Source organism: Pelodiscus sinensis, chromosome 11, assembly GCF_052426305.1.
Source record: "Pelodiscus sinensis isolate ZL-2025 chromosome 11, ASM5242630v1, whole genome shotgun sequence".
Lineage (NCBI taxonomy): Eukaryota > Metazoa > Chordata > Testudines > Trionychidae > Pelodiscus > Pelodiscus sinensis.
This window is the reverse complement of record NC_143062.1, coordinates 23067686-23135884: the sequence shown is the minus strand read 5'-3', so window position 1 is coordinate 23135884 and position 68199 is coordinate 23067686. Positions and strand designations below refer to the sequence as shown.

General features: G+C 43.1%; 1 protein-coding gene across 5 annotated transcripts; it reads left to right on the top strand.

The window, feature by feature from the left end:
• Nucleotides 1-15960: 15960 nt before the first annotated feature.
• WNT5A (Wnt family member 5A) lies at nt 15961-32576 on the top strand. 5 transcript variants are annotated; one of them, XM_075938896.2, is made up of 5 exons: nt 15961-16094; nt 21516-21649; nt 22684-22949; nt 27927-28219; nt 29778-32576. In XM_075938896.2, exons 1-5 carry the CDS (start codon nt 16089-16091, stop codon nt 30234-30236), a joined length of 1158 nt encoding a protein of 385 aa, XP_075795011.1. In that variant the 5' UTR covers nt 15961-16088; the 3' UTR covers nt 30237-32576. The 5 variants fall into 5 exon arrangements, with proteins under 5 accessions (XP_075795011.1, XP_006129805.1, XP_075795012.1 ...); XM_006129743.5 differs by lacking the exon at nt 15961-16094 and adding an exon at nt 20326-20957; XM_075938897.2 differs by lacking the exon at nt 15961-16094 and adding an exon at nt 21058-21189.
• The last annotated feature ends 35623 nt before the right edge of the window (nt 32577-68199 follow it).

Sequence of the window (68199 nt, the reverse complement as noted above, 5' to 3'; positions counted from 1 at the left end):
TAGGAAAGATACTGAAATGCAGGATCTCAATATTAGCAGTCTCTGAAGTGTTTCCAGTTCCACATGCAGGGCCAGGTAGACAAGCAGAACTACAGGGTCTCGATGCATGGCTGAGACAATGGTATAGAGAAGAGGGGTTTAGATTTATTAGGCACTGGGGAAACTTTTGGGAAAGTGGAAGCCTATACAGGAAGGATGGGCACCACCTAAACCAAAATGGAACCAGATTGCTAGTACAGGCAGTCTCCGGGTTACATGGATCCGACTTACATCGGATCCCTACTTACAGACGGGGTGTGGCAACCCCGCACTAGCTGCTTCCCCCCAGCAGACCAGGGAGATGCGAAGCTAGTGTCCGCCCCCCCCCCCCCCCCCAGCAGACCAGGGAGACGCGGAGCAGCTTTTCTCAGCAGACACCTCAGCTTGAGAATAAAGGACTGAGGGTATGTCTACACTACCCCGCTAGTTCGAACTAGGAGGGTAATGTATGCATACCGCACTTGCTAATGACGCCCGGGATTTGAATTTCCCGGGCTTCATTAGCATAAGCGGGGAGCCGCCATTTTTAAATCCCCGCTGCTTCGAACCCTGTGCAGCACGGCTACACGGGGCTCAAACTAGGTAGTTCGGACTAGGTTCCTATTCCGAACTACCGTTACTCCTCGTGAAATGAGGTGTACCGGTAGTTCGGAATAGGCACCCTAGTCCGAACTACCTAGTTCGAGCCCCGTGTAGCTGCGCTGCACAGGGTTCGAAGCAGCGGGGATTTAAAAATGGCGGCTCCCCGCTTATGCTAATGAAGCCCGGGAAATTCAAATCCCGGGCTTCATTAGCAAGTGCGGTATGCATACATTACCCTCCTAGTTCGAACTAGGAGGGTAGTGTAGACATACCCTGAGGGAAGTGAGGTGTGGGAGAATAAAACTGAGCTCTGGAGAAATGTTTGGCTAGAGTTTCCCCTACAATATGTACCAGTTCCGACTTACATACAAATTCAACTTAAGAACAAACCTACAGTCCCTATCTTATACGTAACCCGGGGACTGCCTGTATATATATATACACACACACAACTGATAAAAAATATTATGATTGATGATGATCAAAATGTACAGATAGGCAAATTAAGAAAAATATGGTTTTAAAACTTAGAGTTTGATATTTGGAGATTTACTTTGTGTATTTTGATATGTGATGTTGATCATTTATGGTTTATTTATAAAACATTAACTTTTTAAATCTTATCTTTTGTAAGTAAATAATTGTCTGACCACCCCATAATTTTGTGCAACAGTAAAAATGTTGAGGTAAAAATTTAAAAAATGCTTAAAATGTGCATTTATAATATGTGCCAAAATGATGATAAAATCTAATTCTGCAAACTCCAAATATACTGTATTAAAAAGGCATTTTATAATAACCTGTCAGTTCTTGATATTTTATCCCATTCTGATAAGAACATAGTTTATTTAAAGGCAAAGATGTGGAACTAGAGATTGAAAATAAGGTAAATAATTATTCAATTTGGATAAAACAGATGAAACCAATCATGCATGATGCCTTGATGTATGATAGCTTAGTGCTGTTATGCAGTTCAACCATGTGTAGACTAGGACGTTCCTCAAGTTTAAAAATCTGGTCTTTATGTTTTGGTAACTTTCATCCTATCTGCATAGTCAAAGCATTTGAAAGCATCTGACGTAACCCATATTTTCAAAAAAGATGATAGATGAAGAGAGTTTTATATTATGCATATCCTATTTGATTCACAGGAATTAAGATGCAAGGAACATTTGCCTTTTTTTTTCAGGGCAGATTCAAGGTGCAATTTCATGACAAAGACAATGTTAACATTTTTATGATTAAATACAGGAGATTTAGTTAAAATGAATACCACATTTATAGGAAGTTTTTTTTAAAAAAACAAATATTTTGAAAAATCTGATTTCACTTTGCATTGCCTTTAAAAATCCTATCCAGACAAATACAACAAAGAATTTTAAATATAAATATATTTCTAAAAGAGGTGCAGTATGTGAACATGATAGGATGTAGCAAACTTTATTAATTCAGCCGAGTAAAACATAATATTGGACAGCATCTTTTAAATTATTCATTTATGAATAGGTGATTTTTTTTATCCAAAAGCCAAATATATAGTCTTTTAGGGTATGTCTACACTACAAAGTTAATTCGAACTAACAGCCGTTAGTTTGAATTAACTTTCATAAGCGCTACACAGGCAAACCGCTAGTTCGAACTTAATTCAAACTAGCGGAGCGCTTAATTCGAACTAGGTAAACCTCATTCTACGAGGACTAACGCCTAGTTCGAATTAAGTAGTTTGAATTAAGGGCTGTGTAGCCACTTAATTCGAACTAGTGGGAGGCTAGCCCTTCCCAGCTTGCCCTGGTGGCCACTCTGGGCACAACCAGGGAAACTTGTCTGCCCCCCTCCGGGCCCCGGAGCCCTTAAAGGGGCATGGTCTGGCTATAGTGCCCGTGCCAGGTGCAAGCCTGCGAGCACCCAGCCAGCAGACCCTGCACCTGGTACGGCACGAGCCAGCCACCCACTGACACCCAGCCCTCCGCCTCTTCCTGGGACCAGACTGGCGGCTCCCAGGAGCCTGCCCAGGGCCACAAGAGGTGGGCGCCCGCCTGGTCTAGTGCAGAGATCGTGGACCTCATCCAGGTTTGGGGGGAGGCATCCAACGTCCACGACCTCCGCACTAGGCACAGAAAAGTGGCCGTCTAGGGCAGGAGAGCTGCCAGCCTGGCCACCCAGGAGCAGGTTTGCATGAAAATCAAGGTGGTCCAGTGAGACCCCTGAACCTGAGCCCTGAGCTTAGAACATAACAACATAAGAATGGCCGTACTGGGTCAGACCAATGGTCCATCTAGCCCAGTAGCCTGTCTGCCGACAGCGGCCAACCCTAGGGACCCTGGAGGGGATGGACCGAAGACAGTGACCAAGCCATTTGTCTCGTGCCATCCCTCTCCAGCCTTCCACAAACCTTGGGCAGGGACACCACTCCTACCCCTTGGCTAATACCACTCCATGGACCCAGCCTCCATGACTTGATCTCACTTCCCTTGAAACTCTGTTCTAGTTCTAGCCTTCACAGCCTCCTGCAGCAAGGAGTTCCACAGGTTGACTCTTTGCTTTGTGAAGAACAACTTTCTGTTACTAGTTTGAAGCCTGCTACCCATTCCTTTCCTTTGGTGTTCTCTAGTCCTTCTTTATGGGAACTAATGAAGAACTTTTCTGTATGCACCCTCTCCACCCCCCTCATGCTTGTAGAGACCTCTATCCTGTCCCCCCTCCGTCTCCTCTTTTCTAAGCTGAAAAGTCCCAGTCTCTTTAGCCTCTCTTCAAATGGGACCTGTTCCCAACCCCTGATCATTTTAGTTGCCCTCCCCTCTCCCAGCCTCTCTCTTCCCCTCTCCCACCTCCTTTTCCCAGTCTCCCCCAGTTTTGTTCAATAAAGACAGATTCCATTTTGGAAGACACGTTATCTTTATTTTGTACATCAAAAAGAGGGGCTAGGGAAGGGTAAGTGGAAGGAGGTGAGGGAGGAATGGGGCACGAGCCCCCATTGGGGAGGACTGGGCTGGCTCTGCGAGCTTCTGGGGGTGGAAGCTCTCCTGCAGCCCCCCGATTGCCCCCTCTCCCCAGATGGCAGCCTGCGGCAAGTGCAGCCGGGCTGATGGCCGAGTGCTGTGATGTGCCCAGTGTGGATACTCCGGGCAATCCAAGCCAGGACTGCTTTGCAAGCGGAGCACCCCTGAGAACTGTCTGTCCAGGGTGGGGGTTGGGACCCTTTAAGCACAGCCCTCGGCTAGCCTGAGAAAGCATCTCCACGCTTTAAGTTCTTCTCTGATGCCCTGCCAGCACTGCTTCCGGCCATCCTTAACCCCGGTTCAGGGTCCACTTAGTGTGGCCATGCTAGTTCGAATTAGCAAAACGCTAATTCAAACTTGTTTTTTAGTCTGGATCCGTTAGTTCGAATTAGCTTAGTTCAAATTAACTACTTCGAACTAAGTTAGTTCGAATTAACGTTGTAGTGTAGACATACCCCCCAGTTTTGTTCAATAAAGAGAGTTTCTATTTTTGACCACACGTGTCCTTTATTTTGTACATTAGGAAGGGGGGCTAGGGACGGGTAAGTGGAAGGATGAGAGGGAGAACTGGGGTACGAGCTCCGAATGAGGAGGACTGGGCTGGCTCTGCGGGCTCCTCGGGGTGGAAACTCTCCTGCAGCCTCCTGATTGACCCCCCACACACCCGCCGAATGGCAGCCTGCGGCAAGTGCAGCCGTGCTGATAGCCGAGTGCTGTGATGCGCCTAATGTGGGCACTCAGGGCACTCCAAGCCAGGACTGCTTTGCTGTTCCTCATCAAGGTAGACAAGCAAGCGGGGAACTGTGAAAACTGTCTGTCCGGGGTGGGGGTCGGATCCCTTTAAGCACAACCCTCGGCTAGCCTGAGACAGCAGCTCCACGCTCTTAAGTCCTAACCTGATGCCCTGCCGGCACTGCTTCCGGCCAGCCTTACTTTGATTCAGGGTCCACTCAATGTGGACATGCTAGTTCGAATTAGCAAAATGCTAATTCAAACTAGTTTTTAGGTCTAGATGCACTAGTTCGAATTAGCTTAGTTCGAATTAACTAATTCGAATTAAGTTAGTTCGAATTAGTGCTGTAGTGTAGACATACCCTTATAGACATCCTGGGCCATATTCCGCTCTGTGCACCCTCATCTGTGACTCTGTGCATCCCAATCTGTGAAGTTAACATCATCGTTCTCCTCATTCCCTTGTAGAATCCCAATAATAATTATACACTCATGAGGACATGACAAAATAATAATTCACAAGTCAATGTTAAAATTATATTTTACATGTGGCATTCCTCCCTTCCCCCAAACTGCTCTGGTATCAGTTGCAAGACTAGCGATATTCAGTTCTGCATCGAAGACAAGTGTAAGGTCTAGTATTCCAAATGAGACAGTCCCCAAAGTGGGAGGTACTGCAGTATCAGACATTAAGTTGGTGACAATTTTATGTATAGAAAAGCTATGCTAAGTAGTCTGTAGAGTTTTGAAATGTATTTGTTAGAACTGTTTTTCATCCTTTGAGAACTGTACAGTAGGATTTAGAGTAGTCAAGGCACCTATCTAAGCAAGAGGAAGGATACAAAGAATAGGCAAATTAAATATTTTGACACTTGGTAACATTTTCCTTGAGACTTCCCAATATAGCATGGGATTGCATGGAGAACTCACTCATGGCCTGGCCACTCATGAGTAGCACAAACTTGTGTCAGTCAAATCTTTACACTACAGTATTGTGTAGCCTCTCTGTACATGTGGGAAAATAGACAGGTTGATGGAGACAGAACTCCTCCACCTACTTGTCTGTTCTCTCTTTATTATACCTCCTCTTCTTCCTCTCCGTCTCCCTTTTCTGCTGACCTAAGAACATCCCTCTTTTTACAGATAGGATTGTGAAGATTTTGTAGAGCATCAGGACTGTGAGATAATAGAGAACTCTATTGTTATTCAACCTTTCCATATTCGTCTTCTCTATATTGTCCTCCTCAAGTCAATTCAAGAGAGCAACAGTTGCCTTCAAAAATAGATAATTCCTTAGCTGCTGGCATTCAGCAGTGTCTTAATCCAGTTATAAATGTAGCCCATCAGAAAAAAAAATGATTCTCATCATGGGTGAAATCCTGGCTCCATTTAAGTCAAGGAGAGTTTTGCTGCTGACTCTATTGACACTAAAATGCCACCCCATAAGTATTTCAGGCAATCATAGTGTCATCTGGATATGCTCACAGTTCAGGAAGGAAGTGCTGTGTGAGGATCACACAAAAACTAGCAAGGGGGAGAGCTGGTTTAGTGCATTAATGTTGCTAAATTGGCATGCTACAATAATGACAGTTCTAATTAACAACAAGAGAACAATTCTTATCAAACAGGCGAAGTGTGTCTGTGACTGTAGCTGTAATTTTGCTTGGCTCTTCTGCTGACTGTGACTACAAGGGTTGCTACAGAAGAATGCTCAGCTGGAAGAAAAGTTGCCATGATGTTAGATGCCAGTGGTCTGTGCTTCGATAGTTAAAACAGGAGTCTGAAGGAGTCCATTAGGTAGAGGTGAGTGCCCGTTGCTGCGCCAGACAGACATTTACTTCACAGATGAACTGGAGTGGTGTGGAATGTAGTGGACAATGGAGGTTTAACCTTATTGGATCTGCTATTACAATAGCAATGCACCAGAATCCAAGTGTGATGGTTTTCCTCCCTCATACACTCAAGATCTGGGCTTTAATATTTATTATACAAGAGGTAGGCTGACTGGACAGTTGTTTTTCTGCGACAGCCCTCTCCCAATTTGTTACCAACCACTCCTCAGGGAGCATCAAGAAAAATGTTCTATCACAGCAGTGCTCACAGTTGAGCTGGAATTGTCCTAGACATGCAGGAAGATACACAGGATACACATGCTTTAACTACCCTGAAACTAACTCACTTCAACAACTATCCAGCAATCATACAGTGCAGTTCTGGGTGTGTTCATACAGTGCAGTTCTGGGTGTGTAATGATGGACAGCAAGGAGGAAAGGGCTTATGGGCCTGCCTCTCTGGCATGGGGAAGCCAATAAATAGGCTTCTGCAGCATCTTTTGACCTACCAATCAGATAGCAGGATGTGAAGATTAGTGATCACCTTCCATTGTGATGAAGCAGCACTCTGAAGCAGATCTTACAGAAGAGCAGCCCTGGGAAAAAGATTTTTCATACTACAATTAGCAGTATTTGTATTATTATATTGGATAGGAGTTGTAGCCAACAGCCAGGACCCCATTACACTAGAAGGATACAAAGACCAAAAAGATCATCTCTGCTTCTGAGAGCTTGCAATCTAATCTTGCACTCCCACGTTATTGGTAGGAATCTTGAGTTGGGACAGACAGTTTTTAAAGCACTGACCATGTAATTAGGCCTTAATGCCACTTTACCCAGACCAGAGAATTCCTCACTGTGTAAGGGTGGTCCTCTGATGATATGCAAATAGCACAGGGGTTCACACATTGCTGTCTCCTTTCTGATATAACTGTGAAAAGAAAGCACAGCTGGAATGGAGAGGGTATGGGTGAGACTGCCTACACCCTGCCAATCCTCAGCCTCATTTTTATCTCCTAGCATAAGTTACAGCAACCTTCAGGCAATTCTGATGAATCACAGGGAGCCCAGCCCTAATGACAGCTACAACAGAGTCAGATAAATAGACAATTGGATGGGACTTCAAGAGATCATCTAGTCTAGCTCCCTCCACTGAGGCAGGATCAAGTATACCTATCCATCCCTGAATGGTATTTGTCTAACCTCCAATGATGGCAAATATACCACCTCCCATGGAAAACAGTTTCAGAGCTGAACTATTCTTATAGTAAAAAAGTTTTTTCTAATATTTAACCTAAATCTCACTTGCTGCAAATTAAGCCCATTCCTTCTTGCTCTACCTTCAGGAGGTATAAAGAACATAAAGAATCATCTTTATAACAGCTCTGAGCATAACAGAAGACATTTATCAGACTACCTTCTCAGTCTTTCCTTAAGATTAAACCTGTCTAGGTTTTTAGTCTTTCTCATGGGTCAGTTTTTCTAAACCTTTTATCATTTTTGTTGCTCTCCTGTGATGTGTCTCCAATTTATTTACATCTTTTCTAGAGTGTAATACTCAGAACTGGACACAGTTCTCCAGATGAGGCCACACCAATGTGGGGTAGAGTTATCTCCCAATAATCACCTATAACTGAATACCATCAGATTTGTAGGAGGCTTTTTTGTAACTGAATCATACTGTTGGCTCAGATTCAATTTGTGTTCCATTATCACCCCCAGATCCTTTTCAGCAGTACTACCATCTAGCCAGCCATTCTCCACTTTGCATTAGTGCATTGGAGTTTTCCTTTCTAAGTATAGTACTTTGATTTGTACTTGTCCTCACAGAATTCCATCTTGGTGAATTCAGACCAAATCTCCAGTTTGCCAAGGTTGTTTTGAATTCTTCCATTCCCCAGACTGCTTGCAACCTTTGTAGTGAAGTGCCATTTGCATATTTTATAAGCATACTTTCTATTCCAATATCCAAATCATTAATAAAAATATTGAATAGTAATGGACCCAAAACTGACCCCCTCTGGGATCCAATTTAAAAGCAAACTATGAATTACTCATTGGATTTGGGCTAGATAGTTATGCACACACACACATCCTATGATAATTCCTTCTAGGCCAGATTTCCATACCTTGCTTATGACAATGTAATGTGGGATCGTATCAAAAGCATTAATAAAATCAAGATATATCACATCTGCTGCTTCCCCCCATTCACTAGTCCAGTATCCCAGTTTGTCATGATTTGTGCTTGGCAAATCTATACTGGTTAATCCTTCTATCCTATAATCCTCCAAGTAATTACTTAATAATGTGTTTTGGTGTTGAAGTTAGGCTGACTGGCCTGAGTATAATTCCTCAGGTCATCTTTGTTCCTCTTTTTAAAAATGGATACTACGTTTGTCATTTTCTGGTTGTTTATTACCTCACTCATCCTTCATCAGTTCACAAAGTTAATTGCTAATGGTTCCGAGATTGCTTCAGCTAGTTCCTTGAGTATCATAAGATGTATTTCATCAGGCTGTACTGACTGGAGCACTTCTAGATTATCTAAATATTCTTTAACTGGTCCTTTCCCTATTCTGTCTTGCGTTCCTTCCCTTGTGGAATAACAAGTGAGCTTTAAGCACACCTTGTCATTGACCAGCATTCATTGCAGTTCACCAGTTCATCTCCAGCCCTGAGGATCAGGTCCTGTGCATTCTGTTTATACAGCTCCAAGGCACCCAATACAAGAAATGAGTTAACTCAACACACTCACGTTTTAAATTGTTATACATTTAACAGGCCCATTCAGGCCTGATGATAGGTGGGCAAAATGTGTGATTGCCCCAGGGCCTAGTGATTCAAAAGGGCCCAGGCTTCTGGCCACCACTGCCACTACTAGAGTCCTTTAAATTACTGGTGGAATGTCACATGGCACACTCCAGGGAGCATTGAAGGCTGGGTGAGAGGGTGCACCACAGTCAAGGTAGTGCTGAGAGCCTGGCTACCTCCTGCCCTTTCAGCTCAAGGCCCCACCTCTTCCAGGAGCACAGAGGTGCCCTCCCCTCCGCCTTGCCCAGTAGAGCTTTTGACTCCCCTAAGCCCATTAATATATGCACATACCAAAACAGTAGCTGTGAGACCTTATTACATTAATAAATATAAATGATATAAATATGTCTCTACCAAGACTCACTCTCAAAGGCCTTGGGTGAAGGCCTATTCTTGCTTACAGACAACCCCCTAACCTGAAACAAATCCATTCCAGTAACCACGCTACACAGCTACATCATAAGCATACAGGAACCAACCCCTGCAACAACCCGGTGCCAACTCTGCCCACATCTCTATACAAGCAATTTCATCACTGGATCCAACCACATCAGCCACCAGATCAGAGGCTCATTTAACTGCACATCCAGTAATGTGATCTATGTCATCAAATGCCACACTTCAATATATATTGGACAAACTGGACAATCCCTATGGGAAAGAATTAATGGACACAAATCAGATATCCGAAAAGACAACACACAATAACCTGTTGGGGAACACTTTAACCTCCCTGGACACTCATTAAGGGATCTACAAGTTGCTGTTATGTTTCAGACCTATTCCACAAGCCAAATACACAGAGAAGGATTGGAACTCCACTTCATTCACAAGTTTAATTCTCATGCAAATGGTCTAAATCACAATATTGTATGGCTCGCACATTATCAACCAAATAAACAATGAAGGTGCTAGTGGTTCTTGATATCTGTGTAGAATCTGGTGTTAGTACTCTTCCTTTCCTAGTGCAAACTAATGGTTCTTATCTGCCTCTTTTAACTATTTAGTCTTTAAGATGATGATAAACTATTTATTGTTTTTTAAGTTTTTCCTGTTACAGACTAGCTGGCCTATCCCTTTGAAACTTATCTACTCAATGTCCCCCCCCCCCACCCCTTCCCTTATTTATTCTTGATTCTGGACTTCCAACACTCCCGTTATTTGAAGAAGTGGGCTATGCCCACGAAAGCCCATGAAACCATCTACATGTTTTTTTTCTTTAAAGTGCTTCCAGACTTTTGTTGTTTTTTAGGTTCTTTTCAATATTTATTGTTCAGTATTGCCAACTCTAGATATTAAAAAATCATGAATCAAGTCCTCTTCCCATCAAAAAAATCAGGAGTTTGGCTTAAAAAATCAGGAGAATACTACACTGTCTTATCTGTTGGATTCTTTCTTTGCCTTCTAGTGTCTGAAGTTTTAGGATGCTTTTGCTTTTCCAAGCTCACTCTGCAACTGTGAGGACTAGAATCATATTACTTAAATGAAAGCTGAACTTCTTATGCAATTTCTTTCTCAGCAGCTGGGACTTTAGGACAAACTCCAATTATTGCAAAACTTGAGATACAATCAGAAGAGTTGGCAAAACTATTAGCCTCTCTACCTCAGGCAAAATTTGGAGTTTTATTAGGGAGTGGGGAAGAGATGGGTGATTGGTAGAGGAGAGAAATTCCCATACAGGGGCATGAGAAAGATGTATTCTTAGAGAAGTTTTGTTTGTTTGCTTTTTTTAATTGCAGCTATTTGAAAGTGCTTAGGCATTTCGGAATGTTAAAAGTAGTCCCTCAGGCAGATGAATTAGTGAGCAGAGTGCAGGTGAAGCTATTTTTATCACACCTTTCATCAGTAGATCACACAGCACTTTTCCAAGGAGTCAGTATCAGCTCCATTTTGCAGATGTGGAAACCGAGGCACAGAGTGGGACATTGACTTGCCCAAAGTCATCCAGAAGGACAGTGCAAAGCTAGTACTAGAAGCCAGGCCTCTCCTGAACTGCATTATAGTGATCAGCATCTACTAGGAAACTCTGCCTCAGAGGGACAGTTCATGTGAAGATTCAAAGTACCATGATAAATGTTTTTTTTGTAATCACATGGCCATTCCCACTACCACTTATGGCTCTGATCCTGCAAACACAAATGCTCCTAAGACAATGCAGGATAGTATAAGTTAAACAGGTATGCAAGTATTTGCAGGATGAAGTATGTGATTATGCATGCACACAAGTGACAATAACATGCAATGTGCATTAATAATATATATTCAAGTGTGAGCAATTTAGAAAATCAGGCTTTTTTTTTCTTCTAGAAAACAGCTGCCTGTTTCCCAAACAGTTTGTAGAGGGAGGAGCCAGATCTCTATCAAGCTCTGAATGGATCTTGCTTTTGGTGTATGGCCATGGGCCAAGGTGTCAGAATATAAATCATATGGGATTTCATGTTGAAATGAACACACAAATGTATCAAGTATTCTGCTAGCATAGATTACACTGTGCAGTTAACTATGTAAGTGTATCTGTGAGATAAGAAATAATGTGTTTTCTGTGCTAAAAATACTTAATCATATTACAGGCTCTATAACAGCAATAAAGCACTGAAAAAGCAGCCAGTAGCTGCTGTGTCCAGATTTGCCTATTGGGATATTTAATCGCAGTTTTTCTCTTAATGTAAATTATAATTAGCATTTTTTTCTGACGAAAGTACTTTACTCGTTAGCAGTAAGGCACACAGGCATGGAGGCTCTGGTAACTTAAGATCTCTGCTGCCACTAAAACTGGAAAACAAAAGCATCAGTGGTTGTAATGTTGTTGATACTTCTCTCTCCCGCCCCCTTTGCCTTACCCAGCTGTTTTAAATAGCGAGGAGAAATTAAAATTCTTAAAGACTTGCAGGATGTTTGGCTTGCTGCCTCTCAGTTCCACTCCTATGCCCCGTGACTTGAAATCTTGCCTGGGATTTATACATTCCCTGTTCAGAAATATGATTTTGACTGCCCCCTCCCCGCAAGAATCCCAGCAACGAAACTGATTCAGTGTTTGCTTTGATTATTGCCAAAGTGCTGCTAATACGTCCGCCTGCTTGCCTCTCTGTATTGATCGTCCAACGTTAAATCGCCTTCCTCTGTCCCACGACATTATTCCATTACACTAGGACAAACATCACCCTGAAATACAAACGTGAGCGCTTGGGGCTCTTTATTAGCTTATTCCCGGCGATCCTGCTTGTTTGACTGCGCATCCCCTCCCTCTTTTACAGTTTTCTGCTATTCTTCACTAATTCTAGTGATTTGAGAAATGACCTTTAGCCCAAGCAGTTTGCAGACTCCTGGAGGGGATAATAGAAATGCCACAGTAAACCAAAGGCAATAAAATATTATTTACTAGGCATAAAACTAAGGTTGGTCTTCCTAAAAGGAACGAACAGCCCCTTTATTCCTCCCCCCCCTCCCCCCCCGGCCTGGAATTGGAAGTTTGGCGATCCATGTAATATATAAATTCCGTATCAGAGTTGCGGGGGTAGGAACCAAAGCTCACGTTATGAAGACTGATTTATTTACCTTTGAATACACGGGGAGTATTTTCATTAAATAGTAGAAAAACAATGTATTGGTATATTACGCTGCCGCTATCCCTGTGTGTCTTGTGATTGAAAAGGAGAGAAAAATGCCTCGACAAAAGTTTGATTAAAAAAAAAAGCTGCTATTCCATTGCATGTGAACTGTGCCCAGTTAGCTGGGGACTTGGCTCTTTTGACTTCATTTTTGTTGAGGTTTTAGTCCTTTGCTATTGACAAAGGAGAGGCGTGACTGGTAGAGATACACAGTCTGGCGTGCTTGATGAGAATAGATACATTCTTTGAACTCCTCACTTTCCTGTTAGATGTTGATTATCAGGGTCTATCCTTGCAAATAGCTGATTACATAGCCATTCAAGGGTTTGCAGATCTACCTAAAACCAGGGAGAGGTTGGCCAAATAACAGGAACAGCTAACAAGAACAATAAATGGTGTTGATAACAGACCGCTCTCTGCTTCAGGTGCTTAGATAAGATTCAAGGCGGTGAGCAGTAATCTGAAGTATTTTATTGTCCCTTCAACCTAAATCTATCGGAATAAAGGCTCTGTGCTTTTTTTTTACAGTCCTGTTTTACACAGTGTCCGTTTGATCATTCAATCAGTGGTAAACGGGAAAAAAAAGGCCTCTAAACTCTCATCTCTTATGAGCGTTGATACAATTCTTATGGGCATTTCAGATGCATCCGTGGTTACGTGTCTGGCAGCATCCTGAAACTTTCATTGCAGCCTCTCTACTTGTATTTGGGTTCTAAACGTTGCACAGGGAGATTCGGCAGGTTTTCAAATCTTCCCTTCCCCTTGCCACTATCTTTCAAAGTAAGTATGAAATAAACAGGCTTTACAGACCACTTTGATCCTACAGAATGTCTGATGTCAACAGAAACAACTAACGAGCCATAAAGGTTTTGAAAGGATTGTACAAACTGAAGAGTTGTTTACAAAAATGGTTAACGGAGAAGGTAAGGAATATTTTGTGGAGTGTTTACACTGTCACTGGGCACAAACAGCTACTCCCAGAAATGCCATTACTTTCTTGTCTTGGTGGGAGGGCATTGCATTGTCTAGGCTGGTCAGCTGTGCTAAGAAAACTCCGTTGTCAAAAAGCAAAGTTGTACTCATCTGGGAGAGGGTATATTTGTGTGTGCTCAAAGGGTGTGGACAGGGTGGGGGACCTTTTTTGGGTCGGAGGCCACTAACCCATAGAAAAATCAGTGGGGGGCCACACACACGTGAGAAGCAGGAAAACCCCCTTTATTGTGGTCCCCAAATGAGAAAGAGACAGACATTCCCCTCCCACACCAGAACCTATGGGGAGCAGCCTGGAAGATTTTGTGTGTTCCAGCAGCAGGGGGGCTGGAGCACCAGCGCGGGCTCCCCAATGCTGGGGGGCGGGGCTGAGCCTCGGGGGCCGGATACAGGCAAGCCGAGGGCCGCATCCGGCCCCCGGGCCTGAGGTTATCCACCCCTGGCATAGAATGTGTGTGTAAAAAGTGAGAGGCCCTGCAAAAGTGTCTACAGGAGCAATGGAATCAGAGTAGTTGAGATGTTTGTTTCTCCCGTTGGACTCCCCAAGGGATTTTATTTGCACTGGAAATGACTTTGAAAGAGTGAATGGGTTTATTGATATTAGGGCTGTTTTCTCAGTCCTGTTTGGATTTCTCAGTGCTGCTTTGATAATGTGACACCCTGACCCCCGGACCTGCAGTTATCGAGGAATAAAAGAGAAATAGCGAGGAATTATGAAATGGCTCAGGGAATGCTGCTACTTCCTGCACTTGGGTGCATGTGAGTTGCGAGAAACTCAATAAAATCCTTGGCTGAGGGTCGCAGAAGGGAGAAACCATTGTGAAGTACAAAGGTTTCAGGAAACCCTCCTCGACTTTGGCTTTCATTAGGTCCTGCGTTTTTTAACCTAAACAGTTTTGACAACAACCTGCCACATTTACAGCGGAAATAAACACCGCAGAAGGGGGAAATCAAATAAATCAAGCCTGCTTAATAACCCGACATTTGTCAAGTATAGTCGGAAACACATCTCCAACCAAGTGAGAAGTGCACTGACAAACAAGAGTTCTTAACAGAGAAACACACACGCCAAGCTTCCCCGTGTGATGTATAGTGCGTGTGGCTATTTATGGGGGATGATGCATTCGGCGAATTCTATGTAAAACGATATCATATTAGATACGGCACTGTCCGTGCATTTGTGTCTATGTCACATATAATCACTTCTCACCGAGGCGGGGTTTCCTTTCATCGAGTGGGTACATACACAGGTTTTAATCCCAGGGCTGGCCCTGTCTTAGGGTGAGACTGTCTAGGAAGGAAGCTGGTCTAATTTGCGTTTCGGGGTAGGTTGCCTGCTTTGAAGCCCGCGGCGCTAGCTAAAAGCAGGCAGCTAATCATCTGCAGGCATGTGTCTCTTTCCCACGATGGCTGCACGGGACAGAGACCCGTTCGAAAGCGGCGGGGGGCGGGAGAGGTTCCGCGGAGCATCTCTGCAGTGCAGAGGTTTGTGCTGGGGGTCCTGTCTGTGGTACAGCTTTAAAAACCCAATCTGGTTTGCCATAGGCCGGCGCAAGGCGCATGCGCACCGCCTAAAGTTTTTCGACCGCCGAACTTTTCCGTGCACTGTTGCGAGGCAGGGCGCAGAGGAGAGCCGCGAGCGATAGAGACCCGGGGGCGGAGGGAGCGGGGCCAGAGCCGAGCGCCTCTCCCGCCCGTGGGTCGCGTGTGCCGGGGGCTTTGCCCCGCAATGGATTGAGAGAGTCACGGCCCCTGAGCCCGGGACCTGCCCCTCGCTGCCTCCCCCGGCTGCTCTTGCCCCGCTCCCCGTGGCGGCTGCGGGAAAAGCCGCCCCCTCCCAGAGGCGCAGCCCCCTCCCGCCAGTGGTGCCGAAGAGCAATTCCTGACGCCCCCCGCTGCTTAAGATGGAAGGAGGCAGCCCGCGGACGGCTCGGCAGCTCCGGACGCCCAGCTGCGCGGCGCCCAGCCTCTAGGAGAGCGGGAGGGGGGATTCACGCCCCTCGCCCGCACGGAGCTTCGGCGGGGGCCGCGCCAGCCGGCAGAGAGCGAGCGAGGACAGGAAGGTTTCTCCGGCGGCGGCGGCACCTGGCCTGGGCTGGTGGCCAGGATCGGAGCCCGGGGGCGCGCTCGCTGCAGCTGGCGGAGATCGCGCGTGTGTGTCTCCCGCCCACGGGCGCCGCGCGCGCGTGTCTCTCTCGCTGGGGAGCCCGACGCCCTGCGGTTGCGGATGGACCTTGGAGAGGCGCCTGCCCCGGTGCCCCGCTCCGCCCCGGGAGCGCCCGCACCCGGCACCGTTTGGCGCCTGCCTGTTGTCAGCGCGGCGGGCCCCAGCGCTGCTCCGCGGCGGGCTCGCTCCCTGCCTGGCCCCTGGCAGCCGCCGCCGGCCGCCGCTTTGCAGGATACCGCCTAACTCGTGCGAGCCCGGATTTACTCGTCTCCCCCCGGCCCGCCTTGGATTACTTGGCTGCTCTCGCTCCGTGACTCCCCCGGCAATGGAGGTGAGTGCCTGGCTGGGTGAGGGGCGGCTCGTGGCCACGCCGGGCTCGCTCCAGGGCTGGAAAACGTTCCTGGATGTCGGCAAACCTTTGAGCAGAGGGGGGATTGCCTGTGGCTAGATGGACGGGTTGTCCCGCTCTCTTCCCCCCCCCCCCCCCTCCGGACAGCGTGGGCCATCCTCATGTCCCCCGCTCTGGGCTTTCCTCCTCCTCCGGCCCAGCTGGAGACGTGTGGCTCTGAAATACCCCCCCCCCCCTTCGCAGGGCCAGGCTGCCCCCTGCCCATCGCCAACAGGCTTCTTGTAAAGTAAGTGACGAGTCTTTAAGGCACTTGCTTTAATTCAGCTCTTTCACGCGGCGCATCTTGCCTTCCAACATCGAGCAGCTGAGGTTTTTACAGGCATCTTTCCGCACTCTGTTTCTGGGGAGCAGAGTCCCGGGGGAGTGAGTGCGGGCAGTAATGGAGGCCTGTGCCTTTAAGGAACCCTGGCTCCAGGCCAGTTTAAGAACCTGGTTCTCTTTCTCCACCCCCCCCCCCCCGCACACTTTTCCCTTTTAATTGGATTCTAAACTGTGGCGTTTGTCACTTTGCATCTGCAAAGGATTCCGTTGGGGTCTGCAATGGAGAAAGGAGGCTTTTCGGGGCCCCTTTGATGCTCTGAGGACTCCATGTTGGAAAGTCTGTTAGTTTGTTTGTATTTAATTGTCAATTGTATGCTAAATTGGTTACACTGGGGGGGTCATGGAAAGTTCAGTTTCTCCAAGAAACTAATCTTTTCTAAGTTCATTCAACTCTGTCAGTGCTGGAGTGTACTTTAAAGGGGCTTTTGGGGAGGGAAAAACCCTTTTCCCCTTTCTCTGTGAACTAATACATTGGTGACCGTGTCCGAGTAAGTGGCTTTTTTCTATAAACTTGAACCCTACATACATGTAAAATCTGTACCCCCTTTTTTATTTAAAACCACTGGAGGGAAAAGGGGAAGGCCTCGCTTTTGTAAATCGTTTTCTTTGAAACCACGGAGCAATGCGGTATATAGCACTCGTTTTTGCATTTTACAACCCACCAGCGCCGAATGGCTCTGGATAACTACTTACCCAAGGCAGTGCTCACATAAAAGGTACCATAAAACCAGATGCCTGACCCGGCTTTCCAGACACCCTGTGTAAAAACAGGATCAGAGGCGATTCCAGGGCTGCTGAATCTGTAAAAGATCCTGTTTTCATCTGCCCGAATAGTCTACTGCTCTGCCTTTGGATGCATTGCCCTCCTCTCTCCCCCCGTAGCCCTCAAAGCGTCTTACACCGTTACAATGGAGTGTAAGAGACTCTGGGACCGATAGTTGGCACTTCCAGAACTTTGTTGATGGCGACCGGTTAGCTGCATGGCATTGAAGTAGGCGCTGCAGAGGAGACTGGCAGTAAATTTCAAGATCGCAGGTGTCTCTCTCCTCTCTTCCTCGGGCTTGTATCTCAGACCAGAGCCCCATTAAATGGTTAAAAATATATTTTTTTAAGAGTTAGCGGCGGAGTTGCTGGACGAGCCAGGCGTCAGTCCTGGGGGAGGGGGCTTTCTGTCGGCAGAGGCTGCCCCCTGTTGGGTGCAGGGCTGTATGACTCCCCGAAGGGGGGCAGCCCGGAGCGGGCGCGGCCCGCTTCGTTGCACTCCAGAATGCGGCGGTCAGGGCTGTATATGCCGATAGTGCCCGGCCCGCACGGGAACGCTCCCCAGCAGAAGTACAGGCCAAAGGGGCTTGAACCAGGAGGTTAAGAAAATGTCCCCAGCCTTCTAACCTCCTCACTTGTCCCCTTCCCTCGCTTTTGTTCCCGAACCCAGCATTCAAAACTCCGCCTGGGCCATCCTGCTTTAGGCACCTCGGAGTGAGACCTGCTACGGGAGGGGGAGCTGCTGCTCCCTGCTTGGCCTTGCCCTGAATGTTTGCTAGTGGGGATTTTGATTGTAACTCCTCTCTGAGCGCCCATCAAAGACCCGTCTAACGCCTGGCTGTGCTCGAGGTGCTGTGCTAACGTGCTTGACTGGCCCGTTATGCGCTGGAGGCAGGAAGGTCGGGAGAACTGGCTGCTCCTGCTGGCTTGGAGCTATTGACTCCATGAACCAGTTCATTTGTCAGTGATTTGCACTGGTAACAATTCTCCCTACTGAAGAAACGTTCCGGACGGCGCCTCTGGCAGGGCGCCTAGGAACCGAAATCCGCTTCGGCTGCATGGCAGTACTGCTGCCCCCAGACTAAATCCTCTGTTAACCTCCCGCATTATCCCTACAAAGTTCATTTTTACCCCGAAATGGCATACACATCCGCTCGTTTCACATCTGCGCTGCAGAGGCTTGCGAAGACAAGTGATTAGCAACTATGTTGGCGCAATGTCTAATTAAGTGATCGTCCCATACTGACAGCAACTAATTAGGCTTCAGTTTGTATCCCTTTCTGGACACCGAAATATACAAATTCGTTCAACCCTCTTCCCGCCCCCCCCGTTTCGTGTCTGTGTCCACTGCCAATCTTGTAAAATTAGGTTATGGGGCATGAATCTTTTAAAGCATCTGTTTAGGAACTGGTAAACAAGTGCATTTGACTTGAATAATTACGGTGCCTTCAGCAAACTGTTACTTAAACACCGTTTCCCCAGCTTTAAGTCTTGTAATCTAGGAGAGGCCAATGCGATTCCGAGCCACATAGTTTTCTTTGTAATATTTTTAAAACCTTAGAAATGCGGTGACTAGTTTTACTGGTGTGAAGTGGGTCGTGGAGGAACCATTTACACCAAGAAGAGACAGCGAGAGGATCTAAAGGCCCTCCTGCTATTCTCCCAGCCCCTGCAGCCCAAGTGACAGCGAGTGTGTGGCTAACAAAGCTCTCCCCACGCAGGCAGAGTGGCTGTACTCGAATTCCAGACTTCGGTGCCACTTGCACCCTGTGCGTGTCCGGGTAGCTTTCGTGTTCTCCATTTCCTGTGTGCTGCGGTGACAGTTCTTCGCTCCCTCCAAACGCCTCCCCTCTTAATTCAGGAAAAATTCAGAGCCCCTCCAATTCACTATCGGCGTTTTTGAGAATGAATAGGGAGCCCCCAAGTGTTGAGCTGCCTTTAAATAACAAAACTAAATTACTCTCCTTAGCAGTCCTGAGTTATGAACCAAAGCCCGATCGAGTAACCTATTTACTGGAAGTGTTTAACTTATTAATTGGCATCGATATTTTATGCGCGGGCAGAGACATGGGGATGCAATAACTCATTCCAGTTTCTGCTTGTACATTTCCGTTTACCATTGGATTTTCTGCTGCGCGCATTGGCCGCTCTCCCCTGAAACCTTGTAAAGGCGTAGAATTGGCTGCGTTCGTGGAAGGGGAGTTTGTTTAAACATAAAACACAAACACAGGGCTGGATTTATGGATTTCAAGCAATGCCCTTTTGTAACTCAGGATTATTTCAGCCCATTCAGGCGAGTTAGGAAAAAACCTGGATAAATCCAATTGAAACCCTTCGGCAAAAAGTGTTTAAAGCCATCGGGGGAGTCCTGGTTTTTCCCAGTCATGCTGAGCAGGCAGTAGTCCGGAGGGGAGGGGGGAATTCTGATCCCTAGCGAGCTCCGTGCGTGACTCTGCCTGACAATCCGGATTTTCCTCCCTTCATAGGGTTGGGATTCGTTGAAGGTTTTCGTGTAACAAAGCCATTCCCTTAATCTGGGCTCCCCCCTTCGTTCCCACTTCAGCTCCTTCGGAAAATCTTAACCCCCTATTAGGCAGCTGGGAGTGTTTAATAGCAATTAGACCCCGGGCTAATAATGCCCATCCGGAGCAGGGCCTCTCCTGGCGATGCCAATCGGAAGACGCGGAGTTCGGGGAAGCGGCCCGCTCCCTTCACCTCGCCTGTGCAGGGAGCAGGAAGGCTGGGTGCGCCCGAGCCCGCTAAATGCGGCGCAGCCTCTGCGCGTTCGATCTCCAAGTGCGCTCAGAGCCCTGCAACGCGCAAGCCGCGGGAACCTCTGCTGCGCCACTCCGCCGCCTCCCGGGCCCCACGACACGGGAGGGCTCCTTCCCGCGCTGCGCGCCCCTTCCAGTCCCTGGCACTGCAGGTGCTTCGCGCCGGGCGGCCTCCCCGCCGAGCTCACCCGCCCCCGCAATGACTCGCACCCTTGCCAGGCTCCCCTGGCTGCGGAGCCCAGCGCCCGAGTGTCCCGGGAGTTCGGGCCCCCAGTGGCGGTGCTGACAGGCGGGAACTCCCCGGGGACCCGTTAGCGGCCTCTCCAGTGGGCCCTTTCCTGGGAGGCGCCCAGACTCGCCTTGAGTGCGCTCCGGACCCTGGGGAGATCCTTTCAGCCAGGGCTGCCGGCAGGGGCAGGCGAGCCTGTGTCCCGGCTCTTCTCGCTCCCTCTGCTTCGGGGACTACCTGCCGGCTCTTCCCGCCGCGGGCTGCCACCTCCCCAGCCAAAACGCCGTGTGGCCACTGGGCTCTGGCGACGCTGGACAGGGGTGCGCGGGGGCGGCCGGAGACGCAACATTCCAAGCAACAAATCCAACCCCCCGATCCCAGGCGCCCCGCTTGTAGTGACGGAGCAACGCGATCCTGGGCCTCTCCGCAGCCCCCTTCCCCGATGGTGAAATCAAGCAGGAGAGCCCCCCACCCGGCATCTTATGTGGCTTGCTTAGCTCTCCGGCCGCAGTCAGATTGGGGATCCCTGGAGTGCCCGAATGTCGGTCTCCCACATACGGGAGAATCGGAATTTCTTGCTGCCCCCTCCGGCTTAGAGAGGCGTTTAGAGCCGGGATAAAACTCCTGACAACACTTTCTCGGACGAAAGCTGCCTCGATGGGTCTCGTCTGGAAGCAGCTCCCAAAATGGCCCATAAAGGTGTCGCTTGTGTGTGGGGGTTGGGGCCCGGGAAACGTTCATTGTTCGTTTGGAGTTCATGTAACAGCTGAATCTCCCTGCCCTCCCCACTCCCAAAACACCCCCGCAACCTGATGCATCATCTTCACTTTGCATTGCTGTGTCTGCTCCACTTGTTGCTTCTCCCCTGTCCGGACACTCTGTAGGCTGCTCCTAGGAGAATGAGGGTGGGATAAGCGTTTTGCTGCTCTAAGTATGTGAGTGAGAACTGGGGACTTTTCCCAAGAGATTGGGTTTGGCACTGAGCTTTGATTCAACGGCATTGAGACATGTCTGTAGTCGCTGGGCAGCCTGCGAGCAGAATCGCAGTGAATAAAATTTCCTTGTCAGGTTGTGTGGGTGGATTAATTTGGACTAGAAACTGCCTGCATTTTGCCACCAAAAATTCACTTGAGAGAGGGCAGCCAGTCAAGAGTCAACTTGAAAGGGGCCCAGGACAGTCTCCTTGTTTACACTTGTATGCTTGAAAATGATCTGAGAAACAATAAACAGTCTGTTCCTTTTTTTTCCCTACTTCAGAAATCCATTGGAATATTAGTCCAAGGAAGTGCTTTGGGGACAGTTGGCAGTACAATGGCTTCCAAGTACCTCATAGTGGTTCTGGCCATTTTCTCCTCATTCGCCCAGGTTGTAATAGAAGCCAGCTCTTGGTGGTAAGCATATTAAAGTATACTGACTTTATTTAAAAGAATATATTTACTTTTTTTTAGTATCTATAGCTTGTCTTTTCTGGGGGAAAGTGCTGCATGAACAGATTTATAATACTCAATTTCTGGAATAACTTGTAAATCCAAAGGGAATCTATTTTCAGAATTTTTAAAGTAGAAAAATTAAATTTCCATGGGAGTCATTAAGTCTCATTCTACAGGGTCTGAAATAACCAGTGTAAAGGAAAGCACTGAATTCCATGTACAAAAACAATTCAACACAGAGGTTTTTTTTTATTTAATCAACTTTTGAAATAGGCCCATGAACTGAGTTTATATTACTTGTAGCTGTTTGTTTGGTTTTTTTTGAGGGGGGGGAGAGGAGGAGGACTGCAATTAATATCTGCCTTTTAAAAAAATATATATTTCTATTTTAATATTTCTTTAAACAAACCTCTGGTGTCTGAGCTGAACTGTTTCTTATTGGAATCCCTGTTTTAATAATGTGAAAGCACGTATTGAACTCTGAAGGATTGGAAAAACATGTTTAATTTTGTTTCGTATCTGTACGTGCCTCTGTATCTTTCCTATCAGAGGGAACTACTTGTCATTTGTAACAGTATCTAACTAGCGGGGACCTAAGGGTTTGCATATTTGGTCATAATTGCACAGACTGAAAGTTGAGGTTGAAAATCCTAAATTTTGTTTTTATGCACTTCTATGATTAGGCAGTTACTTGGGACTTCTTGTAACTTTACCATGCCCACAGAAATTTGTAGGGATGGGGTGAAATTTGATTCCTGGCATTCAGGTACATTGAAATGTTGGCAGAGACAGTCATTAAAGCATACTGCTATCATCCCAGACATGTAGCCAGTTCTCTGCTGTTCAGCCTTTAAACAAGAGTTTGATCTTCATTGTTTTTCAAAAGTTTTCCTCTTCTTCTTGAGTAGAAGAGGGTTGATTTTTTTTTTTTTTTTTTAAATACAATATTACTGTATTTGGCATCCCAATTTTAATCTACTTCCTTCTTTATGCAGGTCTTTAGGAATGAATCATATGAATCCTATGAACCCTGTTCAGATGTCAGAGGTATATATAATAGGAGCACAGCCACTATGTAGTCAATTAGCAGGACTTTCCCAAGGACAAAAGAAACTCTGCCACTTGTATCAGGACCACATGCAGTATATTGGAGAGGGGGCAAAGACGGGCATTAAGGAATGCCAGTATCAGTTCAGACACAGAAGATGGAATTGCAGCACTGTGGACAACAACTCTGTTTTTGGCAGAGTCATGCAGATAGGTAGGAAGCAAAAACTTTCTGATTAAACTGTTGCCTAAGAATATGTGTAATATTTACTTAATGCTCTGTATTAAGCATTTTTGCAATGTCTTGATCTCTGTAAGGTACATAATTTAGTACCAAAAAACCCTTCTGTTTTTAATCAGATTTGATTTTCCCTTTGCTCCCATCCCTCAAAGTGAAGTCAAGAAAACATCTGAATACAAAAATGCAGCAGGGAAAAAAAAGTGGTGCTAAAATACTCATTAACTTTAACTTTAAAGAAAAGAATCTGAAAAAAATAATAGCATGTATAAAATTAACTAAAAAGTAGTAGTGTGTGGCAAAACATTTGAATTCCAAAATTGCTCATGTTATGTAATACATTAATTTTGTGTGGCATTTTATAAACTCTTCCCCTTTTCATTTACTGTTATATATAACAACAGCTGTTAGGAAAAGATGTTGCACCAGAAATCTCCTTATGCCAGTGTGATGGGGTCCCATCCTCTTGCCTGTTAAATTCCTCTTCAAATTAAGTCGTTCCATACCACTCACAGGACAAATAAGCCTTATAATTTAAGGTCTCAGTACTGTTCCTATTGAAGCTTACTGCAAAATTCTCATTTTCTTCTGTGGTACAGGATTGGGCCCAAAGATAGAGTTTTCCTCTGGACTTTCCAGTCTGTTTCTCTGTCTCCTGAATTCCTACCCAGAGGAATCTGCTTCCTATTGTGTTTTTTCTATTTTATACAGCATTTGTTGTACCAGCATTTTAATTGCAACACTGCTGTAGCTCATAGCCTGTGCGCAGTAGCATTTTAATTTGAGATCTAAATTAAATCCTTTATTCTGATGCTTTGCTTCCTGTTTCAGAAAGGAATGGTTTAAATTACACTATAAGCAACTTTATTTTGTAAATTCCTTAGCCCTTGCATAGCTTGAAGGAATACTGTCAATTACATTTGGCCCTAAAGTTAACTTTTTGTAATTAAGTTTTTGGTAAAACCTGAAATGAATAGAAAAGTGTCTGAGTTTTTAAAAGACACTGTTCCTCAGATATTTTAACAGACATTTCTCAGTCTTTGTTTGCAAACTCCAGTATTGAGAACTTAAAAACTAAACTTGCTTCTCATTGTTCAAGCTGAGCAAGATCCAAAAAAGCAAGTTAAGCATGAAAAACAAAGGCAACAATGTTGGGATTTTTTCCACTTAAATTTTCTTGAAATTACAAATGAAAGCAGGAAAGAAATGTTTAAATTTCTGGCCTCATCCTTCAACTATGTTAGGTTCAACTGGTTTAGTGGTATGAATTAAAGTGGTGGGATTGGGTCCAGTATTTCTAGTATGAAGATTTCACACCTTCAAGAGTGTGACATAACTGGTCCCAGGAGTTTATTGCAACCTGAGAAACTTTGCCCTCTTCCACTACTATATGACTACATTCATTAATATTGATGTAGCAATTTATCATGTAAGTAACCCTTTTACAGGAATTGCAGATACAAGAAGGATTCATAGACATATCCAACACTTAACGATCCTGAAAAGTGTATCTTACAGTGGTATTATATCACATTACAATATGTAGCACATGATTAGTTGCTGGTTCCACTTGAATAAAAAGAAAAAAAATCTGATACTCTTTAAAAATTTGATTGTCAGTAGAATTGCCCCCTTATTCTCACCAGTGTGACATGATCATAACTAGATCCTGAGTTTGCATAACTTTGTAGGATTTTGTACTTTATGCTAATGACTACAACATCAGTAATTTTGCATTGAGGAATCTGCTTAGAGAAGCACTGACTTGATAACATAATAAATACTACAGATAGTATTTTTCTTCCAGGATTTACCAGGCAAAGTTATCTAAAGCTGTACCAATAAACCAAGCATTGACTAGAAAGTGACTCTAGAGCTTACTGAACATTACATTTACAGGATGTTTATTCTGTTATGTATCAGAGGGGTAGCCGTGTTAGTCTGGATCCGCAAAAGCGACAAGGAGTCCTGTAGCATCTTATAGACTAGCAGATGTATTGGAGCATAAGCTTTTGTGGGCAAAGACCCACTTCGTCAGATGCAAGACTGTTATGGTAGCTTCAGTTGATCATCTCTTAAATTAGACTATTATAGACCTGCCCTATGCAACATATTGTGCTGTCCTTTAGCTTCACATTAATCCTAGAACTGGCATATTTGGCCAGTATTTTAAACATAAAACAAACTAAATTGATCCTTTCAACAACTGCATTGAGAGAGAGGTCCAGTCTAATCATGTCTGCAGATATTTTTGAATGCTCTTGAAATAAAAAATGTTCTACTTTTGTCCTGTGTCTTATGCCCAGATTGAGACTTAGTTTCTGTACATTTATTGTTGTGGCACTTCTCTAAACAGTAATATGTTTGTGGAACAACATCCTATTTAAGCTATATATTAGGAACATAAAGTAACTCAATGTAAATGTGTTTTCTAGCAATGCTCACAATAGTTCATGGATTCCCAAACTGGGGGAGGGGGTGTGTCCCCTGGCTGGGTGTGAAGAAATTCCAGGGGGAGCGCAAGGCAACCCAGCCCCTCCCCATCAATCTTCCCCCCAAGTTTTGCTGCTATTGGGTGTGGTGGGGGGGCATGAGGGTTTCTCAAAAATCAAAAAAGGGGGCGTGATGCCAAAAAGTTTGGGAACCACCGCTATAGTTGAAGAAATGTGGAAAAAGACAGGCATGTTTGTGCCTAAGTACCCTGGAAAAAACTATTCCAGAGCAATTCATCCATGTGGAAATGACTCCTATAACGTTGCCAAAGTCTATGAGATGTAGGGTGATGTGTTGGGTTATTGGCGGGTTTGCAATCTAAAATTGCCTGCTCTGAGATCAGTTTGAATGGATTAGTCAAATTTTGCTTCAACTAAAAACGGAGTTGAATATATAGACAACTTTCTTTCACTTTCATGTTCCACCTTTTCACACTTTTACATCACATCCTTTCTTCCCGAAAGATTTCAGAAAAATGCACCAAGACCTTAAATGAAAAACCTCAGGTTTTTAAATTTTATGCAGTATAGAAGATAATTAACATGTATAAACCAGAGCTAACCATACACTTGTCAGAAAGAGAATAGACAAAGAAAAAACATTCTGCATGCCTTATCTACACAAACATCCCATTAATTTGAATGACTGCAGAATATATCCAAAACATGCATTACAATACAATCTAGAATTTAGTTTTAAAATCTGTCAAGCAGTTCCTTCAATGAATTGGAAGTAAAGGCAACCTCAAAAACATAACACCAGAATTATTGCAACCATTGAGATGTCACCTGTGAACCTTTATACTCAGGAGTAACCCATAACTCTTGCAAGTAGGGTCATGAGTGACTGCTGGAATAAACCTTAGCACTGAGGGGAGGAGTGCTTCTGAGTCTATTAGATTTAGAAGTGGTCTTCCCCAGTATGCCAGCTCGGACTCTTTTTTTTTTTTTCATTTAAAGAACATAATTTATTAAAATTATTTCAAAAGGCAGCAGTTGTTACGTTAGCAGAGATGCTCCAAGCATAGTGTTAGATCAATGTTAATACAGATTAACTGTGTGTACTGTTCATAATATACTGTAGTGCTCATGGGCCTCAATCAGGAGTGGGCCTTTAATGGTAGGCTCTATACAAAGAAATGGTAGGCTCTATACAAAGAATTGCTATCTGAAAATCATATCTGATTGGGGGAGGAACATCTTTGTAACAAACAAAATCCAAACTTGGTAAAATCAAGGTATACCTATGCCAACTCTATTTTTGGGCTAAAGCATAGAAATAAAACTAATGGTTAAACCAATGGCTAACCCTCATTGATTTTTTTTCCAACTTAAAATTATGTTTTTGTGTGAATCAACAGTCTTTGGGAGTCTTTCCTGGAGAAGGACTTCAGCTTTGGACCTGTAATGATGCAAAGTAGCTCTCTTGTCCCTACTTCCTGATAAGCAGAAATGCAGAAGGCTCTATCATGTTAGCCTTCTCATGAAAGACGTTTGTTGTAAAATAGAACTCATGCCATTCCTAAGAAAGTAGATGGCCGTAGCTGTGTCCTAGGTAAAAATGGACCTAGGTGATGTCTTTTTTGAGGAAGCTGTCAATGAATTTATCTTCCAGTGAGAAAATCCTGTGACAAGCAAATACTGTATGAACAAAGACCTTTTTCTGTCATCACCTTTAAAGAAACTTTAATCTTTTATCTTAAAATGAAAGTTGGAAAAACTTGAATGTAAGGGAATCAATTCCTAGATAAAACCTTTAATACACTTCTTTTAAAGGCATGCTCTTCCCTGCAACTTATAGAAATGATATATATTGGCTTCTTTTGCTGTGTGAAATCTTCTGTTAGTTGAATTATTAGGTACTAGTCGGCAATAGGGTATTTCATCTTTATTTTTAAATAGCCCTCTTCAAAGCCACTGGTGAGTTTATGTGCAGGGCAGGATATTGACAAGTATAATTCTGGTGTGCCCTTTCTTTGACACCAGCAGCTTTGTGAAATGCTGTAGCTTTAAATTGGAACAAATGAGTAAGGTAGATAAATCATGTTCAGGAAGCAGTAATTTAAGGAACAGACTTCTATAAGCTGTATTTAGGATGGGAAGCAGCAAGACTCTCTAACCCCTGCACCCAGTTATTGTTGTAACCATTGCTAAGCTGTTGGCTTCATACGCCTAAAGTCTAATTCTCTTCTCAGTTGTATCATTGTTGCTCCACTGCGTTCCTTAGTGTAAAACCAGTGTGAGAGGAGAATTCATCTCCTGCTCTTCCTAACTGAATCTCCATTTTCTATCCCTGATTTATTTGCTTTTGGGAGAAAGGGGAGGAGTAAAAATGTTTCCGCCTCTTAAGCAAAAGCACCCTTCAAGAACCCCATGCATTTCAATTTCCCCTTGCCCTGTATTGAATGTCAGAGAACGTATGCAGACTTGCCTTTAACTTTTGCTTTCTCTTTACTTGCAGGCAGTAGGGAGACTGCCTTTACTTATGCAGTCAGTGCTGCAGGGGTGGTTAATGCAATGAGCCGTGCCTGCCGAGAGGGGGAGCTCTCCTCCTGTGGCTGCAGCCGAGCAGCCAGGCCCAAAGATTTACCCCGGGACTGGCTGTGGGGTGGCTGTGGGGATAACATCGAATACGGCTATCGCTTCGCCAAGGAATTTGTGGATGCTCGGGAGCGTGAGAGAATTTATCAGAAAGGCTCTTACGAGAGTGCTAGAATTTTGATGAACCTGCATAACAACGAGGCTGGAAGACGAGTAAGTGGTTCCTTTACCTTCCACAAAGCAGCCTGCCTGGGAAGGGCCACATCTCATTACTGAGAGAGTTATAAAGAAGAGTGGCTTAGATAATTTTCCGTGAAGGTCCTTAGCTCATGCACAATATTGGTTTTTCAAGGAAGTGTTTTCTTTGCTTTTCTTATTAGTCCCCAATGAAATCTGTTAGCGAGCTCAGAAATCAAACCCTTTAATACTTGGCCTTCTTCAAACCCAGAGGGAGAGTGTGTGGTACTGGGTTTAAATATGGGAAAGAGAAGAGAGTGTGTATGTATATGAGTATCCCTGAGTGACAGCACTATTGCCACCAGCTTTTCCATTCCCTATCCCACAGGATCATCCGGACTACAGTATATCTTGTAATTCATCCATGTTCTTTTAGTAAAACCTCTACAGTTTACTGTGAGTTTTCTGCAGAATATAGTTTTATTGGTTTATATTTCCAACCAATCCAGTTTCTTTTGAAGGGAAAAAAGAAGCACTAAACTTCTCAGAGCAGAATACTCTTGCAGGGTTATAACATGATTTCCTCCTTTCCTGCCCTCTTCCTTTGGAAAACACCCTCTTCTGTGGTGAAATGTGTTTTTTATGACGACTTTAATCTTGAACATGCTTTAAATGAATGGGTGTAAGCCCCCCCCCCCCAATATTGTGAATTGAAAGAGCCAAAGTCTATTATTTTACTAGAGCCTGTAATGCTAGAAACTGGAGATTTTATGCTTGTATTTCAAGGTGAGGAAGGAAGAAAGATAACTGAAAATTAATATTTTAAACATGAGAGGAGGGCACAAAAGAAAGGCCAATTTACTACTAGATAGGAGAAAAATAACTTTCACAGTTGTCTACAGATTCTCTAGCAGTTTTCTTTCTCCCTTCCCAGACTCCTCTTTGCAGTGCCACTTGGCAGTACCAAAACTCTTTAAATGTTGGGTGGAAGTTGCAAAAAGTATCCACCTAATGTGTCAGACCCCAGGATTTTTGGGGCAGTGTCAACACTGACTCTTATTTCTATTTATACAGGGTAAATGTCTGGGATCTTGCTGCCAAAGCTTTATAAAACGGATATTGCAGTGTAGGTCAGTCCCCCCACCCAAAGGTGTTTGGGGGTTTCTTCTGGACGTAGTCTCTCTTACACAGCAGTATTTTGGATGGGAGGGTGCTGCTAAGCCAAGAGCAGACAGTCGGCTGTTACAAAGCCTGCAATAAAAAAAAGTTAACTTTTTCTCTCTACAAACCTCAAACTGAGACCAGTTGAGAAAGCAAAAATAAAAGGAAGGGCTATTTTAAATTTCTCAATGAAACAGCAAAATCCTTTCCCCAGCAATTGGGCTAATTCCTAAAACTGAATGCAACATGAATGATTCTGCTGAGGATTTGCGTGCCCACTTGTGGGATGTGTGAGAGATGTTGAGAGCTCTCTCCCTGTGGTCTGAGTGGGGAAAGAAAGCAGGGGCATGTAAGGGACTCTCTGGGAAACAAGTTATGTAACAGCCACACTGACTCCTGTTTTTCTTCCTCCTTTTTTTTTTGTCTCCCTTAGACTGTGTATAACTTGGCGGATGTGGCTTGTAAGTGTCATGGGGTGTCTGGCTCCTGCAGCCTGAAGACCTGTTGGCTGCAGCTGGCCGATTTCCGCAAGGTGGGCGATGCCCTGAAGGAGAAATATGATAGCGCTGCTGCCATGAAACTCAATAGCCGGGGCAAGCTGGTGCAAGTGAACAGCCGTTTCAACACGCCCACCATCCATGACCTGGTCTACATTGACCCTAGCCCCGACTATTGTGTCCGAAATGAGAGTACTGGCTCCCTGGGCACCCAGGGCCGCCTCTGCAATAAGACTTCAGAGGGTATGGATGGCTGCGAACTCATGTGCTGTGGTCGGGGGTACGACCAGTTCAAGACAGTGCAGACAGAGCGCTGCCACTGCAAGTTCCACTGGTGCTGCTATGTGAAATGCAAGAAGTGCACAGAGATTGTGGACCAGTTCGTGTGCAAATAGGGGGAGATGAGGTGGGAGGAACTTCTGCCTGCCTGCCAACGGGGGAGGGCTACCCCCAGGACAATCTCCACTTTATTTATAGAGTCCAATGAGTTTTCTTTTTATTACAAAGGTTGCAAAAAGAAGTGACTGGAACCCTTTCTGCACCCATTCTAGGACTAATTGTGGTTTATATTTTTGGCAATAACGGGAGTGAATCTGAGAAAATATTTATTTTTTTTCCCCAAAAAAGACTTTTTTAAAAAAATAGTGTAGTTTGGAGGGAAATCCAACAATAGCCTAACTTAGTCCAATGAGACACAGGACGTGCAGCAGGCAAAGAATTCGTGTTACATACATGGGATCTGAGAATGATTCTTATGGACACACTTAACCCACAAACCTGGGCATGAGTTTAGCTTCAGTGACCAAAAGTAGTCTGATACATATACAAAGCTGATCAGTATATCCAGGGATCCATAAAAAGAGGGTTGGTATATTTGTAGGAGGGCTTAGCACAAAGCTACCTTGATGCCAATCGCATGACAGCAAAGTGCTACTTAAACAGTCGAGATAGTTAAAGGGTAGCAGCACAGGAGTGTTTTTTTTAAAGAGTTCAGCTGTATTATAGAGGACCTTAATCTTGGGTTCGGTATCTAGTAAGACCAATAAAAATGTGGCCTTGATTGACACTGTACATCAAAGCAAGATGTGGCCTGTCAGCTCTTCACAAATTATATATGGTATGTGAATTTTCCATCTTGGCAAGCAATTTGGCATTACTGATAATGAATATCAGGAGCCAACAACGTCTGAACCTCACCAAACAGTGCTCTGACCTGATACAATAGAAATTGCACCACTGCAGCTGTTTAACTGCCCACTCTCTCTGGAAAGCCCTTTAGGAAACAGAATTCCCCTAATTTGAAATGCCTTTTAAAAATAGTGGTATGATAGCCGGCCACCTTTCAAAACACAACTTGATAAATAAACCCTTTTATTTTATCCAAGAAAATTGATTATTAATTAATAATCATTCTCAAAATGGTTTATTGTGGATTTTGGGAAAGCTTTGACTTGAGAAGACAATACGTAGTTTCATGTCTTAATGATGTTAAGTGGCTATTTTAATTCAATGAAATAATGCAGCAATGCCAAATTTATCATCTGATGTCTTCAGTACACATGCTTTAGATAATATATTGCAGGTATACATTAAAACTGTTCAGACTATACTTGAGCAGTTACATATATATATGGGAAAACTGTGGTCCGCTGGCATCTGATAGTTCAGAGCTTTTTGTACATATATATTTCAATACAACCAGTAATTTTTATAAGACTGCTAAAGTTATGGAGGCAGTTTGTCAGTTTTGAGCATATTATTCCCCATTTCCTTTTAACAAATCTCATTTAGGATCTTTTGTAATGATTCTAGCACTCTTGGTATCATAACACAGAGGTTTTATGAATACTTTAATCACAAAGAAGTAAGCCTTTTTGCAACCTAAGGGGATTTGTTGGGTTATAGGTAGACAAGGGTACCATGCACTTGAATTCACACTGGTTTAGAGACGGCTTCTCTCTTCCACTTTCCTGCAAGGGCATTATTGATTATCATGAAACATAAACGCTAGCATTCCCTAACACAAGCTGTATTTGGCCCTTTGTTTTTAAGGTGGTATTTTTTTTTTCATTTTTAAAATGTATATCACTACGTAATAAAGCAACTTGTGTTTCCCCCACCCCAGTGTATTTACAAACACCTGGCATTTGTCATTCGTGCAGAAACCTCTCCCTGAAAAATTCCTCACATAAATTAAATCAACATTCAATACCAAACAAATAAAATCCTCCACTTTAGCCTAGTTGTATTACAAAAGCCTTAACTTCTCACAAGCCTATACACTTTAGCATTAAGTTCATCTTGATCATTTATCAGCTTTTTAAATGCTTTATTGCTCTTAATTTATTAAGGACATATTTACCCCCTCAGATGTTTTCAAACAAAATATCTTTTAAAAAGGCACTACTTCATTGAATTTGTCACTTTTGGTTTTTATTATACAAAAACCATAGTCATTTTTAATTTTCTGAATCACTTGTTCCATTTTTAGTGACTTGTCTGTGAGCAGAGCTGAGTCTTAACAATCCTAGCTATTAAAACACTATTTAATGTAAAATATTTTACTTGTCATTCATTGTTATGTAAATCTTCTATGTTCTTTCCTCTGTTCTGTACATTTAATGTACATATTTCTGTCTTGTGTGATTGTATATTTCACTGGTTTAAAAAAAGTTGAAAGGCTTTACGTCATAATGGAAGATAGACTATAAAAATAAAACTTTGTATGTTGGAAAGTGGTTTTAATTATCTTACAGAGGAGGGTTTGTTAAAACAATGAAAAGGTTGACTTTTTAAAATTTATTATGTGGTAAAACAAGGAAGCAATCTTTGCCAAACACACGCAGTGCAACCTGAAATTTCAGTTCTATATTCTGAAGGCTTACTGATAAAACAAACTTTGGAAGGAAAAAAAACCCTTTGTGACTGTGTGCACCACAAAATATTTGTAAGTGTTTAGGAACCCATCTGACAAGTGGCCAAAGGAGCCAAAATATTGAACCACTAAGCACATAGCTTTCAGTATTTTGGTGGTAACAGTTTTGGAGTCATGGGGACCTGGTCCTGTAAACCCTTTAATCCTATGAATAATTCTTACCTGAGAAGACCTACTGGTTTCCATTGGGCTAGTATTGTGAATCCAGTCTTTATGAAGGAATAGGAGTTTGTAGGATGGTGGAGTTTTAGCTGGATTTTTGTTTCTCATCTGACTTGATTTTCAGTTGAAATGATAGAAAACTTCATAGAGTAACAATTAACAATTTTGTCCAGGCTTCTTTTCCTAAAATTTGGAGTAGGTGTAAAGATAAGTGTCCTTATTTAAAAGAGCACAAAAAAATTTAGAAGCAAGAAAGTAAACTAGCAAGGGAAAAAAATAAATAAAGGCTTGCTGTCCTGAGACCAGCATGCTCTGGACTGATTTCCTGACTGTGTCTAAAATCTTTGCCACAATGGAGAGCTTGATAAATTAGCACCCCCTCTTTTTTTGTTCCAGGATAACCTCCTCACATACTGAAACCCCTTTTTGGCTGCCAAGAATGTATGATCCCACAAAAACAGTAGACCAACATCTGTGTGTTTTAAAATAGCGATTCTGGGCAAATGCAAAGTTCTGTGGTCCTATTACTCACATCTGGTTCAGTTTTTCTTTAGTTGTATATTGACCAGTGTTCTTTATTGCAAAAACACAGCCCCTATTTAGAAAAGTCAGCATTTTTTGGACTGGATTGGTTTCAAGCTCTTCCCAATAACAGGAAAATTAAAAAAAATAAATTGATTTGCAGCACCGAATAGCCATGTTCAAAATAGTCATGGCTTCTGACATCAGGGAGGTTACTTTAGTTTTTGTAAAGTTTTGTCTGTTCAATTCCTTAAAGTGCTGTTACCCTTTTGCTGGAACACTATATTTTTAGAAACCTTTACAAACCTTTTTTCTTATTGTTGTGGTGTTGCCAATATCCGTTTTTTCAATCTGTTTTTGCAAAACCTTATTCAAGCTGTTAGTTTTATCAAGAAGTATACCTGGAACACAGAGAAGTGAAGGAACACAGGCAGGCAGTGTATGGATATTGATATAAGAAAGGTTTCCATTACTGTAGAGAAGCGTTGAATTTTATGATTTCATACACATGCAACACAGGGGCTTGACACAAAATGGGCAGAGTCTTTCCAGTGACTTAAAAAGACTTTGGGTCAGGCTCTGTAACAAAGTGACTAAAATACTGCAAATGTTCACTATGAAACAACACTTTTTATTGGGAATGAGGCATCCTATTTATGAAATGATGTATCAAACAAAAATATTTTTTTTTAGAAAGGACTCCCTTTTTTCTCAGAACACAAACCTATTTCTATAGGCATAGTTACATAAACCCAACTTCTGAGCAAATTTAGAGACATGATCCTAATGTTTCATCATCTAACAAAATCTTTAATTGATAGTTCAGATTAATTTCATTTTGAATTTAAAACGACTAGAGACTTTATTAGCATTAAATAAGATAATGATCATGAAGTCTTTATTCTTATGTAATAAAACAATGGCAACTGGATCTAGCTACAGAATTAAACATTGTCATTTAACATTTATTTTAAAATAGTGTGTGTGCAAATGAGTATTATCTCTGGGTACAAGGAAAAAAGAGTGGAAGGCTTCTGTCAATAGTGACATGATTTGTGTGTGACTGCCTGTGAAAGATGCAAACTGTTAATGTATGGGACCACCGCTAATTCTTTTGAAATAGCAAGAAAAGAAGGAAAAATGTATTAAAATCTAATAAATAAAAATGGGAGAAAGGAAACCATATTGGAGGGTTGCATGAGATTTGGTCAATGAAGTATAAAAAATAGTGATTAGAACTTGTAATTCTAATCTTTCTTATCTTAATCCATGTTTCTGTTACATGAGGGTTCTGTGGGTTTGTTTATACTACTCTATGGCCGTGTCAACACTATAGACATGAAGCAAGCAGTTGACATGCTAATTTGAACTAAGAGGCGCTCCCGTCGATGCTGGTAGTCCTGCTTGTGGAGTAAAGGAAGTCCAAGGGTGCACTACAGTATGGACAGTACCAAAATTTGAGTTGAGATATTTCGACTTATGCTAGGCAATTAATGTAGCTGAAGTTGCGTATCTTAATTTAAACTTATCCCCTAGTGTAGATCAGGTGTGACAGTTTACATATCTATTGAGCCAAATTCTGCTCTCTCTGGTGCCCATCTTCTTGACTTCAATGGCACTGCATGATGGGAGCTGGCGGCTTTCCATATTGCTCTTAAGAATGTGTGTGAATAAACTGCATACATGATGGTTTTTTTCTGGCTTTATTATTTAAAAAAGGTGGGTAAGTAAATGATGAAAAGTCTTTGGCTGCTGCTGAAAAGCAATTATTGTTCTTTCATAGTGACATTTCTTCCACCTCCATAAACCACTTAATTATGTCTGATTCTGCCTATCATAGGGGAGATGCTTGGCTAGATTATTGTTGCTTCTCTCTTTGACATAGTTATTTGTCATATGCAGGTTCAATTCTTTTTTTATTAGTGCAATACATTTCGGTTAAGTTATCTAGGGAATGTGGTCCTAAAGACTCTTGACTTTGAGATATGTTGGCTAGGGCCTCAGTGGAGTGACGTGATGTTGTGAAGTTGCTTCTGGTTATGCTGTTGCCAAAACTTGGGACCTGAGGTAACGCGTACTGGATCATTCACAAGTGAAGTTGCTTTGTGTTGCCTTCCCCAGCAGTTCTGCTTTCTTGAGTAGCCACTGAACAGCAGTAGTAAAAATATTCAGCTGATGGAGAACTCCTGAAGGCTCCTGTAGACAGAGTTACTCAAACGTTTTCTGAACCAGTTTGACCCATTACTGATTTATTCCAGATCCACTTTTAAGGAATTTAAAATATGCAAACTGAAGCATAACTTTTATAGTATGTTTCACCAGTTTTAGACAGGGTGCATCCCATTCTAAAAGGGCTGCATTTATTTAGAGTTATTTTTCACAGTCCTTTTGAGAGAGGAGCAGTGTGGTTGACTGAAGACAATTCCTGTCATATAGCTGTAAGTGCATACTGTGTAAAAATAGCCTTTCTTAGGCCATGTCTGCACTAGGAAGCTATTTCAAAATTAGAGTTATTCCTTGGGGAGAGCAGGGCTACGTCTAGACTGGCTCCTTCTTCAGAAGAGGCATGCTAATTTCGAACTTTGGAATAGGGAAATCCGTGGGGGATTTAAATAAACATGGCCGCCGCTTTTTTTCCAGCTTGGGGAAAAGCCGGAAAAGAGCGTCCAGAAAGTACTTGAAAGTAGGAATAAGAGATCCTCCGGAAAAGGGCTTTATTCCAGAGGATCGCACCAGTCTGGACGCTCTTTTCCGGCTTTTCCCCAAGCCGGAAAAAAAGCGGCGGCCATGTTTATTTAAATCCTGTGGGGGATATTTAAATCCCCCGTGGATTTCCCTATTCCAAAGTTCGAAATTAGCATGCCTCTTCCGAAGAAGGGGCCAGTGTAGACGTAAGGAGACTGGCACGTTCTCACAGTTTCTTTTCCTGAATAAGATGGGGTTTGCGTTCAATAACTACGGATCTCAGCAGAGATTCTGCTTGGTAAGCAAGGATTTTTTAGGACTCCTTCAATATCTCTTTACTTTGTGAATTGGCAGTCTTGCAAAAGTAAAGAGTAATGCTTGGACAAATTTGAATTGACCACTACTTGGGAATAAGGCAGAAGAGTTTAGCAGTACTGTAATTTACTAAGCAATAGGCTATAAAACAGAGCAAGAAAGAGATTACCCTGATCTGAGTAGATAAGAATTAGTGAATAGGTCTAAAGACAGGGAATGGGGGAATGCAAATTATATCATGTACATATAGTGACTTAGTATGCCAAGCAAGGAACTGTCTCTATCAAAATGGCCTATAAATTCATGGAAAGCCAAGAAGATGCATAGTTCTGCCATTCTGCTTTTAGAAGGAAAGAATGATTCCGCAATTACTACTTTTCTTCTTCGTATATTGTACATTGATGGGTAGAGAGCCAGAAAGTAAATCAAGTCTGAGCAGTTAATGAATTGGAAGTAAAACCATAACCCAAAACCAGGCTTGATAAAAGCCACTATAAAGAAGATAAACAATGCAAGATGTAGCAGGCAGATATACTTTTTTTAAGAATTAGTGTTCCTGTAGCTCTCAAACAGCCACTAGTTACTTCTGTCAAAAACAATATAATTTTGCAGAGTTGTCTGATTTATATAAATAACAATAGACAAATGGTTCCTGGGTGGTTATATGCATTTTGTGGAAAGATGATTAGTTATGAATTCCTACATACCTCAGTCTTCAAAATTCTTGGTTGCCACCTAAAAACGGGGTGAAGTATATAAAGAGTAAAGAAAGAATTAACATAATAAATTGACCTTGATTTGCATCACAGAAGGTGTCTCAGTGCTTGGCTGGAGCACTCTGATATATGTACAAGGCTGTCTCAGTGACCATCTACAACAAAAATTCCAATCACAATTCTGGCAGGAGATAGCGAGGAGTCCGAAGTGAAAGTTTTTTCCCTCCAGCTTTGATTCCTATAACCAGGCTTTGGGGGACCTTGTGAGACAGGAACTTTGGAATGGCACAGTAAGAGTGTATCTAGACTACATGGCTCCGTCGACGGAGCCATGTAGATTAGGCAAGACGACAAAGGGAAATAAAGCAGTGATTTAAATAATAGCCGCTTCATTTAAATCAAAATGGCTGCCACGCTGTGCCGATCAGCTGTTTGTCGACACAGCATGGCAGTCTAGACGGGGATCTGCCAACCCCAGACCCCTTCATCAGCAGATCCTTAATGCCTTGTGAAACGATCAGGAGTAACATTATAAGGAGTACAAAAAACGAGGAATAACGCTAGTTTGAACCAAGGGGTTTGGTTAAAACTAATGCGTCCCAGTGCATACTTCCTGGTTTGAATCAGCTGTGATTCGAATTAGCGCGCCAGCGAGCTCATGCTAATGAAACACGGGATATTTAAATCCCCGCTTCATTGACTATTTTGAATGCCTGCATTTGTATCCCTAGTTTGAACTAGGGTGCAAGTGTAGACATACCCTTACTGAATGAATGTTTTGGCACAATTAGGATGGCTCATGTTAAAACTTTTGTAGCTGCTGGAACAGTGGGCTTATTTTTTGACATTAATCTGATATAAATCAATAGTAATTTCATTCAGCCAACTAGTGAAAGGCGAATCAGGTCCAATCTATTGATAGCAATTGTAAAATATTAAAACTTGTCAGTCAGAAAGAATGGGCAAAAATTCAGAGGCTGCTGAATAATCCCAAAGGATTACATATATTTTTATCACCAGTTAATGATCATTCACTACTGAGTTACAGTTTTACCAAAAAATACTTAATCAGTTGTAGGCAGAACATGACCCATTATTGTTTCAAAGGGTGTAAAGAGGAAAGTAAAGGTGAATGTATTGTTCTGGTACAAATAGATGAGGTTTATATTTGTAAAGATTTATTAGATAATTTTTATCACACACAAATCTCATTTTAATGAAGTTTCAGGGGAGCGCCTCAAGCCTGTTTCACTACCACAAAAAAAAGCGCAAAATAATTCACAGAATTTGAAATACAGAATCTAGCAAAATGTTAGAATAAGAAACAATTATACATTTTCTCAATGCTAATACGTTCTCCAGCCTTTGCATTTGTTAAAAGAATGTGTGCAGACCTCATGCAGATTTGCCTTATTGATGTTTATTAATTTAACATTTACTCTTTAAAAAAAAGAAAGAAAAACCACACCCAAACTTCAAAGCTCAACTGTTCTTTCAGCGCAGTCCAAAAATGTGTTTCTCCAGGCCCAAGGCAGTTCTAAACCAGCTACAGTTAAACAGAAACCATTTCTCTCAAACTCTGCAAATGCTTTAAAATATTGTAAGTGCTACCCCGACCCCCATCCCTGCCGGCAATCGGAGTGGAGGGAGAAATATTGGTTTTTTTTTGTTGCTGTACAATAAGGTGAGATTTCCTTGTGAAAAGCTTCAGAATTATCACTTTTATTTAATTTTTTTTTTTAAATTTTTCTCTCGCTGATAGGAGCCCTCAGTTTCCTGTTGTGGAGGTTTGTCTGTCTGTACCAAAAGAAGAACAGGAGACATTTGACATGGCTTTAATCAGGTCACAACTTTATTATTACATGTCTGAGAATCCCTGGCACATAAAAGTACACAGCACAGGGAACCCCCTCTTTATTCTGTAATCACCTGGGTGCTTGCACCAGCGCCCCCTCTTTTTCTATCCAGGAAATCCAGTGCTAGGACTTTACAATCTACATCCCTTGTCTGAGGGTAAAGATGGGCTGTAAGAATTGTGTGTGTGTGGTGGGGAGAAAGTGGGTATTGGCTCCCTGCCATACCAATAGTTGTCCCCAACTGCTCCCCATTTGGTCCTTAAATGACCACATCTTTATAAGCCCTTTCCCAAACCATTTACCCAGTCACTGTGTACCTTTCTGTGGAGTCCCTGCACTGGCCATCTGCCCTATGCTTAAATAAGGACTTGGGGCATATGACCTACCTCCCATCATGCCATGCATGAATAGAACCTGCTGTGGGGAAGGCAAAAAACTCCCAAATGCGCCCAAGCCAATATGGTGATAAGGGATCCTCAGTTTGCTCCATGTAAAAGGGAGGCTTCAGGTGCAGAGCAGCCCCTTTTAGGCTTTCCACTCCCAGGGGATGTATCAGTCACCTGCTGACTCTTTTGTAGCAGTTTTCATCCCCCCTCCACCTCCTGGCATAAAGCACTATTTCCTTAATTCAGTCAGCCAGCCAAATCTTCCACCCCACATACTTAAAAATGTGGTGTATTCATTATAAAAGTCAGGGATTGACAGAATTACCTTTCCAGCAGGAGGATACCATAGAAGTGGGCATCAAGTAGTCTCAGAGCCTGATGTGAGAATGACTCAATATAAAATCTCTTGGTGGACTATGGAGGAGGAAGGACTTCTGAGAAATTATAACATTGCATTGGGTTCTGCCAAAAGCATATTGGCAGTGTTTATCACTTGATATTTGTACTCAGTAGTAAAAGGGCTTTGTTCAACTAGCCTATTTGTTTTATTTATTCCTTTTGTTTTACATGAGCTGTTAGGAGAGCATACACTGCAATTTTAAACACTATTCAAGGCTATTTGTTATAATAGTTTTGGCATAATCTTCACCAGTCCCCTGACGAAAGCGCCATATTTGTAGAATCTGACAACACAGTACTAGCGGGAAGATTTTTATACAGGTCTTGCATCCCCTAACGAGTCAGATCCAACCTAATATGTTTTGCATCAACATTGGTGAATATTTCTTTGTTTAAAGAAGTCCCATGTAAGCCTCAATTCTGCAAGATGCTGCTGAATATATTTCACTTAAGGCTTGTCAGGGCTGCTCCCTACTCTGGCACTCTGAGGGTATGTCTACACTACAGCACTAATTCGAACTAACTTAGTTCGAATTAATTAATTCGAACTAAGCTAATTTGAATTAGCGCACCTAGACTTAAAAACTAGTTCGAATTAGCGTTTTGCTAATTCGAACTAGCATGTCCACACTGAGTGGACCCTGAACCGAGGTTAAGGATGGCCGGAAGCAGTGCCGGCAGGGCATCAGATTAGGACTTAGAGCGTGGAGCTGCTGTCTCAGGCTAGCCAAGGGCTCTGCTTAAAGGGACCCGACCCCCACCACGGACAGACAGTTCTCAGGGGTTCCCCGCTTGCAAAGCAGTCCTGGCTTGGAGTGCCCTAAGTTCCCACACTCGGCACATCACAGCACTCGGCCATCAGCCCGGCTGCACTTGCCACAGGCTGCCATCCGGGGGGGGGTCAATCGAGGGGCTGCAGGAGAGCTTCCACCCCGAGGAGCCCGCAGAGACACCCCAGTCCTCCCCATTGGGGGCTCGCACCCCATTCCTCCCTCACCTCCTTCCACTTACCTCTCCCTAGCCCACCTACCTCATGTACAAAATAAAGGACACGTGTGTCCAAAACCAGAAACTCTCTTTATTGAACAAAACTCGGGGAGACTGGGAAAAGGAGGTGGGAGAGGGAAAGAGAGAGGGTGGGAGAGGGGAGGGCAACTAAAATGATCAGGGGTTTGGAACAGGTCCCATATGAAGAGAGGCTAAAGAGACTGGGACTTCTCAGCTTAGAAAAGAGGAGACTGAGGGGGGATATGATTGAGGTCTATAAAAGCATGAATGGTGTGGAGAGGGAGCATAAAGAAAAGTTCTTCATTAGTTCCCATAATAGAAGGACTAGAGGACACCAAATGAAATGAATGGGTAGCAGGCTTCAAACTAATAACAGAACGTTCCTCTTCACAAAGCAAATAGTCAACCTGTGGAACTCCTTGCTGCAGGAGGCTGTGAAGGCTAGAACTAGAACAGAGTTTAAAGAAAAGTGAGATAAAGTCATGGGCGTTGGGTCCATGGAGTGCTATTAGCCAGGGGGTAGAAATGGTGTCCCTGGCCTCTGTTTGTGGAAGGCTGGAGATGGATGGCACGAGACAAATGGCTTGGTCATTGTCTTCGGTCCATCCCCTCCAGGGTCCCTAGTGTTGGCCGCTGTCAGCAGACAGGCTACTGGGCTAGATAGACCTTTGGTCTGACCCAGTATGGCCATTCTAAGCTCAGGGCTCAGGTTCGGGGGGTCTCATTGGACCACCCTGATTTTCATACAAACCTGCTCCTGGGTGGCCAGGCTGGCAGCTATCCTGCCCTAGATGGCCACTTTCCTGTACCTAGTGCGGAGGTCATGGATGAGGTCCACGATGTCTGCACTAGACCAGGCGGGCACCCGCCTCTTGCAGCCTCGGGTAGCCTCCAGGGCCGGGAGGGGGGGGCAGAAGAGTTTCCCTGGTGGTGCCCAGAGTGGCCACCAGGGCAAGCTGGGGAGGACTAGCCTCCAACTAGTTCGAATTAAGTGGCTACACAGCCCTTAATTCAAACTACTTAATTCGAACTAGGCGTTAGTCCTCATAGAATGAGGTTTACCTAGTTCAAATTAAGCGCTCCGCTAGTTCGAATTAAGTTTGAACTAGCGGTTCGCATGTGTAGCGCCTATCAAAGTTAATTCGAACTAACATCTGTTAGTTCCAATTAACTTTGTAGTGTAGACATACCCTGAGTGTGGAAGGTGAGGGCCCGCATGAGAGCTTCAAAACCTTGCCTCCAGAATCATAATCCACAGATTTTGGGAATAGCTGCCACCATCAAGTCCTTTTTAGCCTTAAAAATCAGGGGTGAACACTCTGGGCACAATGCAAGGTATTCAATGGGAAGGAAGGCAAAGATTCACAAAGAGCAGTTCAAACCAAACCATAAAATAAAGAAAATTACCCTGAACATGACTGGATTCAGTTCTCCACTTTACTTACTTCTAATTTTCTATTTGCTCGGCCCTCTTCCATGCCCTGAATTCCTTGGAGACATGGCAATCCTGTCTGGGTTTAACTCATTCTGTGGCTCTCAACTCCTGGGTTATCACTCCCACACAAAGAAAGCAGGCAAGAAGCCTATATCCAATTCAAATTTCAATCCACTATCTCGATTAGTTCTCCTGCCCCCCTGGCCAACACCTTTGCTAGCTATCTAAGCTTAACCGCTTAGTCACTGCGGGTATGTCTACACTACAAAGTTAATTCGAACTAACAGACATTAGTTCGAATTAACTTTGATAGGTGCTACACAGGCAAACCGCTAGTTCGAACTTAATTCAAACTAGCGGAGCGCTTAATTCGAACTAGGTAAACCTCATTCTACGAGGACTAACGCCTACTTCGAATTAAGTAGTTCGAATTAAGGGCTGTGTAGCCACTTAATTCGAACTAGTGGGAGGCTAGCCCTCCCCAGCTTGCCCTGGTGGCCACTCTGGGCACCACCAGGGAAACTCGTCTGCCCCCCTCCTGGCTCCGGAGCCCTTAAAGGGGCACGGTCTGGTTATGGTGCCTGTGCCAGGTGCAAGCCTGCCAGCACCCAGCCAGCAGACCCTGCACCTGGCATGGCACGAAGCTGCCACCCGCTGCCACCCAGCCCTCCGTCTCTTCCTGGGACCAGGCTGGTGGCTCCCGGGAGCCTGCCCAGGTCCGCAAGAGGAAGGTGCCCACCAGGTCTAGTGCAGAGCTCGTGGAGCTCATCCACGACCTCTGCACTAGGCACAGGAAAGTGGCCGTCTAGGGAAGGATAGCTGCCAGCCTGGCCACCCAGGAGCAGGTTTGCATGAAAATCAGGGTGGTCCAGTGAGACCCCCCGACCCTGAGCCCTGAGCTTAGAATGGCCATACTGGGTCAGACCAAAGGTCCATCTAGCCCAGTAGCCTGTCTGCTGACAGCGGCCAACACTAGGGACCCTGGAGGGGATGGACCGAAACAATGACCAAGCCATTTGTCTCGTGCCATCCATCTCCAGCCTTCCACAAACAGAGGCCAGGGACACCATTTCTACCCCCTGGCTAATAGCGCGCCATGGACCCAACCTCCATGACTTTATCTCACTTCTCTTTAAACTCTGTTCTAGTTCTAGCCTTCACAGCCTCCTGCAGCAAGGAGTTCCACAGGTTGACTATTTGCTTTGTGAAGAGGAACGTTCTGTTATTAGTTTGAAGCCTGCTACCCATTCATTTCATTTGGTGTCCTCTAGTCCTTCTATTATGGGAACTAATGAAGAACTTTTCTTTATGCTCCCTCTCCACACCATTCATGCTTTTATAGACCTCTATCATATCCCCCCTCAGTCTCCTCTTTTCTAAGCTGAGAAGTCCCAGTCTCTTTAGCCTCTCTTCATATGGGACCTGTTCCAAACCCCTGATCATTTTAGTTGCCCTCCCCTCTCCCACCCTCTCTCTTGCCCTCTCCCACCTCCTTTTCCCAGTCTCCCCGAGTTTTGTTCAATAAGGAAAGTTTCTGTTTTTGGACACACGTGTCCTTTATTTTGTACATGAGGAAGGGGGGCTAGGGAGAGGTAAGTGGAAGGAGGTGAGGGAGGAATGGGGTACGAGCCCCCAATGGCAAGGCCTGGGGTGCCTCTGCGGGCTCCTCGGGGTGGAAGCTCTCCTGCAGCCCCCCGATTGACCCCCCCCCCGGATGGCAGCCTGCGGCAAGTGCAGCCGGGCTGATGGCCAAGTCCTGTGATGTGCCAGGGTGGGCACTCAGGGCACTCCAAGCCAGGACTGCTTTGCTGTCCCTCATTGAGATAGACAAGAAAGCGGGGAACCCCTGAGAACTGTCTGTCCGGGGTGGGGGTCGGGTCCCTTCAAGCACAGCCCTCGGCTAGCCTGAGACAGCAGCTCCACGCTCTAAGTTCTAATCTGATGCTCTGCCGGCACTGCTTCCGGCCAGCCTTAACCTCGTTTCAGGGTCCACTTAATGTGGACATGTTAGTTCGAATTAGGAAAATGCTAATTCGAACTAGATTTTAGGTCTAGATGCACTAGTTCGAATTAGCTTAGTTCGAATTAACTAATTTGAATTAAGTTAGTTCGAATTAGTGCTGTAGTGTAGACATACCCTGGGTGCTGATCAGCACTACTCCTGTTCATTACACAGCTAATCCCCTTCAACTTCTATTGGTGTCAATAGAAATTATGGGTCTACAGCACTTTCAAAGACTGGACATTAATGAATACCTGCACTGTGGGGGACTCAAATTTACTTCTCGCAAGCAGTGGCACAATCTGCAAAGATTACATCAGATGACAACAATCTGTGAACACTCCATTGCAAAGCAGTATCTGGATATAATGCACAATAAAAGATACCAATCATAGACATAGCTAGAGCAGTGGTGCCAATAATCTCCCTTCATCCCTAAAAAAGTTTTTGTACATACTCAAAGCGGTCCTTTACTAATTCAGTATAGCTATCATGGTTACATGGTCAGAACACCTCTGAGGTATGACCCAGCTACCTCTCTGTACATACAATGGGTTGTCTAGGCCAAATTTCAATGAGTAGCATTGCAGCCTGGTGCATGGGGTTGCAACAACACTGAACTATGGCCTGGCTGCCCCTTGGTTGAAAGGGAGGGAGTGGTCTGAGCCAAAAGGTGTTGTGAGGCATGAGGAATATGCTCCAGCATGGCAGTCTATAGAGGAGTTTATTGAGAACTCTACTGGCAGCACCAGCTAAGATGGGGGAAGACGCTCTTACTGAGGGATACTCAGAGTCCCCATGGAAGGCGAAAGGGATGAGGGGAACCAGAATGGGCTAGAACAGAGACTGGCATTCCCACCCTCCCATGCCAAGGAATAGTTGAATTGGCATCACTGATTTGGGGACTCCCTTTCCTGCAATGATGTTATATGTTCACCACCCAATACCTCCCACAATGGATGAATTGATGCCCTCATTGATAAAACCAGCCTCTAATTTTGTACCCACAACTGCACATTTGGAAATTAACTCTCTCATTAGCATCCTTGATGTAGACAGCTAGGCAGCTAAATGTTAACAATTAACTCAGTTTTTTTGCTCCTGGATTGTGAAATGCCTCTCTGGGCTGCAGGCCAGGGACTATGGACCAATGGAATAAAAAACTGAAGGCTGGAAGCCATGTGCGGAGCAGAAGAACCACTTTAACGGGTTCCAGAAAAACCTATGAACAATGCTGCATATTTTTCTGTGCCATCTACCGGCACATTACTTATTAACTATCTTCATCCATATAGACTTCTCTTTTGGAACACTTTTGTAATGCTCACTAATCAGACTTATCTAGTACATAGGTCAGGCCCTGCCCAGCATCACTGTTGCAAACCTGGGAACTCTAATTCTGCCTGAATGGTCTGATTCTCCTCTCATTTACACCCGTGGTGTCAATGGTGTTAGTCCAAAGTTATACGGGCATGAGAACACAGCAAAGTCCTTTATTTCTATTTCTGGTTTAGAAAGGGAAAAAAACCTGTTATTTCTTTACTTCACATTCAAATTAACTTACTTGCTTGCCTGCTGTTTTCATGATAGAAAATTGTTCCAGTCCATTTTTATATAGAGTTTTATGCAGTAGAAAGAAATATTTAATTAGAAAGGAAAATATTTAAAATAGCTTTATGTCTTAGTGTCAGTTTACACTGGCATTTACTTATGCAGCCACATCCTCCCCTCCCCCAGTCATTAATCATTATTAGGGAAGTTATGTCAGAATTCACAATTAGCTGCTTCAGCTCCTACTGTGGGTCTCATTGCTTGATAAATTTTGGGCTTGTAAGACCATATGAAAAAATTCAATCTACTCTAGATTTTATTTTCATTACATAGTACAAGTGGCTTGTTGAGGTAGATAATTGTATTTCTCAGTAGGGGGTTGGAATAATACATTGGATAAGCTATTAATGATGATGCCTATCCCTTTGCTGCAGGCTCCAATGTGAAAAGAATGGACATGTTGAGTGTCATTATCCCATTTTGAGAATCTAATCTCAGCTATGCATGAGATAATGTTGTGGCAAACCAGTCATCCATTTCTGGGTAGTGTCCTTGCCTCAAACCCAGTAAGTGGAAGAGTATCAAAAGGGGATGAGACTAGGCCAAGCAGGTTAAAGTCAGCATAAGCAGGAAATAAAATTGTGGAGGGTTTTTTTTTGTTTGTTTCCTCCTACTGTGGTTTCTCTAAAAGGAAAAGAAGTGTGACTACCCCAAGTACCATGGGCCTTGCTACAGATGGTTAAATGAATCTGAATGATCTTGGAAATGTTTCACCTGTCAAGCACACTCACCTTTCATTTTATTTAATTTAAAAAGGTGGTTATCCTAGGCAAGACTTTAATATAAAGTTCACAGACTGCAATCGGGGACTCAGTTAGCCATGGAAGATTCATACATGCTCTGCCTGCTCTGTTGTCTCCAGACACATGCCCATTTGGAGACAGATGATCTTTTAAAACTGGCATAGTGTTACATACAATATTTCCACTAGCATACAGCATCAGAACTGGTGACGTTTGAAAGTAATATCTGGAAAGTTGTTAATAGCTGGCTTGATGAATAATACAAAACGCTGCCAGTGTTCTACAAGAAATGCTAAAGTGTAAACCACAGCATAGTTATATTTCCAGCTACATCATAGACTTCTATACATTCAGTTGAAACCCAACTGTTTACCACAATTCAATCCGCCTCCCCGTCACGTCCTGTTTGCTTCTCCGTCCCTTTTTAGTGATATTCAGGCCATGGCTTATGTGTGGCTTAGTGAGTTGTGAGTCTCTCTTCATCACAACTCTAATGGGTGAATGGCATTACGCTTGCAGTTTTGGACAGACTGGCTTGGCAGTTTCAGTCTGCAGTTCTGACAGGAAATCATTTTTCTCCCTTGAAGCATGATTATTGGGTTACTCAAGTGCAGTCTAACCACTGTTCAAAAGTTGTTTGTGTGTGGTTTTTTTGGGCTTATGAGAATCCTAAATTGTCCCAATGCTAAACATAACATTGAATGGATCTACAAGAATAAAGCAATATGTCATTTTCAGTGATTGCTTATGGCTTTACTTTATCTCTATTGTTGCCTTCATATCATCTTCAGTCACAGTTGGACTTGGGAATCAAAGCTGCTAATAGGCCATCTCTTTAGCTTTTCACTGAAGTGTAAGAATGTTACAGTTTCCTACTGGAGATGATTGTGAATGAGCAAAATAATGGAGTATGTTGAATAGGTTTTAGTCTTATAGATGTTTTTCCCTTGTATCATTTGGTTGGGTTTTAAGTACTTGAGGAATACCCATTCCTTCTGTGACATAGTAGGGGGTGCTGTCTGCTTTTGTGATCCTATGCTGCTTTGCAGGGACTCTGGGAGTGTCTGTGTTTGTGCAGGGCCCAGCGGGGCACGGAGGTCTTCTGAGCCAAGACATGTAGACAACGGCTAGCAACTTCACACCTGGCCAAGGGAAGGAGTTTGAACAAAGGAAAGGATGTGGCTGCCTGGAGGGAGGAAGTGACCGGTGGCTGGGTGAAAGGGGCAGTCTTGGCTGGGGGAAGCATGAAGAGAGCAGACTAAGTCCAGAACGGGGAGTGTCAGGGGCCTATGTACCCCTTTCCCCAAGAGAACTATGGCTGTCTGCCCTGGCTTCTATGTCAAAGCCTATGCTGTGCGGTATCTCTGAGCAGCAATAAAAGCTTTTACTCTACTGGCTGATGGAGAATCACATCTGGCTATGGATGAGGGTGCAGGGTTGGGGGCTCCCTGACGCATCGCCACACCCTCTTTGCAGCAGCATGGACCAACAGCTTATTTAATGTTAATCTATAAACTGCTGATAGTGCTACTGCCTCTCCCTTTTTTGTTTCCCTTCCCTGCTCTCCTGAAAGTTTATAGAAAACACTTAGCAAATGGTAAAGCGAGCAAAACAAGTGTCTAGGTTGGATTTACTGAGAAATAGCTTAATTTAAAAATTTCTTACAGCAGAAATTTATAGCATGGGGCCTGGATATTTTTTTCCTTTTTAATAATTTACAATTAATAGTCATATTACACATACACAATAAAATCAGTTCATTATTTCTATTATCATGTATTTTTGGTATGTCAGCCCCAGGAACTACTGTCTAGGATGAGGTCTGTTGATTTTTTAATTTACATTTATTTTGTTTATTTCAGGTTTGATCTAGTTAAGGCCTTATATTTCTTGATGCTACTGTCTATTATATTTAGCAGAACAATTTTTTAATATCAAATATTTTGCTCTTAGTTCCACAGATGCTAATAAAACAACATTAACGAAGCCTGAGGGATGTTGCTGGCATCTTCTTTATAGATTTTACAAACAGTTATAATTTAGGCCCCAATCCTACACACATAAGCAGACAAGAAGCCCCATGACTTTAATGTGACATTCATATTTGTAAAGTTAAGCACATATCTAACTGTTTGCAGGAGCAGGTTATAAGCGCGGGGTATGGTAGTAATGCTGCCAACAAAAGAATTTTGCCCACATTATGCAAAGTTGTGAGATTTAAATGATTATATAACTACTGTAGATCTTGATAATATTTTGCAGTTGTGTAATGCTATTCATGTGAGGAGCTCAGCCTGCTTTGCAAACATTGAATACGTTTCACAAAGCAACTAGCAGGTAGATCATTATCATCGTGCATATTTTATAGCTGGATAAATATGAAGAAAGATTACCTGGCCATAATGAACTCAGTGGGACATGAATGGGGCCAGGATTCACCCTGGATGTCTTGCCCATTCCCATACTAGTCAGTAACCAAAAGAAGACTAGAACAAGTCCTGATTCCCTGGCTCTACACAAGGCCACACTAATCAAGTTAATGTTTGTATAGTTAACAATGAAACATACAGCGGCTGGTTATGAGATACTTAATTTAAGGTATTACCTAAATACTTATATTTGTTTAATTGTAGCAACACTGAATATATCATTTTCTAAAGAAATTTAGAAATCAGAATTTACACGAGCCCTGCATATTTTCTAAAAGAGAAAAAAGCTTCACTATTAATAATCTGGTGATGTCTATAGCCTGTTCCTTGTGGTTTGGAAGGCTTACATAATGTTATATTTAGATACCAAGCTCATCTTACATATAGTAGAAAGAGCTTTCTACTTTGATAAAGGAAGATCAATCTCATGGTCACTTTTATTAGTTACATGAAAGGGAATTTACTGTAAAAGAACAAAAAACACAGTCTGGAATAGTCCACACTTTTAGCCTTGTATCAGCACCCCCTTCCCAGCTGTGCCCACGAAAGCTCATGATACCATCTACCTGTTTTGTTAGTCTATAAATTGCTACCATACTATTTGTTGTTTTTTAAGTTTATTCTGTACAGACTAACTCGGCTACGCCCTGAAGCTATTCCAAAGGTATGTCCTCAGTACAACATTATGGTGTCTTGGAAGGACTTCTAAGAGCATATCCCTTAGTTCTTTGTGCTGCAGTAAGCTACTGTTTTACTTCCCATCCCCTCCCCTGCATGATCATGGCTATGTCTACATATGGGTTTTGCCAGAAGAGGCAATGCAAATGAAAAGCGGATTAGCATTTTCTCACGCTTCATTTGCATAATCTCTTCTGATCTGTTTTTGCGGAAGAGGTTTTTGCTCAAAAACAAGCCGTGTGGATGTTTCCTTTTGGTGCAAAAAAACCTTTTGTGCAAGATCCTTTATGCCTCACAAAAGGAGGCCTCTTCCGGCAAAACCCGTAGCATAAACGTAGCCTAAGGGAGAACTTGTAGACAGTGGAGGACTACCAGAACTCAACAGGTTTTGCCTAAGTCCTCACTACAAACTGGGCATATTACCAGCTCAAGTAAAAGTGGCATCTGAACTCTAGTCTCTGCCTGGACATGAAGCATCATGAAACTTGGGGGAGAGTATTTTATGTGTGGTGAGGTGGGTTAGCAGTAATACCTGAGAAAGAAGCTAACTTACCTATGCAGTGAAGACATTATCCCCAAGAGATTTTGTTTTCTGAGTGCTGCTGGCTCAAATACATAATGTGTCTCTACTGATAGCATTTGTATTGAGCCTAGTTGTGGGTCATATACATATAGACTTGAAATTGATGTAGCAAAGTCAATGAAGCTATGTCTATTTGGGATAGCTCTGTTGAGATGGCTCACGCATTTGTTTACTAAGAGATGGATCTTTCTCTTGAGTTGGTATTGGTGCTATTTTTAGGTATCTGTTTGTTATGAACCTGATCCTGCAGTTCTTAAACAGATTATGAAGCATATTGACTTCACCAGAAATAAGGTATAGGTAACGAGTGCGAGATCAGGCATAGAAATAACATGGTTTTTCTTAGAAGAATGCTAAATATAAATAGCAGTGGGATTGGAAAGTAAATCTATGGCCTAATTCAAAGGCCTGGCATGAATTGTTACAGCTAGAATCCTGTATTCAAAAAAAATCTCTATATAAATGTATATGTAAAAAGTTAGTACATGGAAAGATTGTCATCTACTGGTATATGAGTACTGTTCATAAATACATTGGTTTGATGAAGTTGTTGCACTGCTAATGAATTTCTTTCTGAGCAGCTAAAAAACTAGACAGATGAATTTGGTCCATTAACTAACTCCATTGACAATTCCCATTGTTGTTTTCAGTTTTGTTGTCAACAGTGTTGAAGACCTGAAAAAAGAGATCTATGTGAGAGCAAAAGCTTGTCCCTTTCATCAACAGCAGTTGGTCAAATAAAATATATTATCTTACTCACTTTGTGTCTCTACTGAAATCAACAGATAAAACAGAAATTAATTTGCTGCAAGGTGCTCGCTTATAATGAGCCTCATGATATTTGTTGTTCTTAGATCACCATCTGCTGGGGTCAGATTACTGGCTGAGAAGCTCAATTTTCATTTAAAGTGAGAGTGCATTTTTAGCCCTCATGGCTGTGAAGAAAAACTTGAAAACATGAATCTTAAATGTCCCAACACAAAGAGGCAAATAAAAAGAACCTCCCATATTTTCTTATTATTTTAAGCCTCATTGCCTGATTTTGGGGGTCCATCTCATAATCTTTAAACATATGGCACTGGGAATGTGTAATACTGAGAGTCATGGGATTTAATCTTAAGTGTGAGCCACCTTTTCAGTGACTTTGAATTTTTAATACCTTATATTTTCAAATTTTGCTTGATGACTCAAAAACTTATTTCCAAAGTTTAATGGTATCATTCACTGTAAGTGCTATTGCAGATCACATTTTTAAAGTCAAAACAGCATGTTTTACAAGCTTCATGGTATTTAAGAGTCCACAATAATGCCAACATTTTAATACAAAGTAGCTCCATTATAGGTAGAAATTCGAATTAACACCACATAACCGAGTTTTGTATTCTTTTGAAAAAGGTTTGCGCCATCCTGGATAAGAATTATTTTATGCACAATACCTTTTCAATCTGACTTTTGTTATATAGCGGTATTTGAACTCTCAAGCTACTAAGAGAAAACACATGGTCAACTGAAACACGAGAGCGCCTTTTAAGCAGTGAGTCTTTCAAGTCTGCAACCATCCCCCACTGAGTCAGAATCTATCAGTGCTTATAAGCTAAGTGGGGTTGGGCCAATTCCTTACTTGCTTGGAAGACTACCAGAGAACGTTCAGGTGTGATCGAGTAGGTCAGTGACTTCTCTAAGTTAATACTCATTGAATACTTCAGCACAGCACTGACCTTCCAGCCATGCCATCTTTTGGATAAGACCACTAATGGATCCCAAGGTATTTTTCATAAGGATCATGTCCTTGCTGAATTACAATTTAAGATGGAATGGGAAGATCTGGCACCTAAGCCTCCTCCCACCTACCCTAACTTTAATCTATATAAATAGCCAATTCAGAGAATATGTAATTTTCCCCTCTACATAAACTTCTTGGTTTAATGTGGGGATGTATGGACTTCCGAGAATATTTTGATGATAGGCCAAGGGAAAAAACATTTTTCTCCTATGTTATGTGTCTTAGGTCTGATAGGGAACATTTGTTTTCTTAATCACATGAGATACTAGTGGGCTTAGATCCCCAGATAGTAGAGAGTTTGGTTTCAACTCTGCAGATATAATTTTTTCTACACAACTTCTTTCTCTTTCCTTGCCACCCAAGACTCCTTCACTTTGTCTCCTTTTCTCACTTACATATTTGAGCATGCTACCATGTCAACTCCAGGACAATAAGTAACCACATTTTCTGTGTTCAAATTCTTTCTGAAAACACATTTCTTCCATGATGGTTTTCATGATTAAGTCACTAACTAAATTAACAGTTTATAAAAAGAGCTATTCCTGTTGTAAACTGGGCCTTCCATTTTCTGGTGGTCATTTCTCACACTATTTACCGTGCTGTCAGTCCAGTTAGGGGACTGTCATCACTTACTGTACAGAACAGGGCTGTGACATTATTCAGTAACATGGTGTACACAGATAGGTACAAACTATGTTCTTAAAATATTTGGGCAATTACCATGATATAACATGAATTCTCAGCCCACAGAGTAAAATTTTCTCCATGGTTGGGTTGTACGCTACTCAGAGAAGGGGAGAGATTTTGTTCCTTTGCCTTCTTAAATGAGAGAGAACTAGCTAGGAGTATTTTTGCCTTCGCTTTTATAATCCACTCACCTTTTGAAATGGATTTTCCTCAGGCTTACTTCTTGAAAAAGTTAATTCCAGTTTTGAGGACAGAAATATGGAGTCACATAGTGAAAGAGGTTCCATGATAGAATTTGCTAACGTGACAATTGATTTGTTCCTGTCCCTGCTTCTTTCTTAAAGAATATTTACTTGCCAGGGGATTGTTAATCAACTTTGATGACACCTGGCTAGATCCGTGAGTTTGTCTTTGAAAAACACATTTAGTCCCCCTCTCAGACTCACCTGTAGCCATAATTTCATTTTATGTTTATAACCCTTAATATATACATTACACAATAATATTAATGATCAGTGTGATTATGCTACCTCACAAGGCGTATTTAGCCTAAAGATGATTTCACTAATATGTAGGGTGTAGCCGCACGGTACTCTTGGCTCATGCAAGAGCAAACACTTGAAGAGCCCTTTGGCCCTGGAACACACCCTTTGGCATCCCAAGAATTGTACATTGCCTTAGCTGGCAGAAAATGTAACTCAACACTACTACAATTAGTAATTAAAGCTATAGGATCATTATATGTAGTATTTCCAATTATGTACTGAAATGAAAAATGCTTGTTTTCAGTTTAACTATTTTAACCAACATATATGCCAGAAGCCAAACCGTCTATTGTTAAATTACCTCGGTTATTTCAGTTTCCCATGTTAAAGTCTGATATACCTGTTTTAAAATGGAATGGAAGCTAAAGGGAAAGAATGAAATGTGCAAGTGGAGGTTTCATAACACTTAATCCGGATAGGCACTTATACTATGTATGGTTAAAAACGTTTCTGCGAGGCTTGCCAGATGCTTTCACCAAAAATCCTGAACATGGCAGGAAAGAAACCTAGCTGAGATAAATAAATAAATAAATAAATAAATAAATAAATAAAGGGGGAACAACAACAACAACAAAAAAGGTCGCTGGGCCTTTAAGAATCCCTGTGCTCCTCACTTCCCTCCACCCATGCCAGATGTGGCAGGAGAAGATTGGTTGGGCGAAAACCGGACATCTGGCAACCCTAGCTGGAGAAAGATGTGCATGAGCCCTAATCTGAATGAATTAGATCTGAACATGAGAATATTTCTGTTCCTAGTTCACTTGGCAAAATATAACTAATTCCATGTTTGCTACAAAACAATACACTGGAGCATTCCAAGTAAGGAGACTACTGACTGAAATCCCATGCAGATTTTGTCGGAGAAGATTTTCCAAACTGCCATTTTGAAGGCGTCAGATAAACAACTTTAAATGTCTCCCTTCAAATTTGTTTCTTTTTATTGAAAATCAATGTCCTTATTTGAATTTTGCATTCAAAATGTGATAATTGCCACCCGCATGGGATTATTTCTCATGGAAGTCATCACTCAGTGGGAAATGTGCACACCATATGCATTCTCTTGACTCCAAAACTGGCACCCACGGGTTTTTTTTAACTCAGCTCATAATCTACACATGCTCTAGGGGGAGAAGAAAAGATAAAAGGACTATTTTAAGATGCCATAAAATAGTTTTAAAACTATAGCAAACCTCTCACTATGTTATGAGGAATCTGAGGATTATTCAGTCTTCATCCTATGCATGAGAAATGATAGACTATCCCAACACATTCTGAAGAATTTTTATAGCATTGCAGGGAGTTTTATATTTGTTTTCCAAGCCAGAGATGTCTGAAAGTGTTGAGTTCTTCTGAATATTATCTCAGTTCACATACTTCTGGTCAGAGACTATTCAAAATACATGCCATGTTGTGGCTGCTGGTTATTTCCCTCTTTCTTTAAAAGCTACATCATTAGAAAGGACGTAATCTTTATGCTGTTTGTGATTTTTGTGTAGCTTCATGTGGTGACTGGGACAGCTTCTCTGAAAGGAGACTTTCCTGTCTTCAGTCCGCATGATTTTGGATGGACTGGATTCCATTGTATTGTTTGACACACAGGCAAAGAACTGGTCTGAGCAAAATATTTTCCTCCCTTTCTGATGGGAAATCAGTCTGGTGGTGTGTGCAGATGGGCAAAATAGGAGTGGAGCAGCCAATTAAAAATTGGAAATAAAAATGTGAGGGAAAGGGCTAGATGGCCTCAGTGAATATGACTTGGAAAAAGTAACGGGCCTGATTCACCAAGTCCTTGCTCCTTATGTCGTCACTTACTTACACAGACTGGTTACATGCTAGCTGCAGTGTGAGCAAGTGAGTGGATAGTGTTGACAACAGTTTTACGCGCATTTGGCAAGATGCGTATAACTACACAAAGTGAAAGGCTATGTAGAAGCAGGCCTGCTGTTTGAAACAATGTTCACTTTATTTTAGCAGATGGCTGCATACCTTTTGTTTGAACCTAGACTTCAAAGGCTAATGTTTTCACAACATCAGCTCTTTCCATTCCACTGTTCTGTAGCAGTGTTTAAAAACAAACAACACTGTAGGCTTGGGAGCAGCTGGGATGGGGCATCATATGGTACAGAAGTTCCATCAAATTTCAACAATTAACTGCTTCCCATTCTGGTGCTGACAACACTAGTATGTGGATTTGGCCCATGGCTCGAAGGCTGGCTCATTATACTGGCTTTCTGTGCTACTTTTCTAAAAGCGTCGTTTCATAATTAGCTCAGCTCACATACTCAGCTTTGTTTACATTTGTGTGTCCTTTGCTATTCCAAGAAACAGCTCCCAACTTATTCAGAGGGGTTTCTGCTTTTTGTGTGTGTGTGCTTCTAAAGGCTCACTCAGATATGTCACTTGCGAGTTTGAAATCAAGTTTGGCTGACTTGCCTCTCTCTCTCCAGTTCCTTAACTAGCAGTGGTGAATTAGGCTACTGACTGGTCATCTCTTTATTGACACTCACCTACGAAGTCATTAATTAATTTGATTTCATAGAAAGACTTCCTGGTAGCTATCTGTAAAGAAGTGAGGATGGCTGGGGCATTGAGAACAATATGTTCAGACAGAACGTACAATTCATGTGAAATAATGACTGAGGTTGCAACATTACAGATAAATAAAATCAAAAGTTTATAAGAGCTGTAAACACTGGTGCTTGTGGGCATAAGTCAACCTCTGAGTGATAGGGTTTTTGAAGAATCTTTATAGGGAGCCATAACTATTTGTTGCAGCATTTATTGTACCATCCTCTGAGGTATCTGTTACAGGCTACTGCTGGAGACAAAATAAATGAACGCATTGGGCTAATCTACTATGGCCGTTCCTATATGCGTGTCTTGATTGATATGGCCATCAGTCACACAAAGATATTCACTTGACAGCTCTGGTTATTGTTTCAATCATCTTAAATATACTACAGGTTGCACGTCTATAAACTGGAACTTTCTGGTCCAGCTACATCTATGGTCCAGGATCAGAGAGTCCTGGCATGATGCAGGAGATAGGGGGGCGGGAGCCTGCTGCAATGTGTGAGGATGACGTGTGGCCCAGCTGTGCTGCAGCAGTGGGCAGGAGCTGGGAAGCTGGGCACACAGCTCATCTGGGTGTGTGTGTGTGAGGGGGAAGGAGGAAGGGAAGCCAGAAGGCCCGGTGAGTGGCTCATCTGGGCTGGGGGTGTGGGCTGGGAGCTGGCCAACGGCTCAGCTGGGCTGCAGTGGAGAACCAGCGAGGGGGGTGGAGCCAGCTGCAGGGGGACCAGAAATTACCTCTCCTGGTCTGGCAAAATCTGTCATCTGTGACCAGTCAGGTTCCCAGGGTGCCGGACCAGGGAAATCCAATCTGTAGCAGTGAAGCCAATGATCAACTATAGTTTGTAATTTTTGTTTGTAATTTTTGCAGCCATATCCTCACCTGCACCACATTCTCACTTGCTATCAAGGAGTGCTCAAAGGGAGCTGAAGGTTGCAGAGGTGCCTCTTACAAGCCCAAGTCCAAGGTCTGCTCTGCATTGGGCCAGTCTCCTGACATAAGTGAGAACAAACTGGTCAAACCTGCACCAGGTGCCAATACCCCCATGAGGCTATGCTTTCAGGGATTGGAGTAGAACAGGCAGGGGCATGCTTCCTTTTCTCTAGCTATACCCCTCTACCAGCTGCCAGGACGGGATGGCATAGAAGCTGCTATTGTAGCTCTTTGGATTCCAAGGATACTCCTACATTGGATGGCTCTTCTCCTGTGGCTAGTTAAACCAGCTTTAGGGATGCCTTGCATCAGGGGAGCAGCACAAAGCCACCCTAATACAGCTCAGGAGCTGATCTACTATTTTTAGGTTAAAAATGCATCCTTTGATTGAATGGATGGACACTTTTTATAAGTGCTTGCACTGGAATGCTGCTTTTTGAAGCACCTAATATAGAAGCAGCTGATGGTTCCTTTGACTGTGTGTATTTTGGTAGCTGTCATCCTGCGCTGAAACTAAATCCTGAGAATTTTGTGAATAGTGCTCATTTTTCTGCTGAAATGATAGTTGGCTTGCACCTGGAAAGGCAAGAGGAAGGCTGTAATTCCCTTGACCCAGTGTTTACCTTTGTGTGAGCCATTATTTTTATAAAAGTAGTGGTTTAGACAGTCAGTCTCAAATCAGGTACAAAATTAGGGTAGAATTCTGCCTTCAAATAGTCATGCGTTCAATCTGACTGCCTGAGCATCAAAAGTCCACTTATAGTTAAAGGAGCAGAGAGAGTCCAGCACCTCTGAAAAATCAGGCCAACAAAGACAACAGGAGCTGTACATGTGTATTTTTTTTTTTTTTTTTTTGCCACAGTTTGACATATAACCACAGTCATCTCAGACACTTGATAATCGCCTTTTCTTTTTTAGCCAGGGCCTGATTTTCAGAGGTGCTGCTGAGCCATCCATCTGTAGTTAGTGGGAGTTGTGCTTTATCAGCCCCTCTTAAAATTAGCCTCTATTTCTGCCTCTCAGTTTATAAAGAAATATTTTGGAGAGACATACGAAGGCAGATTATAAAGACACATTCTAAAGAATATTAAAATTAAAGGGCTTTTTAATATGTACTGGAAATCTGCATTTCTTAACTAAACAAACATTGAAATCTTATTTTATAAGTATTTCTAATTGTTTTTCTTACTAAACTGCTGTTTGTTCTCAGGTTATGCTACTTTGATTATGCATTTTCAAACTGAAATGGAATGAATTTAATGCTCTGCTATTATTACAAGCTGTCTGCATTTAATAGGTATTTCTATTTGTTATGGTAGTTAGGACTGATCTAGGAATTTTAGTTCAAACTTAACCATATTAGATCCATTTTCTAAACAATGATTTCACACCACTAAACCCATTCTGCTGATTTTAAGGGCTGTTAAAGTCAGCAGTATTCCAACATTTCAGTACTCCTGTTTTTCACAAGGAGTAAATTCAACCTTCCATGGTCGACTTTAGGGTAGTGCCTACACAGTGCTATGAAATTCAATGTTCTTGGCCTCCAGGAGGTGTCCCACAATGCTCCGATGTGACTGCTCTGGCCAGGGCTTTCGCCTCTGCTGCTCATCCAGTTGCACAGGAGAAGCCCTGGAAAAAATTGAATTTCATTTACTGTGGAGCCAGAGTGGTGAGCAGCCCTCAGAGCAGGCTGCACACCTGAGCAGCACAACTGACCATAAATGCCCATGGAGCACACAGGGGATCCTGGACCTGATTGCTGTGTAGGGAGAGGAATCTGTTCAGGCAGAACTACAAAACAGCAAAAGCAATGCCTATATCTATACCAAGATTGCACGGGGCATGGTGGAAAAAGGGTACACCCATCAGTTCTGCATGAAACTAAAGGATCTGAGGCAGGAGTACCAGAAGACAAAGGAGGCAAATGGAGGATGTGGGTCAGTACCCCAAACATGCTGCTTCTAAGAGCAGCTGCATGGGATTCTGAGGCACTGTGTGACCAGTTTCCCAATCCAGTCCATCGATTCCTCCCAAGATACTCCTCTGGCAGCATCTGCCAAGTGCATGGAGAACAGTGTGAATGCGGAAGAGAAGGAGGAGGAGACAGGCAAGCAGAGTATCTGATCTCACCAACAACCAGGAACTTTTTTTAAAATTTGGAGCCAATCCCCTCCTCCCAGGATGTATCACTGCCCGGGCCCTGATGGCATGGAGGGCACTTCTGGTGAGTTCACGTTTTTAGTCATGGTACAAGTGGATTAAGGCAATTGAGTGCGATCTGTGCTGGCCACTCGGCCTACACAGCCGGGGCCCCCAGAATAGTCTATTAATGTGGCTAGAGATGGAGTGAGAACCCTCCCTGCGCATCTCCATAAAGCTCGCATGAATTAATTCTTCCATTCTTCTCACAAGGTTTCCGGTAAGGCCTGCCTTATTTCAACCTCCACAGTAAGACATCTTCCCACGTCACGCCATCAGTAAGTGGTCTGGCATTACTGTAGCACAAAGCATTGCAGCATCAGGTCCAAGTTTCTGACCACATTCAGGCAGCATCCCCTCCTTATAATTCTGAGTGATTCAGAGAAGACTGATATTGCCCATGGCAACCTGGATGGAGCAGGGGAAGCTATGTAACTGATACCAAAGCAGTATACCTCCGTTTGTTCATCCCCAGTAAAGTAGTGTTTGAGCCCCTGCCCTGCCACCATGCTTGGACCCTCCCCTGCCCCACCCACAGGCTCCTGTGAGAAGGGAAAGTTGCACTCTTCCTGGGTGTGTGTATGTCAAACACTCAGCTGCCGTGTGAGCCCCTGAGCTGCCGCCATGCCCGGACCCTCTACCCTTCCTTCCTGCAGGCTACTGTGTGAAGGAAAAATTGCACTCTTACAGCAAACAGGGAGTAGGGGGGGCAAACACATGGTCATTGCATGAGTCCCTGTTCTGCCCTGCTACTACACTACTATGGCCCTTCTTCCCAAACATAGATGCTTGCCTAGCTGCAGGAGCCGCTACTTGCAAGCACTGTGTTGTACGTGCTTTCCCAGAGGAAGCAAAGCATGAACCCCAAACTGCCCCTGAGCATGCCTGCTACCAAACTGAGTCCCACTGCTCCAGATCTCTCTGGTGTCCCTGCTTCATAGTGAGCACTTAAAAGCATAACTTTGGCTTTGTACATTACACACTTTTGTACTGGTACATTTCGCTTTTCGTTACAGCAGGTGCAACAGCAAGCCTGTTGTCCATTCCCCTGGGGCCGCCTCCTCCAGCTGTTCAGCTAGCAGAGATCCAAAGGTGAAAACATAATAGGGATGACATGTTCAATAAGCAAATGAAATCTGCCCACTTGCACAAGATGCAACTAAGTAAGAGGAGGAGAACATTGTTTCAAGAGATGTGAGTGGAGCATGAGGACAGGCGAGTGTGCAGAGAATGTCAAATGAAGACACAGCAGAACATCTTAAGGATCATGGCAGAGCTGATGATGCACCTTGTACACTCACAGAGGAGTCAGATGCACAGACACCCCCTCTGGCCCATGCTGACTCAACTTCTCTCCTCATCGAGTTCCATATCCTCCTCTTCCAGTGCCCTAGAACATGGTGGAAGGGGTAAAGGGAGTCAAGGGCAGTCTCACACTCAATGCCCAGGTCTGGGTCCCAGAACAAAAGGCTCTGCTTGTCACACCTGAACACAGGAATTTTAATACGCAGCTTTCCCTTTCCCCTTCCCTGAAGCTCCCACTCTGAACTCTTTTTCTGTCCCTGCTTCCTTGTGTTTCCTTAAATAAAAATGCATTATTTCCCAGTAACACTATCTTTACTGCTTGTGTTGCATGGGAGGGAGTGGGGGGAGAGAAGAGGATTACAGGTTTTACAGGCAAGTGCACTTAATACAGGGGGCACCTCATTAAGAGCAACATGCATGACTGTCATATCATGTCTGGCCATTCACAAAGCTGTTTTCAAAGCCTTTCTTATTTGCCTCTTGATGGGCTCTCCTTATTGGCCTGGTGTCTGACTGCTCATAATTAGTGGCTAGACACTGCCTTGATTCCTGACCTGGCATAAAGTTCCTCCCACTTACTTTCACAGATATTATGGAGCACACAGCAAGCTGCCACAATGATGGGGATGTTGCTTTCAGTGAGGTCTAACCTACTCATTAAACTGTGAAACCTTCCTTTTAAATGTTCTAAAACATATTCTATCACCATTCCACTCTTGTCCAACCTGTAGTTGAACTGCTCCATACTGTAATCCAGGCTGCCCGTGTACGGCTTCATGAGCCACAGGAGTAAGGGGTAGGTTGGGCTCTGATATTCATTTTTTGGTCTGGGAAGAAAATTCCATCGTGCAGTTTTCTGAACAGACTGGAGTTCCTAGAGATCCATGGGTCATGCACCTTTCCCGATCAGTGAAACAGCCTTTGTGATCCACCTGCAACCCCACTGAGACATACCCCTTGCAGTTTTTATACACTCTTCGGCAAGGTAGCCAGGTGCCAAGATTTGGATGTACATTCCATCTACCGCATCACCACAGTTAGGGAACCCCATTGCAGCAAAGCCCTCTGCTATGTCCTTTATGTTTCCCAGAGTCACTATCCTTTGCAGCAGAAGGGAATTGATTGCCTTGGGTACTTGGATCATAGCAGCCCCCACAGTAGATTTACCCACTATAATTTGATTTACAACTGATGGATAGCTGTCTGGTATTGCAAACTTCCACAAGGCTATTGCCACTCATTTCTTGAGTGGGTCTCATTCTGATATTGCTGTGCTTAGAGCAGGGGGAAAGCAATTTGCAAAGTTCTATGAAAGTGATCTTTCACATACAAAAGTTTTCAGCCATTGTTGATCATCCCATAGCTGCATAACTATGCTATCCCACCAATCTATGCGTGTCTCACAGCACTGGAAATGGCATTCCACCATGTCAAGAAGATCAAAATGCTGCCTGCATCTGCCAATTACACAGCTCAAGTGCTTCACACATTTGTCTGTATCGCCTCACATTCTTCCTCATTCTGGCGGGTCCTGGCTAGGCTCTGGACATACTACAGGATAAGGCATGAGCTGTTTGCTATGATTGCCGTAGAACTTTGCTGCTGAACAGAGTCCATGCTTGCCCTGTTATGAAGTCTGCATGGATAACCAAGGGGAAAAGGGCACAAAACGATTGTTTGACATTGCTTTCAAGTGGGGAGGGGGGGGAGAGGGAGAGGAGATGCAGTGCATTATGGGACGCTGATGACATGTACGCAGAACCACCTGCTGCAATGTTTTGGTCTCAGAATACAAAGAAGTGGCAGGAACTGTGAGATAGCTTCCCATAGTGCATCACTGTCAAAGTTGACAGTAGCCACCTTAGTGGGGATACACTATGTCTAACTCTTGTGCATAGTGGGGACATGAACCTTTGACTTTACAAAATGAGGTTCTAAAAAAAAATGACTTTAATATATTATCTCATAGTGTAGACAAGGCCTTAGAAGTCCTTAGGATGCTCTATATGGCAAACTTGTGTGTTGTCTTGAATGTTTTGGTTTTTTTTTACAGCACTTACAGTCACAGCAGCTAAATCCTAAGGGGTAGAACAACCAAGATATGCTTGATGCTGTTGGAGAGGGGTGAAGGCAGCTCCAAGCTACATTTGTGTTTGCCTGATCCTGGGGCCTGCCTGGACATCCAGCATAACCCAGAGCAGTCGTATGACCACTCTAAATTGCACACAGACATCCATGGACCCAAGGGGCTATTTAAGCAGCTTGGAATTATAGAGACATAGAGAAGCCCCAGCTATACCCCCATATTAGGACCTGGCATGCAGTAGGTGTGATTGGAAAGGAGCCGCTATGGCAGCCTTACACAAACAGAGCATTCCCTTAAGCTGGGCTGAAGATGAAACTGAGATGCCATCGGGGTTTGGATAAATACCTGCTATCCACATTCTAATTCTTGTTATGTTTAGAACTGAATACAACCATCCCATGCATCTTCCGCTTCTCAGGAAGAGAAATGTCTTTGTCTGGAACTTATTTCTCAATATATGGTTTATTTAAACCCCCTTTGTTCTCCAGATAGATTCCAAATAGGTTGCCAGCTTTTTCATCTGTCAAATTTTATCCTTAGAGACTATATCTACCATTAACTTCAATAGGAACTGCATATTTACATGAGAGTAAAATTTGATCCAGTATTTTTCTGAATTACTGGGGGACAAATTTTCTCTTGGTTTAAAATGTGCAAAACTATTGCATTTAGAGGTGTAAATGAGTGCAGAATCTAACTCAGAAGCCATGGTTCCAATCCAAATAAAGTACTCTAAAATACAACGTAATTCAGTTATAGGAACATGTATATGTATAAAGTGTATGGGAAACAAATGTTATAAACCAAATTCTGTATTTTATCCACAGGGAAATTTTCTTAGGGTGCAATGTCTATGTACTTACTGCAGTTATTTACTTTTATATATTAAATAAAGGATTACACACATCCCTGCAGTTTTCCTCATAAAATACAATATTGCATTTTGAATTCTTACATTTGTTTTATCAGGCCTCAATTTAGCAATCCACATCCCTCATGTTAAAATCAATGGCTTTGTCTACAATGCTAGCTTTTGCGGGCAGAGAGTATACAAATGAAGCACTGATTAGCATTTTGTCATGCTTCATTTACATAATCTATTCGAGCCATTTTTGGGCAAGAGGTTTTTACACAAAAACAAGCAATGTCACCATTTCCTTTTTGTACAAAAAAACCTCTCTTTTTTTGCAAGATCCTTATCTGGGGCTGTGTCCAGACTCAGGGGTTTTTTCGGGAAAAGGCTACTTTTCCCGAAAAAACTTCCCCTGCGTCCAGACTCAAGCCGCGATCTTTCGAAATTAATTCGAAAGAACGCGGCTTTTCTTTCGATGGCGGTAAACCTCAATTTACGAGGAAGAACGCCTTCTTTCGAAAGTTCCTCTTTCGAAAGAAGGCGTTCTTCAATGTAAATAGGGCTTCTTCGAAAGAGAGCATCCAGACTCACTGGATGCTTTCTTTCGAAAAAGCAAGCCGCTTTTTTGAAATTTCTCCGTGCAGTCTAGACGCTCTCTTTCGAAAGAGGCTCTTTCGAAAGATGCTTTCGAAAGAGGCTTGCAGTCTAGACATAGCCTGGGAGAGGATCTTGCGCAATAAGGAAATGGACACACTGCTTGTTTTTGTGCAAAAACCCCGCGCCCAAAAGAGGTGCAAATAGATTATGCAAATGAAGTGCTACAGTATGCTAATCAGCACTTCATTTGCAAAAGCTGGCAGTGTAGACAAAGCAATAGGTAGTTATTGAGCTTGCTTTTCCATTTGAACTGAGCAGTATGCCTGATATTTTATTTATTTGTACCTTGCTGGCAGTAATTTTATTTTTCAGAATGAAAGAAAGAAAGTTAATGTTTCAGCCAAATTAGTTTACCTCACGTCAGTTAGGATGTCAGTTAACTTTCTCAGTGTGATTCTTAATAGCAATTACCTCATGATTAAATTCAAATATGTTTTTGTCTATACAACAGTCATGTTTATTTGTGAATTTAGTGTGCTGGACTCAACAATTCCACCCCTTGACTTATTATTATTATTATTATTATTATTATTATTATGTATGACATAGCTTTTTTGGGTTCAGTATGGACACGCTCTCTCTCTCTCTCTCTCTGGAAACACACGACCATTTTACAATATGTGAGATAAAACATGATAGCATAAAGATTTGATTGACAAGAACTAACTTTGCCCTGACATTCATGCCAATAAAATGTATTTGCTACCACACACTGACATATACGAATGTTAATATATATAGAGAGATACACACACATGCACACACATTTACTATTGTATGTAGATATACTATGTAACACACATGCATTTGCTTTTTTCTGAATATTTTCATGCTTTTTATTGTGTGAGAATAAGTGAGTTTTTAAAAAAAATAAAAACTTCAATTCAAATAAAAGATCTGAGTTAGTATCTCATATCAACTGGAGCTGCCAGTTTGCTCAGTCCCCTGTTTCTGAGGAAGACTTTCCTGTTACTCCTAGTACTCATGCAGTTACAGATGTGGAAGACAAGGGCTAGCATTCCAGTATGAAGAGCATTCCTATGACCTTATAAAAGGCCTAAATCCTGCAAATGCTTATTGGCATGAGTAGAACCAATGATTTAAATGGGATTACTAATGGTAGTATAATTAATTATATGTGTAAATGCCTGCAGGATCACAGACTATGACTATATTTGTCATAAGTCTTACTAGCTCTCTGAGGCTACGTCTAGACTGGCATGATTTTCCACAAATGCTTTTAATGGAAAAGTTTTCCGTTAAAAGCATTTGCGGAAAAGAGAGTCTAGATTGTCACGGTCGCTTTTCCGCAAAAGCACTTTTTGCGGAAAAGCATCCGTGCCAATCTAGACGTGCTTTTCCGCAAAAAAGCCCCAGTTGCCATTTTTCTAATTCTACTTAGTATTTACTGTAGGGACTAAGAAGAATAAAGATGAGGTAGGAGAAAATATTCCAGGGAAAACATAAGGTGAAAAAGCCAAAAGAGGATGGAGAGACAAATACAGAGAAGCTGTGGAAAAACAGTAGAGTGATACAGAGCAGTTCCAAGGAGAAAAACAAAAACAAAACAATCATATATTTCTGGATGCGCAGGAATATGTGTTCTTGATCTTATAACTCACTTGATCTTTTAACTCACTCATACAGTTACCTACATGCTTCCAGCTCCCATCCAGAACACACCATACGATCCATCATCTATAGCCAAGCCCTTCGATACAACCGCTTCTGCTCTAATCCCACTAACAGAGACCAGAAACTTCAGGATCTCTACCAAGCATTTATAAACCTCAACTACCCACCCGGAGAAATAAAAAAGCAAATTGAAAGAGCCAGACGAATACCTAGAAACCATCTACTTCAAGACAGACCCAAGAAAACCAACAATAGAACACCACTTGTCATCACCTACAGCCCCCAACTTAAACCTGTCCAACACATTATCAATAAAGTACAGCCTATACTGGAACAGGATACTAAACTCCAAGAGGCTCTGGGAGACAGTCCCATAGTCTCCTATAGACAACTTCCTAACCTCAAGATGATTCTTACCACACTAATACCAACCCTGGTACCTTCCCTTGCAACAAACCCCGTTGCCAGCTTTGTCCACATATTCACTCTGCTGATACCATTATTGGACCTAACCAAGTGAGTTATAAGATCAAGAACACATATTCCTGCGCATCCAGAAATATAATTTATGCTATCATGTGCCGAAAGTGTCCGTTTGCTATGTACATTGGACAAACGTCTCAGACACTTCGCCAAAGGATCAATGCCCACAAAACAGATATTAGACAGGATCACAAAGAAAAAACAGTTTCTTGCCATTTCAACCAGAAAAGACATTGTCTCAACGACTTAATTACCTGCATCCTGCTTCAAAAGCCTTTTAAGACTGCACTTGTAAGAGAATCCTCTGAACTGTTATTCATGCTAAAATTTGACACTTTACACCTGAGTTTGAATAAAGGATCTAGTTATCTTACCCATTACAAAGATAGCTTCCCCAATTATCACCTCTAATATCATTAGCTCACAGACATTTACCTTCCCCACTCCCCATCCCCCTTCTGTTCTGAAATTTGATTTGTCCTTTTCATATGTGTTCATTTTTTTTAATTGTATCCTTTGGTATATATGGTTGTGACAATTTTCTTCCACTATTTGATCTGAGGAAGTGGGTCTGGCCCACGAAAGCTCATCATCTAATAAACCACCTTGTTAGTCTTTAAAGTGCTACATAGTCCTGTATTTTGTTTCAACTTCTAACTATGTGAGAGTCACGGGCCCCAGCCTGCCCTCCCTGATATATGTATAGGTCTACAGCCTACTCTCAACTGTAACTATACATGTTAACAATCACATGGGGCTGGGACTATGTACAGGAGTAGGGTGACCAAACATCACATTTTTAAAGGGACAGTCCCTTATTTAAGTCCTCCTGCAAGTATTCTAACTTTTTCTTAAAATGAGAAAACTGTCCCACGTTTTCTGTCTCACCCCTCTCATTGGTACCAGCAGGTCCCAATGAGAGAATCTAGCCACCTGCCCAAAAGTTGTGCCCTGGGGAGGAGGAAGGAGTGTTCAGGGATCATCAATGGGAGAGGGTGAACAAGGCTTGTGGCATGGCAAAGATGCAGCACACGAGGCCAGTTGCACCCCAGCTGTGTGCTGGCATAACCCCGACAGGTGAAACCAAAACTGGAACCTCTGGAGCTTCGTGCGTGAGCTTACACTAAAAGCCATCTGGATCTCAGCTAAGGCTATAGAGCACGCTCATTCTTCCTCTCTGTAAGTGGTTAAGTGTCACTACATAAGATAGCACACCACACCTAGTAGGTGTGTAAATTACATTGGCCTCCATCCCATTTCCAACTGCCATTGGCTATGTGCTGTGAGCTGCAGGGGCTGGTGAGTGCAGGCCAGCACCAAATACTGAACAGTTAATTGTTGCCACTGCTGCCCACCCATTGACATGCTCCCCTCACTCTCTTCTTCTTGCTTTCTCCCCCCCCCACACTCTCAGTCTTGCTGCTCCTTCATATTCCCTTGATAGGGCACAGCCTGCTCCCAACTCTGTGCACAGAACAAGCCCCAGGCTGGAGTGCTGCACTCGCGAACAGCCTGGCCCGTAGGCTCCTTTCTTCCCCAACTGTCTCTAGATGGGCTGGCAGCCTGGGAAAGCCCAAGACTCTTCAGCCTAGGACACTGGCCATCAGGAGCCAAGCCCTGTGTGTGCCAAACCCTTGCATGGTGCTAGCTTGGGGAAGCCTCTCTGTCCCTCAGCTAAGTTTTAGAATGGGAGTGAAGCCTGTTCCCTCCCCAACCTTGCAGGCTTCACAGCAGCCCCTGGGGTGGGGGCTTAACACCCTATTCAACTGCCCCTCTAGGACCTGCCTCCAGGGAACATGGAACTGCTCCGTCCCCTAGCACCTTTCCCTTCTGAGCCACCTCTCTAGCCAGGCTCCATGGCTGCTGAAACTCTTGCAGCCCAGTTCAGTGTGTCCTGGTGCACTATGCATGCTTAGGACTTCAGGATATAAGAACAGAACGGCCATACTGGGTCAGACCAAGGTCCATCTAGCCCAGTATCCTGTCTACCAACAATGGCCAATGTCAGATGCCCCAGAATGAGTGAACAGAACAGGTAGTCATCACGTGATCCCTCTCCTGTCATCCATTTCCAGCCTCTGATAAACAGAAACTAGGGACACCATTCCTACCCATCCTGGCTAATAGCCATTGAGGGATCTAACCTCCATGA

What these genes read in the sequence shown, in the direction of transcription:
- WNT5A (XM_006129743.5), top strand. Translation starts at nt 20,916, where the DNA reads ATGGGTCTCGTCTGGAAGCAGCTCCCAAAATGGCCCATAAAG. An exon ending in ATAGAAGCCAGCTCTTGGTG is followed by an intron (nt 21,650 to 22,683) that starts GTAAGCATATTA and finishes TTCTTTATGCAG; the next exon opens with GTCTTTAGGAATGAATCATA. An exon ending in ACAACGAGGCTGGAAGACGA is followed by an intron (nt 28,220 to 29,777) that starts GTAAGTGGTTCC and finishes TGTCTCCCTTAG; the next exon opens with ACTGTGTATAACTTGGCGGA.